Consider the following 71,305-nt stretch of genomic DNA (forward strand, 5'->3'; position numbering starts at 1 on the left):
AACTTTCTCCTGTTTTTTTTTTTTTTTCCAGTTCTGCTCTGCCAACCAGGCCATTGTCCTCTCTCTGTCCTTCCCTTTCATGGCCTGGCACTTCTAGAAGCTTCTCTGCCTGTCCCAGAGCAGGACTGTGCGTCTCTGCCTGTATTAAGCCTCACTCCTTGGTGTTGGCGTCCTCCCTGTGATGCCTTTTGGGAAGATGGAAGTCACGGTGGGTAGGAGAGCCCACCCTGGCCCTCAGCCTGTCTAACCACCTTTCCTGGGGGTCCCTGAAGCAAAGGCTGGGGGGAGAGAGCCGGGCACTAAGATGCTCTGGGAAGCTCATGGTTCCGGTAATCAAACCCAGGCTGAGTGCCTGGTAAACACATTCCCTAACCACTGAACTATCTACAGGCCCCTTGGTCTGCCTTTCTAAGTATAGTGTGTGTGTGTGTGTGTGCGTGTGTGTGCGTGTGTGTGTGTGTGTGTGTGTGTGTGTGTGTGTGTGTGTGTGTGGTGGGAGGCATGATAAGTCGCGAAGGTACTGAGCCTCCTCCAAAGGTGCCACCTGGGACCCCAGAACCATGTCTTCAAAGTGGATCAAGTTCCAGGACGGAATCGAGTCAATGACAATTTCAAGTTCCTACAGACAGCAAAAACTCAAGTCCAAGCCCCGGCATCTCAGGGCCCCAGGCCGGGGCCCACGGCAGCTGGGATGGTGTCCTGGTGGCCCCCTCCCCGGCCCTCCTTAGCCCCTGGCCCCTCCCAAGCGCTGTAGAAAGCGCCCGCCCTGCCGGCCTGCTGACTCAGAGCTCATCTCACCCGGAGACGGCGGCCTGGATTTACCATCCCTCAGAGACCGGCTCCTGGAAGGACACCAGCCTCTTATTAAGTCTCACAGCCCGCCTGGGGGCAGCTCGGCTAATCCCATGTTCTCTGGCGGCCGGATCCACCTCTGGCCCAGTGTTCCGACGACGCCACCCTGGCACCAGGAGGGTGGGAAGGAGAAGCAAATAATTACGCCTGTGAATTGAAAGGAGAATTAATTCCTCTGGATCAACCTCTGTTTCTTTCTCTTCTTGGGGGACTTTCAACTGAGGACGCGGGGCACTTCTCTATTCCCCCGTCTAGTCACGTCAGAAGCAGAATCTAGAGCTCCTGCTGGTGTTACACTGTGTTTTCCCCCCTCAAATATCACACACGTGTGTATGATATGATGCCGAAGTGGATTTTCCTCATCTTTGTGATAAACATGATTTTTACTGCGTGAAACCAAGCTAGAAAGGGGAAGCATCAAAGATCTGCGGGGGTCGAAAGATAGTACAGGAGGGAAGGCACTTGCCTTGTAGGTTTGACCAAGTTTGGTCAAGCTGGGTTATAAAAGGTCCCCTGAGTACAACAGAGCTAGAAACAGCCTCTGAACACCACTGGGTGAGGCCCCCCCCACCCGCCACCAAACAACAAAAACAAAAAATTCCAATGGGATCCTTTTGTGGAAAAAAAAAAAAAGGGAACCAAAGATCATTCTAAACTTCTTCTGGAGGTTGGAGAGACAGTGCAGTGTTAGCATGCATCTGACCTGGTGGTCCTCCCAAGCAATATCAGGGTCATTCCTGAGCACAGAGCCAGTGCGAGCCACTGGGCACCACCAGTGGTGGCCCCTCCAAAACAAAGAGTACCCCTTAAGTCTCCCACATACCCTCAATCCAAGGGCAGGGCTTTTCCCTGCCTTTGTTTCAATATATATCTAGTGGTACACAGCTATGATCCCAATAAGTTAAACTTGTTTGTTTTGGAGCGGGGTAGGCTCCAGACAGTGATCAGGGTACCCATGGGCTGCCAGTCCCGGGGATGCTCGGCCCATAGACTGGGCATGTCAGTGCTCAGGGAGATGCTGCATTGTTGTGCTGGTGTGTGTGTGTGTGTGTGTGTGTGTGTGTGTGTGTGTGTGTGTGTGTGTGTAGGGAGGAGGAATTGGAGGTCAGAGATTTTCCCTGTGGTGCTCGGGATCAAACTCAGGCCTTGTGCCTACAAGACAGACTTTGATCTGTCTCCCAGCCCCTACACTGCCTCACTGCCTTTGTGGGAGAAACTCAAAGGGGTCCGTGGACCCAGCTGTGTGTGACTGACTCAGTTTTTCAGCGTCCTGCACACAAGATAGCTTGAGTGTCAGGATTTACCTGATCCCTCGGCGGCTCAAGAGGCGGCTGCTTCTTTCACCCCTGAAACCAAGGAGCTCACCTGCTTCTCCCAAGGGCGGAGGTGGGTGACAGTGGTGCTGTTTCCTGGGAGGGTGCATTCACGTCCTCCTTTTCTCCTCTGACTCCAGCCCAGTGCTTGACCTCTGCCGCTCTCCCCTTGCCCTGCCCAGGGCCCCACAGAAAGGACCCTGCCTCTGCTCAGCAGAAAAAGCATTTCCCGGACACATTCCCTACATTCTTATAGCTGTGGGTCAACCCAGAGCTTCATACATGCACTCTCCACTGGGCCGTCTTCCCAGCTCTTCCACACACATTTCATTCTTGGCGAGCGCTGGTTGGTCCCCAGACCTCCGATAGATCATGCAAACGTGCCCACCAGACAAGAGGTGGCGACTGTTACTGTGGGTGAAGCGTGGTCCATAGGGGCCGGCTGAGTGAAGGAAAGGAGAAAGGACGACGCAGGGCTGGGGGCACAGAGCTCAGCGCGGAGTCGCATGGCCAGTGTTTGCAGATGCCCAAGTTCTATCCCCAAGCTGCAGGATTAACCCCGGGTGGCTTCTGAGCTTCACTGTGGTCCTCAGCATCATGGGGCAGGGGCAGGAGGAGCATGCTAGCAGCCTCCTCCTCCACCCCCGCCAAAGCCCCCTCAGCCCTGTGGCCTGGTTGACCGAATACCTCCAGGAGTGGACTTCTGGCCCCCTGAGCACTTCTAGAGAACTCCCCCAACTCAAAAAAAAGAAAGGGGGGGAAAAGAATAATTTCTATCTTATAGAGAAGCATGGGCCAAAGAGGTAGTACAGTGGGTAGGGTGCTTGCCTTGCATGCAGCTAACCTGGGTTTGATCCCTGGCACCCTTATGGTCGCCTGAGCCCGCCAGACATAAGTGCAGAGGCAGGAGGAAATCTTGAGCATCACCAGTGTGGCTCCAAGATACACACACACACACACACACACACACACACACGCACATGTACACATTAATGCACACACAAACACACAAACACACACACAGACCCACACACAGACCCCTTATAAGGAAACACAGGGGTTGGGGTTGTGGAGTAGAGCATTTTGCTGTGAGGCCCAGGACCAATTCCTGACTCTGCAAAAATGGGAGAAGAAGATGAGGAGACACAGAAGTCCAAATCCCCTGTGACTCTGCGTGAACTGCAAATGCAAATGGACACGCTCCCCTGCTCTCAGGCTGAGGGCCTCTGACTCAGGTTCCGAGCTGAAATAACAGCTACCTCTTCCTCCAATGACGCTCCCGGCTTCTCTTAGGATCCTGGTCCTACTGTCCCCTCCGCCTTCCCTCAGCTCTACAGTGATGCTGGTTTCACAGTGCAGGCTCCTCATCCCCTCCTCTGCAGCTCCCCTGCAGCCAGGTGTAGGCCTTCTTTTCTTTATTCAGGTGATCAGCGGGTCTTGGTTTGCCTGGAATGGCCCAGCTACAGCACAGAGCCCAGCGGGCACTCCGGGAGGGCTCCCTGTATGCAGGTCTAACAACATCCTGCAGAGGGCGCTGAGGGCACAGGAACAGACTCCAGGTGGCAGCGCCTTGGCGGGTTCCCACTCCCATTAAACTCGAGAATTCATCTCCTGCCCTAGAGGGTCAGCCAACAGCCCACCCCTTCCCTCCCTCCCCCGCTGGGATCCCTGAATCGGCGAGGGGTGTGTGTGTGTGATGCTGGCTGGAGAAGACCTTGTCCAGACCAGCCTGGTGTTAGCGACCCTCTTAATTCCCCGGTCCCAAGAGAGCCAGTTCCTGGGAGTAAGCTGAGGCTCATGTTAGGCTTTCCGGCTACCCAGTGGATCCTGCTTTGGCTACCTACCAATGGGGGTTGGGGAGGGGTGGGGTTGGGGGACCTTCGTGCTTAGTAGGTCCCCAGAGTTTCACACACACTGGCCTTGCTTGGGCTTTTGATGATTTGCTGTTGAGGTGCTGCAGGAATGCTTCTAGCAGATTTTTTCATCGGCTCCCCTGGGGTGTTCAGACACATACATAGGGGAAATCACTGGAGACTTTAGGCAGGCTGAGGGGCTGTCCAGAGTGGCCAGCCTTGCCGGAAACAAACAAAATTATCTGAAGACCCTGAACTGTGATTGGTGGTTTGGAACATCATGGAGGTGGCTATTTCCACACTGCACAGATACCCGGGAAATGAGCCCTCTGTCTCTTAGTGTTCTAGAAAGAGAAGAAGGTATTTGCTGCTAAGTCACCTTCCCTCCTCAGTCATTTTTTATTTTTTGGATCACACTCAGCAATGTTCAGGGCTACTCTTGGCTCTGCACTCAGGAATCACTCCTGGCAGTACTCGGGGGACCGTATGGGATGCCAGGGATTGAACCCGGGTCGGCTGCATGCAAGGCAAACACCCTCCACGTTGTACTATCGCTTGGGCCCCCTAAATCATTTTCTGAATGAGGGTTGGGGGGGGGGAAGAAGGGTCACGGGACAATTCTTTTATTGGTTTGTTCAGTTTTGGGCCAAGCCAGAGGTCCTTCGGGCTATTCCTGGTTCACGCTCAGGGGTCACTTCCAGCTGTGCTAAGGATCAAACCAGGGTTGGCTGCGAGCTAAGGCAAGCGCCTGAACCCTCGTGCTATCTCTCTGGCCCACACTGGGGTTTTTAAGTCGGTGCAGAAGCAAAAAGGTTGCTTGCGGTCACTCTGAGCTTGTGTTCTAGAGGGGGCGTCCGCAGATGGCGGTGGCTGGAAATTTCGGATTCCCCATCAAAAGCTTGTATGCTCTTGGGCCTGTTCCCTGACTTCTCTGAATCCCAGTTTCTCTGAGATCTTTAAAACACAGATGATGGGGCTGGAGCGATAGCACAGCGGGTAGGGCATTTGCCCTGCATGCAACCAACCCGAGTTCGAATCCCAACATCCCATATGGTCCCCTGAGCACCGCCAGGACTAATTCCTGAGTGCAGAGGAGCCAGGAGTAAACCCTGTGCATTGTCAGGTGTGATCTAAAAAACAAAAACAAAAACAAACAAACAAAGCAAAAACCAAACAGATGTATTTGTGTTGTCACATGAGAGGTTATTGTCACTTTTATTTTTATTGTCACTCACTCTCTCTCTCTTTCTCTCTCTCTCTCTCTCTCTCTCTCTCTCACTTTATGGGTCACACCCAGCGATACACAGGGGTTACTCCTGGCTTTGCACTCAGGAATTACTCCTGGCAGTGCTTGGGGCACCATATGGGATGCTGGGAATCGAACCCGGGTCAGCCACGTGCAAGGCAAACGTCCTACCCACTGTACTATCGCTCCGGCCCCGGCTATTGTCACTTTTGATGTTCAATGATTGAGGTCTTTTCGGAGGTTCCCATGACTCCTATTTTGACAGGAAACCGCACAGGTGAAAGTGTAAACACCACACATCTCCCGTGAGACACCAGGGCGCTGCTCTCTGTGACACAGAGACCTGTGTTGTTAAAAGTGTATGTGAGTGTGTGTGTACGCGCACTCGAGAGAGCGCATGTGTGTGTGTGTGTGTGTGTGTGTGTGTGTGTGTGTGTGTGTGTGTGCGCGCGAATTTTCATTTTGGTGAGAGGGAAGATTCAAAAGGCAAGATTTTGTATTAAAAAACTTCCTTCAGGAGAAATGAGAGGCGAGAAAGTTGATGGATCAGACCCAAGATTATAAAGGAAGAATTTAAAAAGGAAGAATTTAGTTATCTGTTTTGATTTTGGGGCCACACCTGGCAGTGTCTAGGGGTTACTCCTGGCTCTGTACTTAGGAATTGCTCCTAGAGGTGTTTGGGGACCATACAGGGTGCTGGGGGACCAAACTCTGATAGGTCACATGCAAGACAATCACTTTACCCACTGTACTATCTCTCTCTGTTTTTTTTTTTTTTGCTTTTTGGGTCACACCTGGCCACGCACAGGGGTTACTCCTGGCTCTGCACTCAGGAATTACTTCTGGTGGTGCTCAGGGGACCCTATGGGATGCTGGGATTTGAACCCGGGTCGACCGCGTGCAAGGCAAACGCCCTACCCGCTGTGCTATCTATCGCTCCAGCCCCTGTACTATCTCTTAAAAAGGAAGAAATTAGTCAAACTGGATAGGTGTGGGAGGGGACTGCCAATCCTGCTGGCTTTCAAGAAGTAGACCTTTTCTGTAGGTCTTAATTCTATGTAAAAAGTCATTAAGTCATTAGGGAATTCCCCTTCACACTAACCTCTTTCACTACTGAATACATGTAAAAATTTTTTTTTTTTTTTGGCTTTTTGGGTCACACCCGGCAATGCTCAGGGATTACTCCTGGCTCTGCACTCAGGAATTACTCCTGGCGGTGCTCGGGAGACCATATGGGATGGTGGGAATCAAACCCAGGTCTGCCGCATGCAAGGCAAACGCCCTACCCGCTGTGCTATCACTCCAGCCCCACATGTAAAAATATTTTAAAGGAGACTTTAGTGCTAAATGAGATAACGTGCGAACATAAGTCAGCTAGCTTAACTGCTTACTACTTGTATCTTTTTTGATGGGGTTGTGTTTTCTGGGTCACCCTCAGCAGTGCTCAGGTGCTATTCCTGGCTCAGTGTTCAGGATTTGCCCTCGGAGGGACATTTGAAACCGGGTCAAGGTTGCCACAGCGGCATGCAAAGCCCACCATGATGTTTTGCATTATTTGGTCTTTGGGCCACATCTGGAGGTTCTCAGGCCTTACTCCTGATTCTGAACCCCTGTTGGCTGTGTGCAGGCAAGTATCTTACTTGCCTGTTCTTTCTCTTTGGCCTCTTCACAAAGTATTTTAAGATCAGGCTACTAAATGCATGATTGTCTGGGTCAGTTTGCATTGTATTTTATTTTATTTTGCTTTTTGGGTCACACCTGGCGATGCGGGGCTGGAGCGATAGCATAGTGGTTGGGCGTTCGCCTTTCACGCAGCCAACCCGAGTTCGATTCCTCCGCCCCTCTCGGAGAGCCCAGCAAGCTATCGAGCCCACGCGGCAGAGCCTGGCAAGTTACCCGTGCGTATTGGATATGCCAAAAACAGTAACAATAAGTTTCTCAATGAGAGACGTTACTGGTGCCCACTCGAACAAATCTATGAGCAACGGGATGACAGTGATTCAGGGATACCTGGAGGATGCACAGAGGTTACTCCTGGTTTTGCACTCAGGAATTATTCCTGGCAGTGCTCAGGGGACCATATGGGATGCTAGGAATCGAACCCAGGTCGGCCGAGTGCAAGGCAAACGCCCTACCCGCTGTGCTATTGCTCCAACCCCTCAGTTTGCATTTTAATCTGTTTTTTTTTTTTTAAATAGTATGTAGCAATGATTAAGTGAAGTATAGAGGGCAGTGGCATAGAGGCAAAGTTTCATCACTTCGTATTCACAAAGCTGCTATTTAGAGTTTCTACTGACTGACGCTGGAGACGTGGCTCGGTGAGCTGGAGGGTAGGCTGCGCACGCAAGAGGCCCAGGGTTCATCACTGGCACCTCAGATGGTCCCCTGAGCACTGCCAGCCGTGAACCACAGCACTGGGCCAGGAATGGTCCTTAAGCACCACTGGGTGTGGCCCAAAAACCTACCAGGAAGAAAGTTTATACTATAAAAAGGAGCAGGGAGATAGCTCTAAGGGCTGGAACCCAGGATTGTCAAGCACAGTACCCTGGGGTGGACCCCCAGCACCACATGGCCTCCCAGCGTGACAGAATAGAGTTCCTGGACTCCTCAGCACTGCTGGGGAGACCCCAAAACAACAAAGAGTTTATGCTTGAGGGCTGGGGGGGGGGATTGCTCAAAGGACTGGAGCGAGTGTTTTGCATGCAGGAGACCTGGTACCAAGTACCAAGCCTGGGGGCTGGAGCAATAGCACAGCGGGTAGGGCCTTTGCCTTGCACGTGGCTGACCCGGGTTCGATTCCCAGCATCCCATATGGTCCCCTGAGCACCGCCAGGAGTAATTCCTGAGTGCAGAGCCAGGAGTAACCCCTGTGCATGGCCAGGTGTGACCCAAAAAGCAAAAGCAAACAAACAAACAAACAAACAAACAAAAAACCAAGTACCAAGCCTGTAGGGACCCCTGAGCGTGCAAAGTGTGGGCCAAAAAACAATCGAAACTCATACTTGAGTTATAAAATGCATAGCCATGACATCAAACCAGGTAAAAGTGTTATTTTTCAGATGAAAAACCTACACTGGCAATTACACATGGTTCAACTTGTTTCTGAGACACGATAAATAATTGGGTAATTGTCAATGCCTTTTAGACATTTTCTACTAAGCTCAGAATTTTCCTTCCCACACCGATCAAGGAAACATTATCCCAGTAAGCCAAATTAGAGTTCAGCATGATTTCTTTGCAAGAGGCTATGAGTTGCATTTAGCCTGTTACTACCCAGTGAATTTTTTTCATCTGTAGACATTAAGCCTTCTAATGTGCGAATCATTAAGCACTCAACTGTTTTTGTTCCAGCAATGTTTGCCCAGCAGTGAAAAACATGATAAAACTCATGCTTCCCGGCAGAAACCAGGTTGGGGGGGAAATCATTCGAGGTAGTGCTTGGGGGTGGAGGGGGGGCTATTTCTAATATGAGGATTTAACAAAAGTTTAATCCTGGCTTTATGGTGTGTTCACACAAGAAACCAAAACTTCTCAGTTGAACTGCAAGGCAATAAGGGTTTCACACTGATATCACCGTCCAAAATCCCACACGAGTATCTAAACGGGAAGAATCAAAATTCAAAGTCTGGAATGAGCTAGTCAAATTCGGATCTCTAAATCCCATGGGCCAGTATTATCTTCCCACACAACCTTTATAATGCCTTCATCAAGCGAGATGCTCTTGGTGTATTTCCGCCGCCCCCCCCCCCCCGCCCGAAGCTCTGCTTTCCAGAAATCTCGATTGTCATGTAGGAGAGCCATTTAAAAAGACATGCTTCATGCTTACTGACTGAGGGGAAAGACATGAAAATTGAAACTCTTGTTAAGAAAACTGGGGGACCAGAGGGGGATTCCCTTTCTTTCGTTGTAAAAATGAATGAAAAACATAAGTCCACACACTTTTGTGCTACCATACTGAAAATAAAAGCACTCAAACCCATGGCTATTTGGAGCAGTAAGGGAAGTGAGGTAGGAAGTATGAGCCTCAGTTCCCAGTAAGGGAACTGAGGTAGGAAGAAATCGTTCATTCAGGGATTTGATGAAGAAATCTGACCATCTAGTTGGTGGGCAGCCACTTGGTCTTCTGACGTACTGTGGAATCCAGTCGGTAACAGCTCTAGCCCAGCGGTCGTCTCTGAATCGCATTACATGACCAGCCCATCTGATTTTTGATGCCTTGGCCAACGAGACAGCATCCCTGATTCTTGACCGTCGACAGAGGTCAGAATTTTGGATTCCTTCTCTCACTTGAATGGTATGTGATACTCCTAGCATAGCTTTTTCGATTCTTCTTTGGGATACCCGAATAGCATTCTCATCCTGTTTGCGTAGGGCCCAGGTCATGGGGATATGAGAAGAAAAAATAAAAAAGCTCAGGGGGCAGAAGTGATAGCACAGGGTAGGGTGTTTGCCTTGCATGTGGCCGACCTGGGTTCGATTCCCAGTATCACGTATGGTCCCCCCAGGGAACCGCCAGGAGTAATTCCTGAGTGCAGAGCCAGGAGTAACCTCTGAGTATCACTGGGTGTGACCCAAAAGGCAAAAAAAAAAAAAAAAAAAAAAAAAAGAGCTCAGTTGGCTTTCACATTCTCAAAGCAACAGCAGTGGTTTCTGCAGATATCATTCTAACAAGGAGAGCTTAATTCCACCCCACCCACTGTTGAAAGCTGTTGAGTACAATCCGACGTAACCCATCTTTCAGCCAATTGCCCTAGCACTGCACTGGGCAGGCGTGGCCTAGACCCACTCGTTATCCCAGGGCCATCTCTCCAGCTCTGCAGATAATCACTTGCATTATCTGACTTCAGAGCCACAGTAAATATCCTGACACCTTGCTCGGGCCCTGTTTTCCTATATTACGTAGTACCTTTGCCACCCCATTTTCAGAACTACTTTTTGGAAGCAGTGTTTAGGGGGCCTAGGGGACACGGCCAGAAACTTATCCAATTCAATTAGTTGTTCAGTGTTTGGACCCAGGATGCAGTGAGCTCGGGACGACCCAGGGCAGGGCCAGGTGATACTGTGGGCAGGCCAGGTGGTGCTGGGAGCAAAGCAAGGTCCAGTGCTTGCAAGGCAGGTGCTCGAACCTTTGCAGCCAGGTCCCGGGTCCTTTTGGCCAGTGTTGATTATTGAATATACGCAAGAGGCTGATTTGTTTGGATGACTCGTTATTTTGCCCTTGAATGCCCGACACTCAGAAAGTCCAATCTTATGAATTCGGTTTCACAAAGAAACAGAAGATTTTGATGCATTATTTGGAAAAAACATTATCAAAGGTTATTCCCACCCAACACCAAGCTTCCGTTATTTCCCAGGAGCTACTAATGTAGGAAGAACTGAACAGCTGTAGATTCTTTATAAATTCTAACTTGCCTTATAGAGAAACTATCTGCATGTAAGTGTAACATTTTTTTCTTTAGTACTTTTGTTCAAAGATAATTGAAAGGTCACAGACTTATTCATGTGGCTATGTGGATGTACAAATATATTTCGTTCAAGGATTTTCATCTGTGACATCACTAAAGAAATTGGGCTTTTCAAGTATCTTGTACAAAAGAATTTAGTTTTGCAATGTAGTGCTGGGTGGGACAGGGTCCCCCGAATACATCCTTTACCTATACCACAATGAATGCCCGCCCCAAGCTGTCACTCATGATGGTAACAGTTCCCTATACTGGTTTTGCATACGAATATTTAGTGCATTAAAAACACTGAGGCTTATTTTTTCAATTTTTTTTTTATTACATTTGGACCTTTAAGAAACATATACCATCAGATATTCCACTATTTAGTAAAAATCTACCCTAGTTTTGGGAAGCGTATGTGTCACAAACTATTTTGCTTCTAGTCTTCACAACTTTTTACTAAGTTTATCAAAAAGGTAGGTTCTGATCTACAAGGATCCTGAACCTTGAGGTTTGAAATGTTTTGATTACTGTAAAATAATTTCAAGCATGTGAACTTAATCCCCCACTGTCTGGGATAGGCTAATCATTTTGAAATTATCTAGTCCATTGCAAGAATATTCAATTTCCTTCAGCTTTGTGATGTGTCTTTGGAAAACTTGGTTTAAAAGATCTTTCCCCCCCTGTACAATAAAGATGAATTTAAGAATACAGCCAATGCTAATTGTAACCAGAAGCAGCACTGATGAGGCTCATGTGTCACGCTCACTCGAACGAACTACTTCAAAGCAAGGAACTAACTATGGAGATAATTTTTGGATCAATACTATCCAAATGTAGTTGCAGGTACGCTAAGCTCCGTAACACAACTCTTGGTATCTGATACTGATTAAACATAAGAGTCAGTAACCAAATACACACTCAGACATGATTGCGTTTCTCGAGAAGCTACTCTTTGTGAAGTCAGCAGGAAGGGGGCTTTCGGGGAGCCACTGACAGGGGCTGAGGTTTAAAGCTACGGCTTTGGTTAGCACCCGAGCGAGCAGTTAGGAAGGCATTTGTAAGAGCAGATTCTGCAGCATCAGAGATGAACTCTCTACTATTTTCTCAGTTATTCCGAATCCTCAGGCTTTTGGCAGCTGAGGGCCAGAAATAAGATCCAAAGCAAAGAACCATCTTCACACTTGCTGAAGGAAGAGCGACGGGGTCTGTCCCTTCCTGGTGCCGAAGGGTCCAGAAGCCTTTGGTGATGTGATGTTGACCAAAACATATCAATCCACAAACCACATAACACCATTAAAACTCAAAAACTTTTTTTTTTCTCATTTAAAAAAAGCATTTAGAACACATAAAACAAGGCAACGTTTATTCTTTTTTCTCGTCCTCTGGGATGGGGTCGGCGGGCGGCTCCTCCACGGTGGCACTGTTGCTCTCTGACCCCGTGTTACTGTCGCTGGTCCCTTCCTCCGCCATACTGTCCACCCCCTCCTGCCCGCTCTCCTTGTCCTCAGGAGTCGAGGTGCCCTCCTCTCCGTTCTGCTGGCTCTCTGTGGTTTCCTCCAGGTGGGTCTCCTCTGTGAGCACAATTGTCATTGTCACTGTCAGTTCCCAGACCAGAAGAGGCACCTCTGACTTATGCAGAGGATGCCACACCCCACGCCCCCCATCCTCTGCACTTAAAAAAAAAAATTTTTTTTTGGGGGGGAGGGTCACACCCAGCAATGCTCAGGGGTTACTCCTGGCTCTGCACTCAGAAATTACTCCTGGTGGTGCTGGTGGGGGAGGGGGGGCATATGGGATGCTGGGAATAGGACCCGGGTTGTCCGTGTGCAAGGCGAATGCCCTACCCGCGGTGCTGTGCTGTCGCTCCAGCCCTTCACCAGGCACTTTTAAGTGTATTTAAAACAATCTATGGTTTGACACCAACTTGTTTTTTGTTTATTTATTTGGTTTTTGGGCCACACCCAGCAGTGCTCAGGACTGACTTCCTGGCTCTGCGCTTAGGAATTAACACTTGGCGGGACTAGGGGGATCCATACAGGATCGCCAGGGATCAAACCAGGGCTGGCTGCATGCAGGGTGACATCCCACCTACTGCACTATCGCTCTGGTCCCTTAAGAATATTTGTTAAAAGAGTAAAATAAAAATACTGATTATAGGTTGAGATGACAGCTCATAGGATTTACTAGGTCTGGTCAATATATGTCTAATATGAGCTTCACTTGTTTCGCCGTACTTTACACATGTCATTCGGGGCCTGGACAGCTGGTACAGGAAGTAAGGCACAGATCAGCACTCGGCGGACCCCAACCTGGTCCCCAGGCACCAAGCATGCTCGCAGCACTGCCTGCTAGGAGCACTCAGGGCCCCTGAACACCAGTCCCCTCGCTGCAACGTCACATAGAGAAAATTTCTAATTACGTGATTTACTGTAATTATACTGAACAATGTTCTGCAGTGCCTTGGGTTTAGTAAGTGGTCTGGAGATGATTATCTTAGATACTTCTTAGAAGCCACATTGGGCTGTTTTCTGTGAAAAGTTAGGGGCATGAAGTTTTTGCTCTAATAGCCTCAAGTAATGTTCTTTGTCTCTCCCCATCCCACCAAGGTAAAAGGATCAAATCTGAGTGAGTAAAGAATAAAGATCTATACACACCTTCTACTCATAGATGACAAAACAGGCAAAAACTAAATGTTTTCTCTAGTTGCAAAGTGAACTGAGAACCAGGCTGGAGCTTTTAAACAATTGGTTTAACCACAAAAATGTGCTCTCACCCCAAATTTGTTAAGATAAAAAAAACATGTTCATACAAACCAGAAAAAGGCTCAAATAATGAAACTTAAAACCTGACTATCTGAGACGTCAATCTGCTGAATTAAATTATGTAGAAATATCTATATTCCCTTAAATGTTTTCCAAATGTCAATCAGAAGTCAACTTTTTTTTTTTGGGGTGGGATCTGGGGGAGGGGGTAGTTCGGTTTGGGCCACACTTGGCAGTGCGCAGGAGACCATATGGGGTATGGGGAAGAACATGGGTCAGTCATGCACAAGACAAGCACCTTAACCCCCTGGATAATTTTCCTGCCCTCTCATAATTAACTATTTTTGTCTTCATTCTTAGTACTGGTTAGTCAGAAACAAGGCAAGCTATGAGGAAAATAATCTCAAAATTTCAAGTACTGATCTATTTCTTTTTGTTTTGGGGCCACACTAGGCAGTGCAGGGGTATCTCCTGGCTCCGCACTCCGGAATGACTCCTAGCAGTGCACAGAGGACCATATGGGATGCTAGGGATAGAACCTGGGTCGGCCACGTGCAAGGCAAGCGCCTTACCTCTCATACTATTCCTCTGGCCCCATAGCAAGGATCCTTAACCATCTAACTGCACCATCACTCTGTATTCCCAAGCCAGCAAATGACAAGACTAAATCTGAGCAAATAACCAAGACCTTAACATTGAGCTCTGCTGTTTTGTACTGTGACAGTAACTTTTCAGCTAACTCATGATCAAGATAAGATTTGGAAAGGAAGGGTCAAAGAGACTGTACAGGGGTTAAGGTGCCTGCTGACCCCGGCACCATAGATGGTCTCCCGAGCAGCCCCCCCACCCCGACCCAGAGATCCCTGAGCACAGAGTCAGCCTTGCATGTGGCTGACGCAGGTTTGAACCCTAGCACCCCATATGGTTCCCCCGAGTTGGCCAGGAGTGATCCTTGAGCACTGGTGGGTGCAGACCCAAAATAACAAAACAAAAAATACACACAACACACACACACACACACACACACACACACACACACACACACACACACACACACACACACACACACACAAACCACCCCCAAAACCAAAAATATCCTTCCTGTTAGGTAAGGTGCTTGACTTGCGTGTGGCCAACCCAAGTTCAATCCCTGGAATCCCATTTGGTTCCCCGAGTCTGCCAGGACTGAGCACAGGTAGGCGTCCCCCCAAAACAAACTAAACAAACCTAAACAAACAAATAAATAAAAGTACTTAGAAAGAAAACCCGACAGCTCTGAGAACCCGTGCTACTGACTCAGGTGTCAACTGGGTTACCTGTCTCCATCGGAATGTTCTCGTCTTCTTTCTTCTCCTCAGTCTTCGCCCCCTGCTCCTCCTCAGGGGCGCTGCTGCTCTGGCTGCGCTCGGCTTGCTCCGCCGCCTCTTTCTCCCTTTCCTCCTGCCTCTTCCGCGCCTGCTCCTCTGCCTGGGCAATCTCGGCTGCTATTTTTTCCATATCCACTTCTACTTTCAAACCACACAACTGAGAGAGAAAACAACACACAAAACCTCTCTTGGTCATGTTTGAATTGCAGCCAGCACTTCGAAAGTCACTTTTCTCAGTTACAAACTATGTACATATAGATCGGAGGGTGGCGGGAGGTGGGGAGTTTGACGAAGCCCCTGAAACACCTGTGTTTTCAGGCAGAGGGTTGCACTAGTGGGCACTGTAGCACTGTCGTCCTGTTGTTCATCGATTTGCTGGAGCGGGCATCAGTAACATCTCCATTGTTGAGACTTGTTGCTACTGTTTTTGGCATATTGAATACGCCACCGGGTATCTTGCCAGGCTCTGCCGTGCGGGTGGGATACTCTTGGTAGCTTGCCGGGCTCTCCAAGAGGGACGGAGGAATTGAACCCTGCCGGCCGTGTGCAAGGCAAATACCCTATCTGCTGTGCTATCGCTCCAGCCCCAGTAACATCAAATATTACAGAACAGCTGGTGAGGTAATCCCCAACCCCCACCTTACTTTTTGGTGTTTGGGCCACAGTGAAGTAGTGTTCAGGGTGTACTCCTGGCTCTGCGCTTAGGGGAACTATATAAGGTGCTAGGGATGGAACCTGGGCTGGCCATGTGCAAAGCAAGTGCCCTACCCACTGTACTATCTCTCTGGCCCCAAGTGAGGTAATTCTTAAGTTCTACTGGATAACAAGAAAGGCCTCTATTTTAGGTCACCAAACACAAGATGTCTTTGTTTTAACACAGAGTGCAAAATGTGAACAACATCAAATGAAGACATTTGATGAAAAAAAATCTTATGAAAATGAGAATAACTCATGATTACATCAGTGTTCCAGTTTCTTTCTACAGAACTAGCAGGATATTCCAAACGTGCTGCAATCTTGAAAGTAGAAGTGGACAGGAACTGGGGATCTATTAAGCATGCGCCTTTTAAGTTATAGTGCAGTGAACCCCGTTTCAAGGTGAACTTTCAGTGAAAACACAAACACAAAAAAATGAGAAGTTAACAGGTAAAAGGTACAATGAACATATTAATGTGGATACCCTTTTCAGTTCATTGTTAAATGAGTCTGTGCTTTCCAGGAATTTCCTCTTCTTTTCTTGGTGTCGCTCCTCTATCTGAAGAAGTTCAGCTTCTAGCTTTCGCTGTAAGACATATGATCATATTTTGTAATTACAGGAAAAAATAAAATTTGTTTTTGGGTGACACCTGGCGGTGTTCAGGTGATCTACACTCAGGGGTCACTCCCAGTGGGGCTGGGAGGACCATCTGGGGTGCTGGTGAGTAGAACCAGTTCCAGTGTGCAAGGCAAGTGCCTGGTCTGCTGTACCGTTTCTCTGGCTTTAAAGAATTACTTTAAGTAAAGCGAAGGTCAAACAAAACGCCGCTCACTTTTTTGGGGAGGGCAGAGGGCGGGATCACACTGGAGGTGCCCAGGGGCTACCTCTGCTTAGTTGCTCTGGGCACCCTGTGATGCTGGGCTTGGACCTGGGTTTCGGCATGCACCTGTCCTCCAGCCCCCTGAGCCCTCTCTCGAGCCCTCTCTCTTTCTGATTTCTCACAGTGTGACCAGTGTGTTGGCTTTCAATGTGAATAACGATTATCCAAATGCATTTAAGATTTTAAATATTTTATCAAGAGTTGCAGAGGACAGAGAAGTATCTGTGGGAAACTAAAACCGAAGGATGTGGTTTCAGGCCCGGCCAATTTCTTGGCTAACTCCTGGCCGCAGTTTTCACAACAAACGTGTCAAATCTCGAGGAGCGGCCTGCTCCTGGATGTTTCTGCCCCATGAAGGAAAAAAGGAGTGGTGGGACTCCAAAGCATTTAGCAGACACGGAGGGGGACACCGGGAAGGACCAGGCTGGCGGGGCCCACGGTTACTGGAGAGCCGCGCTGTGACCTTACCTGATGGACCATCAGGGACTGCACCTGGCGCTTGAGGACCTGCATCCTAGCGGTGGTCACGACGGACCGGACGTCGGGCACCACACTCTCGCTCAGGATCTCGCTGATGAGGCGGTGGTTCCTCTGGAAACGGGCGGTGGCCGTATGCTTCATTGAAAAGCCATCGTCGTAATCTGGAGGAAACAGGTGTTTGGGAAGTGAAGGCCCCGGGTCCAGATGGGAGCGTGTCCCAGGGCCCACATCTAGTTAGTTCCTAGGCAGCGCAGGCCCGCTGTGGCCTGAGGAGACAGGCCTGAACGCTTCCGGGGACCCGGGGCGGTCACACGGCACCACTGCACAGAGGGCAGAAGTTCATGGGCCGTGGGGCTCCATTTTGTGACAAGCTCTCTAAGTGAAGACACGTGTCCAACAAGGATTTGGCTGTTAGCACAAACGAGGCAGAACCAGGGTTGTTTTTTCACCTGGAACGCGAGCTAAATGGAAACGCTGCCCAATTCTCATGCTCGCAATTGTAACCTAAGGTTTTTTTTCAACAGATGACAACTTCTGGCCTGAGGGGAACCCTCATCACATGGGACTTGAATATTAAAATAACCCAACTGTGCACGGCAGAGGAAACACTACCTCTAGCAACACTCAGTTTCCCAGACCAGCTCACATTCCAGGTCATGAAACCACCAGTAAGGGCCTGGGGCGGGCTGGTGGGGCTGGTCAGAGCCCCAGATGGAGCCCCAGATGTGATCAGCCCCTCCAGGAGAGACCCAAACACAACAGCCACTATGGACAGTTTTACAGGACTAGATCTTGCAGGAATTCTACAGAAAACAAAGTCTAATATCCAAAATTACTTTTGTCACTTTACATACATAAGCAGGTGCTGGTAGTGTAGAGTGAAATCCATCCACTCAGAAGTCATTCACGGTTAACTCTCATTTATAGAGTGTGAACCTTGGATAATTTGCTTTAACTTTTTTTTTTTTTTGGGGGGGTGGGGTCGGGCAGGAAGAAAAGGGTTTTTTTTTGGGCCACACCTGACAGTGCTTCAGGGCTTATTCCTGCTCTGCACTCAGGGATCACTTCTGGCAGTTCTCTGGGAATTTTTTTTTGCTTTTTGGGTCACACCAGGCAATGCACAGGGGTCACTCCTGGCTCTGTACTCAGGAATTACTCCTGGCAGTGCTCAGGGGACCACATGGGATGCTGGGAATCGAACCCGGGTGGGCCACGTGCAAGGCAAACGCCCTACCTGCTGTACTATTGCTCCAGCCCCTCTCTGGGAATCATATGGGGTGCCAGGGATCAAACCAGGACTGGTTGCATGCCGGGAAAGTGACTCACCTTGGGCCTGTATGTATTTGTGTATTCTGAACAGCTCTACAAACGCTTCTTTCACCTCAGCCTTTGATCTAGCACCTCCACAATAGCTGCTAAAAACCTGTACTAATATTTTCACTTTAACTCGGTCTAAAAAAAGCTTCCTCTTACACAATGCACATGAAAGCAAATATCCTTTCCAAACGACCTCACCATCTTCCACAAAGGCCTCAGCATCATAGGTGAGCAACTCCCTTAGTATCTGATCCTGAAGATCCCGAAACTCTTATCACCATAAAGACCATAGCCACAAACTTGTGAAATCAGTTTCCTTCTGAATAATTTCTTCAGAATGTATCTTCTGAAATTAAAATTACTAAGACAAGAGAATTAAAATAAAAAAAAAGGGGGGGGGAAAGAAAAAAAACCCACATAAAAACCCCTGTGATCTTTTTACCCTTTGCATGTTTTGGTTTCTAGGCTACTTCCAGCTGCTCTGTCTGGGGGGCTGCTCCTGGTGCTTTGGGGTGAAGTACTGGGTGGGAGGGGGTGGGGAGACACACACCATGGGATGCCGGGGAGAGGACGGCCACAAGCAAGGCCAGTGCCTTAACTCCTGGACTATCTGTTTTCCCCTTTGTAAAAACAACAGGAGCTATTCCTGCTGCCGTCTGGGGGCCGCCGGGGCACACCTGGTGGCACTGGGGCCATGAGGTACTGCGGACAGAACTCAGCCTCGCAAGGTCTGGGCCTGTGTGCTGCTGTTCTACCACTTAAGCTCTCTTCCTGGCCCCTATTCCTTTCAGTCTTGGGTGGGGCCCTCAAGAGTCATGTTAGGGGCCCCGGGGCCACTCCTGGTAATTCCTGGGTCAGTGGCATGTAAGACACACGTACACCGTAACTCCTTGACTCTCCCCAAACCGTCTCCTTACTTCTGTTCAGTGTTGGGGCTACCCTTGGCAGCGCTAGGAATGCAACCCAAGCCGCCTACATGGAAGCAGGCACTCAGCCCCCTGAGCAATCTCTCTGCCACACCCCTCCCCTCATTTCTGTGAAGTTTCCAGAGTCATATTCAGGGAACATCTGACACATTCGTGCTACCACCAGCTAGTGCCGGGAACCAATGCCTGGGAACAGCCAGAAACCCATGCCTGGGAACCAATATGTCAGTACAAACTGACGTGTAACTAGGAACAACCGCTTCTTGGGAAAGGTTGCAGAACAATACCCAGGGAAACTGCCAGCAGGGCCCACATCCAGTTTTGTTTAACATTTGCATTCTTTGCTATTCCCCCATTCTGCCCACTTCCTCATATAATCAATTATAAAAGACTAGCTTAGGAGAAATAAAGTTGGAGCTTGCTCCCATTCTTGTGTCTGTCTGTGTCTGTCTCTTTCTTCTTGCGTCTGTCTCCTTTTCACTCTCGCACCCTCTCCCGGTTACCCACGTTGAACAAGTACTGCGGGACAGGACAAGCTAGGGTCATCTTTAAAAACCATTATTCTTTGCGTATCGTGGACGACTGGTGCTGATCGGGGTACGCAGCTCCAAAGTTGGTGAATGGAGCGCGGCACAGCAGGCCGGTGCCCTTGTGGGCACTTTAGTCTTTTTTGCTTTGTTGCTGGGCCACACCTGGCGGTGCTCAGGGTTACTCCTGGCTCGACATTCAGGACTCATTCCTGGCAGTGCTTGGGGTACCAGAGGGATGCCGGGGAATGAACCCGGGTCAGCTGTGTGCAAGGCAAATGCCCGACACACTGTACTACTGCTCTGGCCCCATGCTTCAGTTGCCCTTTTGTTTGGAAGAGAGAAGTGAGTTTATATTTTCTAATTTACCACCTCTTTTACTTCATGAATATTCTATGTCACTTAGAAAGCTTTCACTGTCTTCTGTGGCCAACTATGCATGTCCTGTAAGTCTTTTTTTCACTGGAGGTTGGGTGGGGTGGGCTTGGGGCTCACTGCTGCCTCTGTATTCAGGGAACTGTGTGCAGTACCGGGGATTGAATCCAGGCCTGTTGTGTTCGTTTTTAAGAGGTATATACTCTTAAACAGACTGGAGCGATAGCACAGTGGGTAGGGCATTTGCCTTGCACGCGGCCAACCCAGGTTCAATTCCTCCCTCTCTCTTGGAGAGCCCGGCAAGCTACCGAGAGTACCCCACCCGCACAGCAGATCCTGGCAAGCTATGTGCAGCAACATTTTAGAATTTACACAAGACAGGCAAATCCTAGAAACGTAACATTTAGTTAAGTTCTGGGGAAGAAGGCAGTCGGGACGAAGAAGGGACCACTATGGCAAAGGTAGCTGGAAATGATCACTCTAGATAGGAACTGCATGCTGAAAGTAGGCAAACATGATAACCTCTCAGTATCTGTATTGCAAACCATAATGCCCAAAAGGGGGAAGAGCAGAAAAAGGGGAAGAGGGAAGAAAGGAGAGATGGGAGGAGAGTCTGCTGAAGAGACAGGCTGGGGGAAAAGGGGTGGTGGGAAGGAAACTAGGGATACTGGTGGTGGGAAACATACACTGGTGGATGGATGGGTGTTGGAACATTGTATGACCGAACCCGGACCATGAACAGCTTCGTAACTGTATCTCTGTAATGGTGATTCAATTAAAAACAAAAACAAAGTGAAGAGAATTAAGAAAATTTAAAGAGGAAAAAAAAATCTGAAAATCTATTAAAGTACAATGTATATTTCAGCCTAAATCCTGCCCGCCCGCCTGAGCTATAAAAATTTAAAAATATTATGGATAATTCTGTGCTAACACATTTACGAGTTCACGTAGATTATTTCTTCGATTTCTTACAGCCCCCTTCCTCCCTGCCCCTGGAGTCCCTGTCATTACCATCTGGATCTTCAGCAGGCTGAATGCTCATGTAAGGTTCTCCTTTCTCCATGCGAGACTGCCTCTGTCGACTTTCTTCCTCTAAAGCAGCTTCTGCACGACTTTTTGCATTTATGTAAGCAAGATATGCGGGGGAATTATGATAGGCCTTCATAGATTCATTGTACTCTATCTGAAATTCAAATTATTTTTTTTCAGTTTTATAATTAGCATTTTGCAGGTTACACTGAATGCCATCATGCTCTCATTGGACTATCAAAACAGAGGAATATTAACTTCCTTTTTATAGCCGCGGAGGAATGTAGGGTTCTCCCCCCTGCAGTCCAAGCCTCAGAAGGGCTTCTGCACCCCACAGCGCTTTACTATGCATCGAGAAACAAGCAAGTGCTCATCCCACCGAGCTCCCATTCTACCTTTTCTGCTTCGTATTCGTTTAAATATTCTTGTTTTTCTTCATCAGTGAGATCTCGCCACATGCCACCAATAATCTTGCCGATCTCCCACAACTTTAGGTCAGGGTTGGAAGCCTTTACTTGGTCCCAGACCTGAAAGAAGGAAAACAGGTGACATTCCAGGAGACGCCTGAAAATGCAGACCTTCAGAAGTCCTTTTTTCATGTGGAACTAAAACACAAACAAAAGCAGAGGGACTAGCAGCGGCTCCCCTGGGTCCCCTCACGGCCCGCCGAATAGCCCCCCAGCAGCACATATGCTGTGGACCTGCTTTAGCCATAACCCATACACCCCCACCGAGAGCACTGGACTCAGGAATGGCTTATGTTTCTCTAGAAACTCACTGGAACTGGGGTCAGAGTGCTAGCACAATGCGCTGAGCGCAACTCTGCACGCCAGAGGCGCAGGTTCAAACCCCGGTACTGCAGAGTCCCCCAAGGACCCTCGGGAATGATGAGTGAGCACAGAATCAGGAGTAGCCCCCAAGCACTGCAGTGTGAGGCTGAGAAACCAACATGCCCCCGCCCCCCCCGCCACCTGATTCACTATAACTTAGGAAGGGTTTAGATGACACACTATACCAAGAAATCCATCCATAAAAATTGTGGTAAAATTTTAATTTCTACACACTTGAAAGAGATGAACTGTGGATATCTTGAACTCAAAGAATAACGTCATCAGCCAATGCAGAGAAGCATGGAGATAAAAATGACTCTAAGTCTATAGTTTAGAGAGAAGCATCATCTTCCAACCCTTTTTTCTCCCTTCAAACGAACACGCAGTTTCTGTGGTTTGATTAAAATAAGGTATGGATAACATCAGTAGGCTAGTATTGCCTTTTTTTCACATGGCTCTTTTGCTCAGGTTATAATTCTCCCAGAAACTGCATAATGCTGTCTCTTCAGCATTTTATTTCATCAGCATTGTTGAAATGATGTTCTTGTTAAATCTGAAGTCACATTGTTTTGAAATCAAAGCCCAGTTTTCTTTAAAAATGGCATTTCTTCATCCCTTCATTTGACAGTACAGAGAAAGACGGGCTAAGCCCATGTGCAAACTGACAGAGAGCCAATCAGCCAAGAGTGGCGGTCCTCACTGCATGCGGGGCGGGGAGGGGGGACCACCTACCTTTCTGCTGTACCTCATGTAGGGCATCAGTGGCTTATCTGGTGGCTTTGGGGGTTTTGGAATCGTAATACCAGAGGATGCCTACAAAAGAGTTAATACACTCATTAATCAACTGCGAGGACTTTGCCAGCCCACTGAAAAGAGAGTCCCTGAAAAACGTCTAATGCGCCTTTCTTCTACTCGTCCATGGATACAAGATTCTTATCTTTTTCTTCACTGAAAATAGCTATCACTGTAAATTCAGAAATGTCCACATCAAAAGAAAACAAAGAGAATGACTTTAAGCACATAATAAAAAAAATTATTTACTTAGTTTATTGTCACTGCTTTGACAACCTGGCTGTAAGAAAATATTACATAATAATCCATACACAACACTACATCAGATACCCCACGTGTGGATTAGCTGCCACAGTTTTTTTTTCTTTGGGGGGGGTTGCTTGTTTGATTTACCGTTACACATACAGTCAACACTTGATTATCAGCAGAGATTCGGAGCTCCTCCCAGGCTCACCAGGCTCATGTAGTCAGAGGGGGCTGCGTGCCTAGCAGTGCTCTTCCGATCACACTCACTCGTAACTAACTACGCAAAAATGACTTCCTATGTTCAAAACCAAAACAAAATCAAAGAAACCTTGCTCTCTATACCATGGCCAGAGTTCTCTTCTTCTTCTTTTTTTAAAGGTCCTATGTCCATATCTAGTGGCTTTTTGTTAAGGAGATCTGTAACTGAAGCTATGCCCTTTGTGTTCTTGGTGATGCGGGGGTAAGCAAACTTATCAAGAACAACAAAATAGCAGACACAGGATGCAATCAAATTATTTGCAAGGATGTACAATACGTCAAGAAACTCCATTCCATGAAAAAAAAAATTTGGTTTTTTGAGGAAAGAGAGGCAATGAAGGAGAACAGAAGAAAACCTGGAGAAACAAAAATCTCCTTAAAAAAGGCAAAGAAAAAAGTGGCTTGGAGAAGAAAAGGGAAAGGAAGAACACGATGAGATGGGTCCCTCCTGTGGGCACCCACACCACGGCTGCTGGGGTCGCCAGACATGGCCAGGGCAGAGCAGCCAACTCTGAACTCAGTCTCACCTGAATATACAAAAGTGCCCTTGGTCACGGGTCTAGAAGAAAATCACGGCTAAATCTCATTTATCATTCTCAAATCTACGAAGACCCCCAACACTGATTCTTTACAGGAAAAAAACCCAAAAACCAAAAAACAAACCCTAAGAAAATGCCTCTGTTCTGGGCTGGCTCTCTACCTTCTTTTCCACACTGCTTCAAGCCTCCTTTCTTACAGCATGGTCTCCTCTATCCCTGTCCCTTTCTGGAACTTTTCCCTCAGAAGTTATTAGAAAGCATTTCAGAGGCTTAGACATTTTTCTATTACCAAAAAAAAAAGCAGTTTGCTTTGCAATAATCCTCTGGTTAGAGGTGTGAAAACCTGTTGGCCCTTTATCAAAAGGCTTAGCGGTGACACTTTTGGAGGGCATGCTCCTCCCCTCCAAACCCCCAACCCCTGTTTCTTCCCATACTACTATCAGGAAATGTATGTCTACCACAACACTCCTGCTTTCCAGTTTTGCTTCCGACAAGGAGTAGGAGGGAACTGTGATTGTCAGAAGTAACTGTTTCCACCGCCAACTGATTGTGAAGACTTGAGTTTGCTGTTGTTTCCTCCTACTAGAAGTTGTGCCTCCAGCAGGATCTAATTTAAGGGTTCTTTTCTGACAAGTAATTTCCATTAAAGCATAGAAATACGTGCCTAAGGACTGTAGAGACAGTTCAGTGGTTAGGGCAGCACCTGGTGTGGATTTTAATATCCAGCACTGCACAGGGTCCCCTGGGCACCCCAGGAGTCATCTGTAAGCGCAGAGCCAGGAATGATTCCTGAGCACTGATGGAAGTGGCTCCCGGGGGGAGGCGGTGGGGAGGGGAGAAAGACACAACATTAAAAAAAAACACAACTCTTTAATAAAAAAAGAAAAGTTTTAAATGATCTGTCCTGGTCTGCTTTCATACCTGTGCTAAGCATGCTGTACCAAGTGCCCACTGCCCTCTGACTGCTCAAGAACACAAGAGTGGCCAGAGCCCGCTACTCCGCAGAACCCACAGGTGCTGCCTTGTGAGGAGTTTTCACAAAGTCATTGCTTTCTATGACTGACTTTAAGATGAATATCAGACAGAAATACCTTTTAGGACCCCCATCCAGTAACAAAATTTGATTAAAAAATGCTTTTATAATGGCCCAAATCTACTGAGTCCTAACATAATTTTGCTTAGGCACATCTTAAAAAAGATGGTGTAAAATTTCATTTAAAATCGTTAATTTACTTCGTGGAACATTTAACGTCACTAAGGGACAAAGGGGCCGGATCAACACAGGTCCAAGGCCCCTCATTTCCCTGCCCTCAGGATTCACCTGAACAGCGGTTTTAGCAGACCGTGGTGTGCGGGTAGGAGGCCAAGGGAAACAGCAAGAAGAACCAGGTCACCAACTACGCTGATGTGCTACTATCCCCTCAAATCAGTCAATTAGCGCCCACCTCAAGCACTGTTCCAACACCCTCCAGGAAGGAATGTGTGGTTGGAGGTAACGGTAACTGGCCTAGATCCCAAGATTTTCTTCTCCTAGTACACGTAAGTCTCCACGAAATGATCTCGCTTTATAAAAATAATTCCCACTGATACATCCAAGTTAGGAATAAAATACACAAATGGAAATGCGAATCGTTCTAATATTACAATTATCATCATTTCTATTCCATCACCATAGATAATCAAGAGTTGACTGTATTTACAATTGTTAAAAAGTTGTCTTGTCTCTGCCAATCATTTTCTGCATTAATATAAATGACCCAATGTTGATTTTGCTTCTGGTTTAAATAAAAATGTTCTCAATCACTTGAAAACTGACACTTATTTCACTTTTTGGTGAAACAACATATTTAGACTGGGGAAAAAAACATGTAATGGTGCACATAAAAATTGTATGCACTGTGAAATGCACACATAGATACACGTAAGGCTTCTCTTTAGATATCCTAAGTGTGGCACATAAAACCCGATATGCTTATGAGTACAGATCATACAAAAGCAATAAAACATTCAGACAAACCAAACCTATCAAGCTTAGGAATAACGCTTACCATGATAGATACACATTCAGGTAGATCCAAACTTTTTTCCCTAACTCATCTGCAGGGCAAGAGAACTTTTCTGATGCCACATTAATAGATTTTAAAATACAGAAAATAAAAATCAGGTATGAAAAGTTTACAGTCAACCTGGGTTATATAAATTCTTGCCAATATCAAATTCCAATGCATAGAGGTATTTGGCTTTTGGATTTATTTTTTTACATGATTTTTGCTGTTTCATAGGTATCTCAATTTCCTTGATGTTTAGAAGATTCAAAACAGAAAGTCTGAAATCACCTAATTTCAAATCTCAGGTTGAGATCTGAATGTAGCATCCTAATATATATAAAAAAAATCCCCTGTAAATCCTATAGATTATAAATGTATTTTCAGTTGTACATATTTACTCTGGTACTTAACTTTATGTAACTTTCTCTAATTCTTTGAGATGATATAAAAAGGTTTTTCTTTTTTTTTTTAATTGAACAGGTCTCAGATCAATCATTAAATCCAAAAGACAAAGTAATTACATGTTATAATTCAAAATGGTAACATTAGCCAAAAGACTGGTTTGGAAGCCCAAACCAAGAAACCAAGTTCTTGTGCCTAATGCCAAGGGCCACCAATGAAAGATACTCATCTCAAAAATGGCATTTAAACACAAGAAATTCTAGGTTTATCAATACATAGTATAAACATTCAGTGCATTAATTTTTTTTCCTACCAACCACCAAACAGAACAGTCTTCTTTTCTTCTATATACATATTCAGATCTCACTGTATCTTTTTTCAGTGTAAGGCTGTACAATGAATGTTTAGATAGTCGAAAAGCTAGGTTAAAAAAATTTTTTTTTCCAACGGCTGCGCTGATGATTCGAAAGGACCTAACTCTGAAGGCATTTCTGGTCAATTCCAGTTGTTTGCCGGATGCGGTAATAGTTGATTCTCCTACCGTGACCCGGCTGTTGGTGCCCGGGTTCCCTCCCAGCCTGTAGTTGTTGTAGGCGAGATGACTGTATGGATTGTATCCCACAAACCCTGGTGTGCTGGGCATTTGCTGATGGAAACAAATGAGACAAAAACACGAATGAGAAATGAGCTCAAACGAGGAAAACACAGAAATGAAAAATGATCTGCATATGGCATGCAAAAGCAACCTGAGTTTAAACAAGCAATGATGTGTTGTAATTTGTTCTTTTTCTTTCACTGAGAAGCCTGTCTAGTGTTTTTCTTTTCTTTTTTCTTTCTCTTTGCAGGGAGCGGTGGTGTTTGTATGCGTGCAATTGTGGTGCTTGTTGCAGGGGAGAAGCAATACAAGGCAGTGTCTCAAACTTTCAGGATCACTTGAGGGTCATAACAACTAGCAATACATGTCTGAGATAGAAAAGCCTGAAGTGTGTGATAAACTACAAATCTGAAAACACTACATGCAAAAACAAACATGACTTATTTGACGGTTATGTGGATGCCATCAATGTGTTCATCAAATAAAAACAAGAAATGGATCTGTTTCAAAAGACAGTTGTAAATCATTTTATATAATGTTGAGAAATAAGAAAAGACTCAAATCAGGGAGCTGGCAGTTGTCAATAGAAAAGAACATGTGTGGGATTCAATGAATGTCACATACATGATTTCAAAACAAAGACTTGGAAAAAATGCATGGATTTCTTTCTGGGGTCCTGTCTGTTTTAACCCAGTCAGTCATTCTTTCATAGGCTTTCTCTTCCATCTCTTCTTTGGTCCATCTTCCATAGGTCAATCATGAACAAGTTCTGTATTTAGTTTTACTGTGAACTACTTTCTTTTCTAGTCCACAGAGACTTGAGTTTTCTTGTTTCATCTAGTTCCCTGAGAACGCTAGCCCTTTCAAAACACAACTACTCATTGTGATTAAGGGATTCTTGAATTTTGTGACTTATGTGTTGATGTGCTCACAAATGGGCTCTTATATAGCAGTGATCTTGTGGATAATACAGTGACATCCAGTGTTTATGGTAATCAAGGCAAAATGCATAAATAGGATGTAGCAGAGGAGGCCAAAGTAGGATAATTTACCTAATGAAATGCAATCCAAACAAGTGACAGTAAATTTCATGTTAACATGCAATTAACACTGTCAGTCCTGAATTGTATAGTGTAGAAGACAACACATCCCAGCTAAGTTGCAGCTGTTATGAAATAAACACAATTTTCTCTAACATGCCGTTGCATGTGTCCAAAAGAAAGACATTCCAACAAATAGATAATACATTTGATACTCTTCAGAACAAAATGACCATTCAATCTCTAGCTTACATAGTTATAGAAGACGCAAATTAAGCATAATTAAGTAGGCAAAATATAGATGAAATATCAGAGAACAAAAGTAGTGCATATTACTTGAGTAGTAGATTGGGTGGTGATGGTGGTGAGTGGTGGAGGTGGCAGAGGTGATGGGGGTGGCAGAATGGAAAAAAAAAGGGAAGGAGAGTAAATCATTTAAGATCCTTTCTGTTGGGTATTCTAATCCCTTGTCTTCTGTATTTTATGTGTCAATGTGAGATTATAATGATAGACATGTGACTAAAGAAAAGAAAAAAATAACCCTTGCTACATTTGAGAAGCTCTAAGGGGTGACTTGGTTTTGAGTTCGTTTTATTATCTCAAAAATTTAAGTTTATCTTCAGGATATTTTATATTTTACATATATACATATACACACATATCTATGTGTATATATCATACACACATACATACACTGTCAGAGGCAATATTAATGCCAAAATGACACCTTTAAAGGTTGCATAAACAATGGGAATCACTGTTCAACATTATGAAGAATAAAGTGTAAAAGGTAAGGGTACTAAAAAAAAAAAAAAGAAAAAAGTAAACTGAAACAATACAATTCTACTAGTTTCAAAAAATGAAGTACAAGGTTAGCTCAGAGAGGTCAGGAATCTTAACAGCTCACCTCCACCTCAACAGACCCTAGAAGAGTACTAAGAAGATGATCGAAAGAAATGTTCTTTGATTTCAGAAAGGAAACCAACCAAACACAGGACTTTAAGATCTACTGGGAGTCACTTGAGAGGACGTGTGTCATGTCGGGTGAGCTGAGACCATGGGAGACAGGATCTCTTTTAAAAAGTGTCTGAGGAAAAACAAACTGCTGATAAACCTAACTAAAACACCCATTTGAGGGTTAGTAAAGGAGTTAGTGAGTTGGAAAATAAAATTATACAAGAACCTAATTAGCAGACTAGCCTAAAATTTAGGGGGCAGGGGATACGAAAGGAGAGCTAACGGTTTTTAAATAATTGCTTTTGTAGGTTATTGTCAATGTTAATAGTGTTTCTCTTAAAACAGAAGCACAAAGAGAAGGAATCCATTTTAGCCAGGCCTGAACAGTTATTGTTAGGTTGCTTTTGTTGACTAGAAAATTATTTTGCATGCTGACCAAGCTGGGTCAGAGCTTGCCTGGAAGCAAGTTAGTTGACAAGCAACACTTTGAGACATTACCAATTCCCAAACCAATATTTATGGAGTGGAATAGAATGACAGCAGGCTCTGACCCACTGGTAAGAAATCCTTACTTGAACAGCATGAAAATAAAGATTTGCAGATATTATGGCTCTAGAAGATTTACGGATTTAACATGAAAATTATATAGAGAAAAGGAGAAAAACGTAACCAGCTGAAGGTCGGGTTTAAAAAATAACTCAAAGATGAGCATTCACTCAGTATCAACTTTAAAGTCTCAACAGAGTAATAAGAAGGGTTAAAAGCATCACTTATTTCCTATTTAAAAAAATGGAGTGGAAGAGGTTGGAACTTCAGCAGTATGTTTCTTTAAATGTTGGGATTGGTTCAAGGTAAGATGCAAAGAGTTATTTTATTTAGTAGGAAGTGCTGTTTTTTTAGCTGAGTTTTTCATTCTGTTCCTGTAATGATTGAGTGACTGTCACTGGAAGACATCTGGGTTTTTGTATCAAGGCCAGACTTGGCTATTACATTAACAAGAAAATTAAAACTTACTGTTGCAGGAGCTGGGGTGGGAGGTGGGGCATAAGATGGTCTTTCTGTTTGAAAGAAAATAAATAACTTCTTGTAAACAACTGAGATATAATACTATGCAACAAAACTACCAATGGTCCTGTTTTGAAGAAAAAAAAATGAGAGTATTTTTGGAATTCCCATTTGCTAGGGCATTAGTCTCTTATTAATATAGATTGATAAATATAAAAAATGAAACTTACTTGACATTTTGGAAGATTAAGTTCTCAGTTCCTTAAGAATGAATCTGAGACACTAAAATAAAAAAAAAGGAAAAAAAAGAAAAAAAAAGAGAATCAAAACTCAGCAAGCATAAGAGAATGTTTTCTTAAAGAATAGGGTAGTTTATTTGGTACTTCTGAATAAAATTACATTATCTTTGCATTTTTTTAAATAGTTCTTATAGGTGATCTGGCTGCTCAGAATGAAATGAGAATTATAGGGGATATTAGAGTAATACAATTCAAGTCCTTTTAAGTTTTTCCTTCTACTAGCTACCTCCTTCCTATATGGAAAAAATTCTGAGGATGTTTTCCATATTTAGTCAGGCTGATATAAGCATTAAAACGAAATACTAGGAATTATCAGGATCCACCCACTTAAGGCCAACCAGATTTTAGGGTAACACTATCTAAAAATACAGGGCAGCACTTTATTCCTGGAAGCACTGTGAAAGGTTAACTGGTATGATAAAGAGCTTTAGTTTCTCTTTAGTGGTCAAGAGCTCTGTGACTGCTGAAAATAAATTTTGACAGTGTGAAAAATTATTATTATTCACCGTTAGAAGAAGCCCTATTTCAAAACCTCAATAGAGCCTTCTTGACAGACTAGCTGGGCAGAATTACTTGCTGCTTCATCTGTATTCCTACCCAAACTACACTGATCTATAGTATTACTTATTCTATCTTGTTTAAAACAACCCTTCAATGCGGTTGGGCCGGGCGCTGTGCGGGAACAGGGGCTGATTCGAGTAGTCCCAGTAACCTTGCCCTGCTCCTAACGAATTTGATCTCAGTATTACAACATGACCAAACCCAGAGTTTGCGTCTACTCCAATATACTAAGTACCATACCATGTACTAAGAGGTAAAAATTCTCTTTTAGAAGTGGCAAGTAAGATCTACGACTAGTGGGGTCAATACAGATGGAAACAGACACGATTTCTTAGCTTCTATTTAGCCTTTTTTTTTTTTTGGGGGGGGGGTGATGCTGAGGACTTAACTCCTGGCTCTGTGCTCTGGGAACCATATGGGATGGGGGTAGGGGGATTGAGCCCGGGTCAGCGGAGTGCAAGGCAGGCGCCCCATCAGCCCTTCATCTCCCCAGCTCCCTATTTTGCATTTGAAGGAAACTCCCAAGAAGCTGGAAGAGGCCCAGTAGGGTGAAAGTTTATTTTCTCCAGGGCCCACCCTGGTGTCTCCCTCTTTTGAAAGGAATAAACCGAATCCCTTGTTTCTGCTGCAAACTTCCCTCTAGGCGGGCACGCAGGGAGAGGTCACCAAGCAGAAAGGCCTTGCTGGGGGTGGGGTGGGGTGGGGTGGGTGGCGCCGGGAGCGTCGCTAATAACCACCACGAGGTCCCTGGACACCACCACACTTTCTGATCACTCTTTTCAATGACCCTCTTCTCTGCCAGAGGCGACACTGGGCGCACGCGGGGGCGGGTACCAGGTCCACTAGGGGCCTTGGAGGACCCATCCCGGGAGCTGGCATGAAGCACTGGCTGCGCCTCTGCTCGGGACGTGATGGCACCGGCTCCCCCACGCCCGCCTCGCACGGCTCCCTGAACAGTCCCAAGCCCCGCGGCGCCGCGGCCGGCAGAGGGGAGCCCGGGCGAGTTTGAAGTCACTAGTCTACAGCCGCACGGCCAGGAAGTGCAGGAGGCGGGCGGAGGTGGAGAGTGGGGGGGTGGGGGGTGGAGGGGTGGTAGGGGGTCCCACTCCTGGGCCCTCCAGTTCCCGAGCCGCAGCTCGCAGCCTGCACCCCGGAGAAGTCTACTTCCAGGGGTGGGGGGTCCCCGAGCACCCCGGGGGCTGTGCATATCATTCCCCCTCCAGCTTCACCCCCCACCGTCCCCTCCCGGGGCTTCCTCCTCCCACGTCGCTGCCTTTCCGTTCGCTGCGGACGATGCACTTTCCCCGCAACTCCGCGACCACGGGGCTGGGCGGGGGGTGCGGCGGCGCGGGGTGCTCGGCCCCACCCGGCGGGCTGGTGGGTGGGTGGGTGGGTGCGAGGGAGGGAAGAGGCCACCGCGGCCGCGCAGGAGGGGACCCTGGCGGGGCCTAGGCCGCGCGGAGGGGGCCCCCGCGCTCCGGAGCCCGCGCGGCCTCGCCGACGGCTCCCGGGCGGTCGGGGCGCGGCCGGGCCGGGTGGCCCCGCACTCGCCGCCCCCCCGGCACGGCCGGGCCCCGGGGGAGACACTCACCGGCGGGCAGCGGCGTTGCCCGCAGCTCCGGCCTCGCTTCCCTTTGTCCCGCGCACGCCCCGCCCCGCGCGCCGCCGTTCCGCGGCCGCACTTTCCACACGCGCCGCGCTTCCGCCCGCGCCGCGCCGGGCCCGCGGCGAGCAGTGAAAAAAATTTTTTCTAATTTTTTCCTTTTTTTCTTTCTTTCTTTCCCGGGCTCCGTCCGTTCCGCCACGACGTTCCGGCCAGCCGAGCTGCTGGGGCGGCGCCGATTCGTCACGGCGGAGCGGGCGGAGGCGGCGCCGGGTTCGCGCCCCGAGCGCGGTGCGGGGCGGCGCCGCGGCCCGGCCCGGCCCCCCGTCGTGCCCTCACCTCTGCCGCTCCGCACCCCTGGGGGCTGCTGCTGCTGCTGCTGCTGCTGCACGACCCCCAGCCGGGGGACCGGGCTCCGGGGACCAAGCGCCGCACTCTTTCCCCGAGCGCGCCCAGCGCCGCCTCCTCCGGCTTTCACGGCCCCGCGTTCGACCAGAATATAAATAAAAGCAAATTAAAAAGAAAATTTAGAAAGCCACCCCGTTCTTGTGGCGCCGCCCCCGGCGCGAGTTGGCTGTAATCGGAGGCCCAGGGGCGTTTCTCCCCAGGCCCCTGCGTGGCAGTCCCAGGTCTGCCCGTGCTGCCGCCTCGGCTCGCTCCTCGGGGGGACCCCTGGGCCCCGCACTTTCCAGCCGGAACTCGTCAGTCCTTCCTAGGTCCGGGTCAAATGTGTCTTGTGAGGCCCCCTCTGCGATTTCTTTATCCTCCACCCGCTCGTATCCCGTTCTCTGGTCGCCCCCCTGGCTTGGACTTGGTTTTCAGTGCAGCGGGAGGACCAGCAAAGGGGAGGTTGGGGCCCCTGCACTGGTCATCTTCGTAGTGCGGGCGCCTAGGGAAGTGTTCAGTTAACCCCTCCGGGGTTCTTTCCACTCCCAGGAAGATTTCAGTTTATCAGTCCCATCCGGGCTGGGTGAAAGGTGTGTGTGTGTGTGTGTGTGTGTGTGTGTGTGTGTGTGTTGGGGTGTCCATTAGCAATGACTTGAAAACTGTTGACATTGAGTCTACTGTGTGTGTGTGTGTGTGTGTGTGTGTGTGTGTGTTGAGGTGTCCATTAGCAATGACTTGAAAACTGTTGACATTGAGTCTACTGTGTGTGTGTGTGTGTGTGTGTGTGTGTGTGTGTTGGGGTGTCCATTAGCAATGACTTGAAAACTGTTGACATTGAGTCTACTGTGTGTGTGTGTGTGTGTGTGTGTGTGTGTGTTGAGGTGTCCATTAGCAATGACTTGAAAACTGTTGACATTGAGTCTACTCATGGAGACCAAGACCAGATTTTCCCCCTGTTCTCACTCCTTATTCTTTCTCACACATGGTTGTCTTTCTATCTCCAACTTTTTGTTGTTTCTGGGCCTCGTCTAGTGGTGCTCAGGGCTTACTCCTGGCTTTGGGCTCAGGGATCACTCCTGGGGCTCCAGGGGGACCATGTGGGATACCGGATATCGAAATGAAACCCAAGTTTGTTCTTTTTAAAAATTAAAAAAAAATTTTTTTTTTTTTTTTGCTTTTGGGTCACATCCAGTGATGCACAGGAGCTTACTCCTGGCTCTGCATTCGGGAGTCCTGGCAGTGCTCAGGGAACCATATGGGATGCTGGGAGACGAATCTGGGTTGGCCACGGAAAGCAAACGCCCTACCCACTGTGCCATCGCTCCAGTCAGGAATGGAACCCAGGTTGGCCTTGTGCAAGGCAAGCGCCCTACCGGCTGGACCATCGCTCCTCTACCCTAAATTTCGTGTCCCTCTTCAATTTCCCACAGGGCAGGGGGAAGAAATCAAAGAGAGTTGGACTTGAATTTCAACTGAATCACTTGCTAGTATTAGCTTCTCTATCAGAGGGAATTATTATATATTATATTTTTATATAAAATTATATAAATTATGTAAAAATTAGATGTTCCAGAACATCTAATAACGACATCTAATAGCCTAGTTCTCCCTCTTGGAGAACCTGACAAGCTACCGAGTCTTTTGCCGCTTGAGAGAGCCTGGCAAGCTCCCTGTGGCATATTCATATCCCAAATACAGTAACAGATATATACATACCTCTTGGAGAGCCCAGCAAGCTACTGAGAGTGTCCCGCCTGCACCACAGAGCCTGGCAAGCTACCTGTGGTGTATTTGATATGCCCAAAACACTAATGATAGGTCTCATTCTCCTGACCCTGAAAGAGCCTCCAATTATTGGGAAAGATGAGTAAGGAGGGGCTGCTAAAATCTCAGGGCTGAGTGTAACAGAGACGTTACTGGTGCACCCTTGAGTAAATCGACGGAGAACGGGAAGACAGTGATACAGTGATACAGTCGAAGGGAAGGAACCTCAAGAAAGTATAGGTGGTGTTAGAGAGGAAGGCGGACCCAAATTCCTGGGTCTTACTGCGTTAAAGTAAGTTCAGGGTCAAAGACTCTTCCTCGGGGTGACCACTAGGCCCATGTGAGTGCTCCCAACAACTCAGGAGTTACCTATACTTAAGTTATACTAATGATGCATCACATTTCCCCTCTGATTAGCTATGATTGCATAAGCCCTATGTTCCCCTGAAAGATCCATCTATGCAAGAGATCAGTGAACCCTTTAAAATTAGACACAATCTGGGAGAGATGCCAGCCTCTGAGATATTCCACCATTGTGCCCAGATCTCTGGAACCTTAGCCAGAAGGAGGTAGGCAGAGTCCTTGCCCTGCCAAAGGCCCAGCACTCCACCCACCCACATCTGCCCCAGCTCCAAAGTTCCTGAAGCAAGCGGCTGCATATGTGGTTGCTTGGCACCTCCAGACTTCACAGAGCTGACAGCCCAGTAGAAGCACAGAAAATTGGATGGGAAAATTGAGTGGAAGCCCACTTAGCTCAGTGAGTGAGAACAATAACACAGAAGGCTCAACTCATGTTTAACAGCTCAGTAAATCCTCAGGCCGTGACGTTAGCAACACCATTACGAGATATATGTTGCAATAAGCAATATAAAGTGAATTATTTTGTGTCTGTGGAGGGAGCAGACTTGGGAGTTGGGGACAATGGTGGAGGGAAGGGCACACAGGTGACGTTGAAATATGGTATACCTAAAGCAATTGTATTGTCAAAAACTTGTAAATCATGCTGTTTAAATAAAGTTTTATTTAAAAAGTGTAGACACAAAACAAAAGACCGGAGACAGAGTGAGAGCTCAAAGGTCTAGAGGACATGTTTTGGAAAAGGGAATCTCACTTTCAGTCTTTTTATTTTTTTCCCCCCGTCACACCTGGCGATGCACAGGTGTTACTCCTGGCTCTGCACTCAGGAATTATTCCTGGTGGTGCTCAGGGGACCCTATGGGATGCTGGGAATCGAACCCGGGTGGGCCGAGTGCAAGGCAAATGCCCTACCCACTGTGCTATCACTCCAGTCCCTCAGGTTCAGTCTTGAGCAACCCAGAAGCACTGAGCCAGGAGTAGCTCCAGAGCACTGCTTGGTGTGGTCCTTCTAACAAAAATAAAACAACAAAAATACACGAAGGGCATAAAATTAGACACATTTGTTTTATGGATTTCCCCCTGGTCCCCCTCCAGATAGGGGGTTAGGATTTTAACAGAACTACTATGGAACCTTGAGTTTTTTCCTTTCACAAGAGTCCTTAGTGACTGCTGGAAGGCTGGGATTCTGCAATTGTTGGTAATTGGAATTACTCGTGGAATTTTTTTTACACATTGTTTCCAGAAGCATGCATTTGAACTTTCCCCCCAAAAGATGGAAGGATATTAATTTCTGTTCATCTTTAAGGGAGGCATAATATAATGCATCTTGTCGGATTGCTATCAGGTCTAGAGATTATGTAGGAATTTGCTGAGCACAGTACCAGGAGTAAACACTTTGTAAATGGTTGTTGCTGTTATTTCGCTTTTCTCAGGATTATTAAACTTTTTTTTTTGCTTTTTGGGTCACACCTGGCGATGCACAGGGGTTACTCCTGGCTCTGCACTCAGGAATTACCCCTGGCTGTGCTCAGGGGACCATATGGGATACTGGGATTTGAACCCGGGTCGGCCGCGTGCAAGGCAAACGCCCTACCCGCTGTGCTATTTCTCCAGCCCCAGGATTATTAAACATTTAAATTATAACATCTCATTCTTAATTTTTCTTTTTATTAAATATACTATATAACCATTATCTCGGGCTGAGGAGATAGCTCAAAGGGCTGGAGCACTTACTTTACATGTGGGAGCACCCAGCGCTGCATGATCCTTGCGACACATGATCCCCCAAGCACCTCTGGGTGTGGCCCCTTCCCCCTCAAATTTAACAAAACAAAATATTTTTCTGCACTTCAGTAGCAATTTTCTTCGTTCCCCAGTGAGTGAACCATATTGGAGCAATTAAACTCAATATAATGTATCACACGTCACTCAAATACAATGCATATTTCCATTTCTTTTTTATTGTAGTGTATCATTTACTTTGGTAAATTCACATCCCCATAGGAAATGCCCCAAAGCAAACAAAACTTTGTCATAAATTCAAGTATCTTGAAATGTACATGTATACATACAATAACTGCGTAGTGGAATCACTCTAACAAGCAGTTAATTCACGATGCCCAGTACCAAGTCTTTAATGCGGTAGACGGAGTACACAAGACATATTGCTTTATTGTGACTACTGTTGCTTAGCGTAGTACATTTAATACATTAGCCTATATGACTGCATTTTTCAAAGCTTAAAAAAGGAACACCTAACTAATATTGAAAGGAAACGCTTACGCAAAGGATGAGTTTTAGCTCAGATGCATATGCAAGAATAAGCATGCGACTGTCCCCTTTATGACATGACATGATTCCTTTCACAAACTAAAATAAGCTAGGCTCGATGCAACCAGAAAAAAATAAAAATAAAATTAAAAAATTTACATTGCTTATTATGTTAAAACATAATTTAACATAATTCTCTTCTGGTTAAAATAGACATTCTTGCTCTGGGTATGAAGCTCAGTAGCAGGGCATTTGCCTTGCATGTATGAGGCCCTGGGTTCAATTTCCAGCACCACACAAAAAAGAAAAAAGTTCTTTTTGCTGTTGTTGAAATTAAGGAGAGAGAGAGAGAGAGATGGAAAAAACTGCACTAAATTGCTAACATAGTTGTAGCCCTTAGATGAAACTTTAGCTGGCAATTATACTCAGCACTTTTATGCTTTCAAAAAAAATAGCCTACAAATTTGTATTAAACAAATTAGGTGGTTTAAAAAACTTTCCGACAATACTTGACTTTTTCACAAATATATTTTCTATCCCTATTTTACGACAGTTTGAACAGTTAAAAAGGAAAACCCTGCAAGTACTCTTAGATAACACTGTTATCTTAAATCACATAAATGATGGAAATATTTAGAATACTTCATACAGTATCTTTTCTAAAGTTAGCATCAAATACTCCATCACATTTACTCTTACAGAGGAAAAATTAGCATGGTAAAGGTTGGTAACTCTCTAGGTCCTGTAGCCACTAACGTTTCTTGGTTTATACAGATGAGCCTTCTGATTTTTTTTTTTTCTGGGAGAGAACACAGCCTTGAAAGTTTGAATAAAGCAACTCTTCTGGAAATCAGTTGACGATTCCAAAACTTTCAGATGAAGATTAATTTTATTTAAACATTAGATTGGCCCTGAGGTCTGTCCCCTGGTTAGCTGAGAACTGCTTGCTCAGAAAATAATTGCTCTTTTTCTAAGTGTGCAAAGGACTGTCTTGAATGGAAACATTTTGGTCTTTTGAACAATGAATTCTCTCTAAATGTTTGCTAATAATTTTCTTTCTTTGGAGTGAAAGCAAATCTTTCTAGGTAGAACCAGCCACCTAGGCAAACAGTGAGAAAGTTAACACAATACAATCACAAGAGAACAATGCCCATTTCTTAGCTGGGCTCCTAATTTAGGGTCCAGAGACTGACTTAGCCAGCCTAATGCTTACCATCTCTGATGAGACTTCAAGGGAAGAAAGACTATTTGGAGAATAAATAGAAACTGTACTGAATTTTTCATTTTATTTCGAAGCTCTCCCTCTCCAAAAAAAGTCCACCCATGAATAGATTCAGAGAAATTTTGTCCCCCCCAACCCCCCCCCCCCCGCTTTTATTTTAATTCCCTGAAGAGAATCACACATTGATCATAACATACTTACATTTGGGGACAGAAGGTGGTTGATATAACTCACCTTCGTCCATCCTGGTGTCATATTGAAGTCAAGTCATACATTGAGAATTAATTAGCTGATGGATGTTTGATTGACGGGATGCTGCACGACCTTCTCATTATCAGCCTGACTTCTATATCTGGTAGATTATCCTGTTTAGTCTGTAAACACCCCTCATCAGTGGCTGCTAAATGAAGGTCAAACCGAAGAGAAACAGATTTTTTCCTTAACCGAGGATTATCTTTAAAGAAGGAGCCTTCCCATTCTTTGATAACTTCATCCACTTTCTCTGTCCTGAAATGATAAAAGGAACCTTTCTATATAAAAATGTATGGATATATTGACATAGAAGGAATGTGTATTCCTTCTGGAAGAGAAATCAAGAAAGTTCTATAATTTATAAATTACATACTGTTATAAACAACAATTTATATTACAGAATTTGTAACATACATATTGTGGAATTGATCATTCACATGAGTCTGCTTTCTAAGTAATTCTATGATGCTCATATTTTGGCCACATTTTTAGGAAAAGTGGTGACTAAACATTGAGTACCCCATTGGAGTTTTTGTTTTCATATATTTACACGTATCCAGTAGAAATCACAGTATTAAAATTTGGTTTGACGGCACGCACTCGGCCCAGATAAGATCCGGATCTGTTGCTCTCGAAACAGACCCTCTGCTCCTAAGGACTTGATCCAAGAGGTCTTCTAACCCATTTTGGCACCCAGAGCGGCTTCTTACAGATATGCATCTAGACTGTGAACTGAACTAAAATATCAGAAATCCAAAACCACGTGGCCGCTGTTGCGCTCATAGAATCTTCATTCTCAGCAATGAAAAGAAATTATTAAATGATGCCTTTTCAGCAGGTCTGATTGTTGGGGGGAAATTCCAAACAATAATAGTGAGTTCTCTATTGAAATATTGAATGTATTCAAAGTATAGAGAATAAAATGAAGATCATTAGCTACTTAGGTGGGGGCTGGGTGGGAGGGCGTTATATTGGGGTTCTTGGTGGTGGAACATGTGCACTGGTGAAGGGATGGGGTTTCAATCATTATATGACTGAAACTTATACCTGAAAGCTTTGTATTTTTTTTTCACGGTGATTCAACATAATAAAATAAAATAAAAAAATTTGGTTTGAAAATAGTCAAAGGAGACTGATCACAGATAATTAGATTAATCTCTTTAAAAAAGTTTTTTAGATCACCTTGCATTTATTACATCTTTAACTGATTTTTTTCAAATTACAGAACTGCAAAATAAGTAATTAATGTCTATTGTCATTCATTTTCATCTTTACCTCCTAAAATTAAAAAAGTTTTTTTTATTTGGTGGGCCACATCCAGCTGTGCTCAGGGCTGATTCTTGGCTCTGTGCTCAGGGATCCCTACTGACAGAGACCATATGTGGGTTGCCAGGGATCAAGCCCGAGTTGGCTGTGTGCAAGGCTAATGCCCTAATCAATGTACTATCTCTCTGTGCCCTGGATTAATTTCTTTGAACATGTTCATTGTTTTGTGGTCAAAATGGTCGTACTTACTGAATAGTGCCATGAGCTTCAGTGCTCTCCTTCACAACATTTCCATTTGATATTGCCTGCTTGGTCACTGTCTCCACTTTTTCATTCTCACATTTTGGTGGGACTTTTGTTGAAAAAGATATTTCATTTATAATGGCTGAAAAAATATTATTCATGATATATTATGCTGCAGTATTGAATATACATGTACATTATACATCCTATACATACTAGATATACATACCATTCAATATTGTCAAATAATGCTTTTTTTTTGCTTTTTTGGGTCACACCCGGCAATGCACAGGGGTTACTCCTAGCTCATACACTTTAGGAATTACTCCTGGCGATGCTCAGGGGACCATATGGGATGCTGGGAATTGAACCCGGGTTGGCTTCATGCAAGGCAAACGCCCTCCCCGCTGTACTATCGCTCCAGCCCCAAATAATGCTTTTTTTTTTTTTTGGCTACGTTTAGTAAGTCAAATAGTGTTTATTTTTGCTACTTTTATTTAGCTTATTTTTAGTCCCTGTAAATGGCACTTCACTTTTTTTTTTTTTTGGTCCACACCCAGCAAGGGTTACTCTTTTTTTTCTTTTTGGGTCACACCTGGCTCTGCACTCAGGAATTACTCCTGGCTGTGCTCGGGGGACCACATGGGACGCTGGGAATTGAACCCAGGTCGGCCCTGTGCAAGGCAAATGCCCTACCTCTGTGCTATTACCCCAGCCCCCAGCAGGGATTACTCTTGACTGTGTTCAGGAACCACTGAGTGTATGGGGACTGTATGGGATGCAGGGAAATCAAACCTGGGTTGGCTGCATGCAAAGCAAAATGCCTTACCTGCTGTACTATTTCTCTGGCTCCAAGCATTTCACTTTTCAAGTTAGCTTAATTATATCAGAAACTCACCTGAAGGTAAAACAAAACCAACTCTGTGTGTGGTAGGTTTTCGTTCTTTTTTCTTTTCTTGAATACAACCATAATATCTGAAAAATTGGAAAAAATTATATTACAGGAGCAAAATTGTGCTAGCATATGATTGAGAACAAGGCTCAAAGTAAGATAATGGCTATTGTCAGATAATGAATATATTGTTTTCCCCTGAAAATAAATGAATGGAGTCTACAATCTTTTAATGGGTGAATTTCCTAAGTACACATTAGACTAAAATAAAAGGGAGGTAAGTCGTAGCTCACTTTATGAAGTTTAATATGCAAAAAGACCTCTATAATTTCTCTAGAGATGCCTATTGATATAAAGGAATGTCTGAAACAAATACGCGTCAGTTTTGGGAGCCACCATTGGGTTGAAGGACAATGATATGGGGAAAGTGGTTTAAATGGGTGGGGTACTTTGCTTACATTGTAAATGCTTCACTTCTTAAACTGTAGAAAGCATCAGCAACAAAGCTTTTTGCATTCTCCCCACTTCTGTGCTTTCTGGTACATTTTATTTTATTAATGAATTTTTTTATTTTTAAATTTATTTATTTTATTTTTAAAATTTTTAGTACACTTAGGATATAGCATAATGCGAAGTAAAAAATTAAAAAATATTAAATGTCACTTTTTTAACATCTTAACAAAGCCTAAATAAAATTTACAGCCATTTATTTCATAGTAAATTTTATACATTTGTATTACTTACAAGCACTTTAAAACATTATATTTTGTCCTCATAGAAATCCTGTGAGGGAGTTAAGATTATTCCTATTTTATATATGAGAAAACTGAGGTACGAGAAATTTAGCAGCTTGCCTGGCATCACTGAGCTTGTAAGTGATATGCGGTCTTGGGTATGACACCCAGTATCAAAGTTAAAAAAAATACATGAATACATTTTAGTGCTGGGAATCTACCTGGTGAGTCTCACACATGATACATATATACATAGGAGCGATAGCACAACGGTAGGGCATTCGCCTTTCACGCGACCAACCTGTGTTCGATTCCTCCGCCCCTCTTGGAGAGCCCGGCAAGCTACCGAGAGTATCGAGCCCGCACGGCAGAGCCTGGCAAGCTACCCGTAGCGTATTGGATATGCCAAAAACAGTAACAATAAGTCTCTCAATGAGAGACATTACTGGTGCCCGCTCGAACAAATCGAACACATACATATAAAATATATATTTAAAATGGATTTAGTAAGCGTTAAGACAGGTTCAAGTAGTTTTATCTAGCTTTATAAAGGACTCTGAGGCAAGAAAGAATAACGGTATCTTTATGGGAACAGGGATAATTAGAGGTTGTGCTACATTCAAAGGCACATGAGCTTATGAATGATTGCAGATTATGAAACTGAATTAGTCAATTTTTTTTATTTCCATTGTTATCAAGACATTTGGAAATCTTTTAAATCATGGACATAGAACAATATTGCTTTCTATAGTAATATAACCAGTATATGAGGTGATATTAATGATGATGTTTGTTATGTGGTGAAAACGAACCCTTGGTGGGGACAAGTGGCAATAACACAATTTTTCCAAGATGTTTTGGTGGGTGGTTCCCAGCAAACACAAGTTCTCATACAGATAAACAGCAAGGGAAATGAGAAAGTCAAGGAAAGCTCATTTTTATAGCAACCTAGAATCGTTTTCATTTCATTGCTAACAGTTCTTGGTTGCTGGTAACTGTTCATAATGTTGAGTGGTTGGGAGTTCTCCTCTCCGGCACCTGCCCAACTTCATTTTGTTGTGAGAATTCAGCAGACTATAGTTAGTGGTGTTGGCATTTGGGTTTTCATTTTTCTGACCACAGCAACAATGGCACACGTGACCCGGGATTTCTGGCCACGGTATCCACGAGTTAGGATTTGGTACCTGATTTCTTCCTTTTCCAGGAGGCGGCGATAGGTTGCTATTTCTTGTTCGAGCCTCATCTTCGTGTTGAGCAGCATCTCATGCTCTTGAAGCTGCCTTTCGATGCCCCGCCTCACTTCCTGGAGCTCTGTCTCCAGTCCCTCAATCACAGACTCCAGGTCTTGTAGTTGCATCTGATGCTGCTGCTCACTGGCCTGGAGGGAGTTTTCAAGGCCCCTTTCCTATTAGATAGAGATTGTCACCAGTAAATCGGGGAAACATATTTCTGATACCAACTCCCAGTATGTTGGGTTCTCTTCCTTTTAAAAAAGTCGGCGATACATTAGATATGGAAAGCATCTCCCCTCCCCCAACCCCCCCCACAACGTCCAACTACAGAGGTCAAGAAGTTGTGGTATATATAACACAATGGGATATTATGCAGCTCTAAGAAAGGAAAATCCTAAGAAAGGAAAATCATGCAATTTGTAGCAACATGGTGGGAACTACCAGGCTATCATGTTGAATGAAGTCAGGGAATAGATACAGAATGATCGCTCTCATATGTGGACTTGAAGATAAACAGCAAGGTAGCAACAAAAGAATAACGGCAACATAATGGGAGAATTGATCCACATAATTGAGTGGGAGGGAAGGGCCTTGGGGGCCTTGGGAGAGGGAAGGAGTACACTGGGTGTAGTGTTGAAATCATGTGCAGTAGAAAAGTATTAATAACATTGTAAACCATAGAATCTCAATTATTTTTCTTTTTGGGTAACAACCAGTGATGCACAGGGGTTACTCCTGGCTCTGCACTCAAGAATTACCCCTGGCGGTGCTCAGGGAACCGTATGGGATGCTGGGAATCAAACCCGGGTCGACTGTGTACAAGGCAAACGTCCTACCCGCTGTGCTATTGATCCAGACCCATCAAATTTTTTTTTAAGGTGGAAATAATTATATATCTCTTATTCAAGCATCACCTTTGTAATGAATAAGATAATTAAAATAATATGTACAGAACCAGAGTGCTTACTAAGACAAAGGAATCCTGGGTTAGGAGAGACATCAACAGGCTGAGCATGGCCTTCGCCTGCAAAAGGCCCAGATTGGGCCTCTGAGCATTGCCAAGAGCAGCTCCTGAATAGAGCCTGAGCACTGTCTGGGTGGTGGTGCCAAAACCAAAAACCAAAACCAAATAAAATAATAAAGGAATCTTGTGGTAATTTTTTTTTTTTTGGGTCCACACTCTGCTGTGCTCAGGGCTTATTCCTGGCTCTGTACTCAAGAGACCATTCCTGACAGTGCTCTGGGGACCATATATAGTGCTGGGAATTGAACCCTCATTAATTGTGGGCAAGGCCAAGCACCTTACCTGCTGAACTATCTCCCTGGCCCTTGAGATAATTTTTATAGTCCCCCCACCCCTTTCATCTCCCTGCATAATTATCACTGTGATTTATTTGATTGACTCAAGCCAGAGTTTATAAATGGCATTTTTGGGAATGCCAATTTATTTATTTATTTATTTATTGACCTTTTGGGTCACACTCAGTGATGCTCAGGGGTTTCTCTTGGCTCTGCACTCAGGAATCACTCCTGACAGTGCTGGGAGACCATAAGGGATGGTGGGGATCGAACCTGGGTCAGCTGCATGCAAGGCAAACACCCAACCCGCTGTACTATCACTCTGACCCCGGGGAATGCCAATTTAAAGACTAATAAAATAATAATAAAATAATCTTTAAACAAATACTTAAATATGCCACATTTAAATATTTAAAATAAGCTCATTATTTTTCTATTGGAAGTCTCAATAGTACAAATAAAATTCCCAACTATTATTTTTTTATTTATTCACTTATTGGCTTTGGGAACATATCCACAGGTGCTCAGGGCTAACTCCTGACTCTGGGGGGGATTGCTCCTGGCAGTGAATGGGGGACCATGTGGGGTGCTGGGATTCCCTCCCAGGTCGATCATAAATAAGGTAAGCATCCTGCCATCAGTACTCTCTCTCTAGCCCCTATTCCCAACTGATTGATGTTGGATAATGGACACGGCTCTGTTCCTCCATGCCGACAATCAGGAAACTGCAGGGCATAAGCCACTGTGAGGATTTTTTTTCACAGTGCTAACTGAACTGTCAGTGAATTGACGATAGCCATTGCATGAAGGAGTTGAATAAAACTGGGGTCAGAATTCAGGGGTTCTGCTTTCACCACTCTTATTCAATATAGTACTGGAAGTCCTGGCCATAGCAGTTAGACAAGAAAAAGATATCAAGGGCATACAGATAAGAAAGGAAGAGGTCAAGTTATCACTATTTGCAGATGATATGATATTATACTGGAAAGCCCTAAGGACTCTACAGAAAAGCTCCTAGAAACAATAGGTCGATATAGTAAAATGGCAGGCTACAAAACCAACACTGAAAAGTCCATGGCTTTCTTATATACAAATAATGAAAGAGAAGAAAGAGACATTAAAAAAACAATCCCATTCACAATAGTACCTCAGAAAATCAAGTACTTTGGAATCAGCTTAACCAAAGAGGTGAAGGACCTATACAAGGAAAATTACAAAACACTACTTCAAGAAATAAAAGAGGACACTGGGAAATGGAGATACATCCCCTGCTCATGGATAGGGAGAACTAACATTATCAAAATGGCAATACTGCCCAAAGCACTATAAAAATTTAATGTGGTCCTTATCAGGATACCCATGACATTTTCCAAAGAAATACACAAAACACAAAACACTCCTGAAATTCATATGGAACAATAAACCCCCATGAATAGCTAAAGCAATTCTTGGAAAAAAGAAGATGGGTGGCATCATCTTCCCCACCTTCAAACTCTACTACAAAGCAGTAGTAATTAAAACAGCATGGTATTGGGATAAAAACAGACCTGCAGACCAATGAAACAGAGTTGAATATCCTGTCACAGACCCCCAAATGTATGGCTGCTTAATCTTTGACAAAGGAGCAAGAAATGCAAAATGGAACAAAGAAAACCTCAACAAGTGGTGCTGGGAAAACTGGATAGCTACCTGCAAAAAAATGAACTCTGACCTCTGTCTAATGCCAGGCACAAAAGTCAGATCAAAGTGGATTGAAGACCTCAATATTAGACTTGAATCTATAAGTACATAGAAGAAAATGTAGGCAGAACTCTCCATGACATTGAAGCTAAGAGCATCTTTAAGGATGAAACAGCACTGATCATGCAAGTGGAAGCAAACATAAACAAATGGGACTACATCAAACTAAGAAGCTTCTGCACTTCAAAAGAAACAGTGACCAAAATACAGAAAGAGCCCACAGAATGGGAAAGAATATTTACCCAACACCCATCTGAAAGGGATTAATATCCAGGATATACAAGACACCAGTAGAATTGTATAAGAAAAAAACCTTCAACTCCATCAAAAAATGGGGAGAAGAAATAAACAGAAATTGCCTCAAAAAAGAAATACAAATGGCTAAAGGCACATGAAAAAATGCTCCACATCGCTAGTCATCAGGGAGATGCAAATCAAAACAACAATGAGATATCATCTCACACCACAGAGACTGGCACACATTCAAAAACAAAAGCAACTAGTGCTGGCGTGGATGTGGGGAAAAAGGGACGCTCTTTCACTGTTGGTGGGAATGCCGACTGGTCCAGCCTTTCTGGAAAACAATATGGACAGTCCTTCAAAAACTAGAAATTGAGCTTCCATATGACCCCACAATACCACTTCTGGGAATATATCCTGAGGATGCAAAAAAACACAATAGAAATGACATCTGCACCTATATATTCATTGCACCACTGTTCACTGTAGCACTGTCACTGTCGTCCTGTTGTTCATCGATTTGCTCGAGCGGGCACCAGTTACATCTCCATTGTGAGACTTGTTACTGTTTTTGACGTATCGAATACACCACGGTAGCTTGCCAGGCTCTGCTGTGCGGGCAGGATACTCTCGGTAGCTTGCCAGGGTTTTCGAGAGGGATGGAGAAATCAAACCCAGGTCGGCCACGTGCAAGGCAAAAGCCCTACCCGCTGTGCTATTGCTCCAGTCCATGTACACTCATGTACACGCATAAGTGAAACCCACAGAACCAGGTAAAGCAGAACTTTGCGACCTTCTACTCTAGGCTCAACGAGACCCGAGAACTCCTACAATCTCTGGTGCCCAACCCCATGGATCAAACCCAGATGACCCACCCTACTGGAGCCAGATAAATACCTCACTGGCAGACCTCCACTACCTCCACTCCCCAGCCACTGCCACGCTCCAGGCTGCTTTCACTGTTCACAATAGCCATAATCTGGAAACAACCCGAGTGCCCTAAAACAGATGACTGGTTAAAGAAACTTTGGTATATCTACACAATGGAATGCTATGCAGCTATTAGGAGAGATGAAGTCATGAAATTTGCTTATAAATGGATAGATATGGAGAGTATCATGCTAAGTGAAATGAGTCAGAAAGAGAGGGACAGACATAGAAGGACTGCACCCATTTGTGGAGTATAGAGTAACATCACATGAGGCTGACACCCAAGGACAGTAGATATAAGGGATAGGGGGATTGCCCCGTAGCTGGAAGCCTGCTTCATGAGTGGAGGGGAGAAGGCAGATGGAATAGAGAAGGGACCACTAAGAAAATGATGGCTGGAGGAACCAGTCAGGATGGGAGATGCATGCTGAAAGTAGATAATTGAACAAGCATGATGACCTCTCAGTGTCTGTGTTGCAAGCTATAATGCCCAAAAGTAGAGAGAGAGTATGGGAAATACTGTCTGCCATGGAGGCAGGGGGAGGGTGGGAAAAGGGGGTATACCCGGGATATTCGTCATGGGGAATGTGCACTGGTGGAGGGATGGGTGTTTGATCATTGTGAGATTGTAACCCAAACATGAAAGCTTGTAAGTATCTCACGGTGATTCAATAAAATTAAAAAAAAATTTCAGGGGCTCTCTGTAGAGTGATGGGCTTTGTTCCTTTCCCCCACTCAGCCTCTGGGCTTCGGTGGGCCCATGGATGCTGAGGCCACTCTCACCACAGCATGGAGAGACTCGATTTCCACTTGCAGATGGTGCCACTGGCGCCGAGCTTCCTTCAGTTCTGCTTGAGCCGCCCTTAAAGCCTCTTCATCTTTGTCCATTTTTTTGCTTATATCTTCTTCTAACTGTAAGAGAGCCAACAAAAACAATAAAACACAACCACAACAAAACCACAGAGCTCTTGAAAAGGAAATATTTGGAAACAATTACGGAAATCATGGTATTGAACTCAATTTTTTTTCTTCATGAGATTACTAACATGTATTTTAGCTAAGCTGTTAATTTGATATGTGAGCAAGTCTATTGCTTTCTCAGCCTTAGTTTTATGAGGTGTAAATGGGCCCTAGAAAGTTCCCTTCCTTAAAATAGAAAAATAGTCTATTTTAATGAAAGCAGCAGTGTCTTTGGACTGTAGTTTGAGACTCCTAATTCTAAACTTACCATTATTCATGGCATCATTAAGGAAGAAGGATTGAAAATTATCTGTTATTTCCACTTGTCCTTTCTTGCAAGTTTCTTTATAAAAGAGCAAATAGTTATATATCCATAACTGATCAATCGATTCTGGGACTGGTTATGCAGACAAGGAGTAAATACTGCTGGGAAGTATATTGTGAATAATTTAGAACTTTAAGCTCTCACAGGCATTAGAGGAACTAAAATAGACTTCTGCCTTCAGAGAAGCCCCTGTTGGAAAAAATAAAAAACGCTTTTTCAAAATTGTCATAATTTAAGTGGTCTGTTGATTTGGGGTATCTAGGGCAGCTGCAAAGGTGATTTATTTAGAACTTGTTTTCTAAATGTCCACCTTAAATAAGATATGGATTATGTTGTATCCAGCTTTAAATGTTCATATACCAATATTGGGATTAAATGAATTTCTTTGGACTGATTCTCAGCATTTGACCCCAACTATACTAAGAGAAATAATATGCTAGGGGTTTTGAAGCAAAAATTACAATTAAAAAATGTTCTTATTAAAATGCACTTAAAAATAAACAATTTGATGGTGCAATAGTTTTTTAGGCTGGAGTGATAGCACAGCGGGTAGGGTATTTGACTTGCACGCGGCTAACCTGGTTCGATTCCTCTGTCCCTCTTGGAGAGCCTGGCAAGCTACCGAGAGTATGCCATCTGCACGGCAGAGCCTGGCAAGCTACCCATGGCATATTCTATAAGCCAAAAACAGAAACAAGTCTCACAATGGAAACATTACTGGTGCCCGCTCGAGCAAATCGATGAGCAACGAGATGACAGTGATACAGTGAAGTGTGTGTGTGTGTGTGTGTGTGTGTGTGTGTGTGTGTGTGTGTGTGTGGTGTGGGGCGGGTGGCCTGCGGTATTGGCCATACCTGGCAGTGCCTAGGGGCTATTCCTGCTGGCGATCAAATCACATATGAAGAGAGCTCATCAATCTCTGTACTATCTCCTCCACTCCTGGGGCTTTCTTTGTTTTTGTTTTTGGACCACACTTGGTGATGCTCAAGATTTACTCAGGAATCACTCCTGGCAGTGTTCAGGGGACCATATGGGAGGCCTGGGATCGAACCCAGGTCTGCTGCGTGCAAGGCAATCACTCTACCCACTGTACTATTTTTTTCCAGCAACCCTTCCCCCTCCTCGCTCCTCCCCCCACTAGAAGAAGGAGAATCAAGGGGCCAGAGCAATAGTCCAGCATGTAAGACATTTGCCTTGCACATAGCCTACCCGGGTTCCATCCCCGGCATCCCATGTAGTCCCTGGAGCACTGCCAGGAGTAATTCCTGAGTTCAGAGCCAGGACTAAGCCTTGAGCAGCCAGGTGTGGCCCCCATGTCCCCCAAGAAAATTTAAAAAAAAAAAGAAAATTGAGTCAAGAACAGTGGAACCATAAAAATGCATATGTCCTGGTCTTCTGGAATTTGAATGGGAACCTGGCATCGGGGCTCCTGTGGTAGCCAGATCCAGACGACTGCCCCACTGTGGACTCCCCCCTCCACCTTCGTGGACTAAGTCTCCCAAATTCCCATCCTCCTGCACTCCTCCTAGACAGACAGGAGCTCTGCTGCAGTGTCACTCTAGGCCTGTGCCCGAGGAAGCCCTCAAAACGGCTGCTTCCATGTCCTGGGAGCTTCTGCCGATAAGGAAGAACTCTGGAAGTACAGCTGGAGAGATGGTGAGGAGGTGACAGAAGGAGAGACACTGTGAAGCCAGACAGGGAGAAGCAGGGCCAGTTCTCAAAGCTGGGCGTGTCTCCCAGCATCCTGCCAAGATGCTCTACACAAGAGTCAGCCAGCTGGGATGCCCCCACCCAGGGGCGCCCCAGCATGAGTGCTGGCCTTGACAATGGCCGCGTAGCATCTTCCCTCAGCAAGCCCCGTCACCTCCAGAGTCCTGAGACAGAGCACAGGGTGGTTTTAACCCACTTAGTTTGGTGTTTAAAGTTTGTGATATGGTAGTAGGTAGCATAAATCACCTATCCCTCCTTTCTTTTAAATATTTAATCTGAATTTCTGGAATTTATTCCAATGAACTTTCTAAATTCTTTGAAAAATAATCCACAAAAAATCATTTTATGTTAAAAAAGACTAAAAACATTTTACTGTATTGTTGCTTTTTTTCACTTAATTCTTTTCAGCATCGTGACTTATAAATAACTTGTTTATCTAACATTGCATGATAAAAATATTTGACTCTATCTGAAATGTTAATCTATTCTATTAATTTTTACTTCTCTTTGTAGAAAGGCAAACTAACTATTCTAATACTTAAATAGTCCAGCACATTTGCTTATTTTAATATTGATAATTTTTTATGAATAATGAAAATGTTACCCAGAGGTAAAATTTATAGTGCTTCCAAAGAAGATTTACTGATAGAATAAATTCATATGGTTTGCCAGTAGTACTTTTTCCCTTTTGATGATATTTTAAAGTAAATTTTTGTCTGTACTGATATTTCGAGTAGCACTTAAATACCTATATGATAGGTAAAATCAATCTCTGAATTTCTGAATTTGACTCTAAAATATTTGTCAACTTGCTTAAAGATATGAGGCATTAACTAATTGATAAAGGTACACTTGAAAACTGAGTATATGAAATCAGCTCTTATTTGAATTGACTCAATATTAAAATGTTATATTGCTTTAAATGCAAAATTAAATATTAAATTCTTCATATTGGAAATAAACACTTCTCAAACAAGATGTGCAAAAGCACAAATCTATCATCTAAGTGGAGAGTCGATATCAGTTTGGGGTATTTGGATTGTCCCAATTTATATCATTGTCTCCGAATGTCTTGTTCATGTAGCTACATGATTTCTATTTATAACTATCTGACATAAAACTGAACTCATTAAAAGGATGCTAGGAGCCTTTTAGAAAGATTTTACTCAGTTTCACCTCTATCAAGTGTGCAAGTAATAAGCCTTACTCTAAAACTGTCATTTAAAAGGTGCTATTTAAACGATCCCTAGAAATAAACTCCGGAACGTATTTGAAGGGTATTTGAAATGCCTTCTCCCCAAGAGAGGTCCATGAGAGGTTAGAGTGCACCATTTTATTGCAGGTTGACCTCGTGTCTTGTTCATAATAGGCACCTCCGAATTTCTCTACAAAAATGAAATGCACCAACCGACATCAATTTCATGGCAGTTTTACAGTATTTATCCCAGCCTCTCCCCCTGGTCCCAGTCCCATTGCAGTAAAACCGAAAATTCTTTCCCCAGTAAATGCTGCATTGAAAAGGAAATACTGTACCTCAGAGAGGCCGGGACAGGGATGGGATAGACATGGACTGTCTCCTTCTCCTGGAAGGTGCCTGTCTGTATGAGATCATTACCTGGATCCTTGTTGAGAGCACGGTCTCTATCTGATTTCTGGTGAGGAGCTTTTCATAGTTTGCCCTGATCTCATTGAGTAGCTGGGACAGCTCCATTCTTTTCCCATCCTCCACCTTGGCTAACTGAACCTTATCGATGATGATGGGCAGAGTCGCTGCGGCAGAGGCTGAGCCTGCTCGGTCTGCATCGCGAGCAGAGCGAGCCCCGCCGAGCCTTAAAGATGCAGCGCTCTTTTTTTTTTTCCCCCCCCAGGTGCCTGGGAAAAGGAAGGTTTCCGCCTCCCGGGGAACAGCTGGTCAACCCTTCTCTCCTTTGGGTTGTTGGTTAAGAGGAAGGGTCGGACTCTCAGGGAAGAAAGAAGCGGAAAACGGAAAATGTTTTCAGTATTCCTGCAGGCATGCCTGCTTTGTAAGATGGAGCACTTGAGTGTGAAACAGCTAAGGATGGGAAGGGCATGGGGCCTCCCATAAAAGAGGTGCTAGCTGTTTTGTAGAGACCTTGCTTGGGAATAAATCGAGGTCCAATGCACAACAGCTGAACTATTACCGTTTTGCTCACCACTTGGACGATTGAGACAGAAATGGTGTAGGAGGAATTAGAATATGTGCTGCATCCTGAATGTTCTGGCAGCTTTGGGGAAAAGCCATCATCAGATTCAGTTGACAAGTGTCATTAGCCACATGCCGTATTGTATTTCTCTCAGATGCCATATGGGATGGCTCTTCAAGGGACACTGGCCTGCAGAGTTTGGTGTATTGGGGGGAGTTCTTTTTTTTTTTTTTTGCTTTTTGGGTCATACCCGGCGATGCACAAGGGTCACTCCTGGCTCATGCACTCAGGAATCACCCCTGGCCGTGCTCAGGGGACCATATGGGATGCTGGGATTCGAACCCAGGTCAGCCTCGTGCAAGGCAAACGCCCTACCCGCTGTGCTATCACTCCAACCCCTATTGGGGGGAGTTCTTGAAGGCAGATTACGGATGAAACTCTAGCTACACAGGGTACAAACTGAGGAGAGTGGAGGCTGACATTCCCAACATTTCAGCAAGGTGAGAAAATATAGCCTAATGGTTTCTGCTCCAGGGTTTCTCTGCAAGGTCTCGATCATCTGCCTATTATTTGCTAAACATAGTTATCGGCCACTCATACTTGAAAATGCAACGTTTGTGCCTCTCTTTGGACTGGAAGAAGCAGCTCTATGTCTTCTCCAATCTTTGTATCCCTGAGATTTTGTCACCTAGAAGGATGAGTTGGCTGAGGTGGGAGAAGTGAAGGTATCCTAGGAGTCTGGGGCTGCTCAGGGAAGCAATGGTCACCTCTGGACCAGAACGTGTTTGCAAGGTGCATTTCATGCATCCCTGGGTCAGCCTGAACATTTTCTTACTCCTCATCCAAATTTCTGGTTCCACCCAGTGGGATGGGACTGAAATATTGGTGAAAATAAAGTTATCATCCTGATGATTATTTCTTGAGCTAAGCAGCTCTAGCTGTATCACAAGTCATTCAAAAAATAATCTGTCTTTGGCTCCAGTGCTCACAGGGCCTTTGAATGTGCTGCCCACTCTTTTAATTTTAGGATGGGTTCAGTGCAACCCAGGCCTGTGTCCAACAGTGATCTCCAAACCAATCTGGCTACCCACAGCCCCTGCTGATAGGATAGGTTCCGGAGCATCCCCCTATTCTCTTTCACCTCACCCACTTTTCCCATCCTGGAACCAGGCATAGCTAGTGAGAAACCAATGAAGTCTGGTGAATCAGCATATTGTGATGTGGGTGGGGACCTAGTTCAAGGGGTAGAACGCACATTCTTGTCATGTGTGAGACTCTGAGTTTGATTCGAAGCAGCACTGATGGATGTGGCTCTGGTGGCATCCCAGCGTGATGGGATGAGTATGGCCAGATATGACTCCTATATAAAAAAAAAGCTCCTGGGGGGCGTGGCTAGAGCAATAGCACAGCAGGTAGGGCCTTTGCCTTGCATGTGGCCGAGCCGGGTTCGATTCCTAGAATCCCATATAGTCCCCAGAGCACCGCCAGGAGTAATTCCTGAGTGCAGGAGCCAGGAGTAACTCCTGTGAATTGCCAGGGGTGACCTCAAAAAGAAAAAAAAAAGCTTTGCAGCTGGAGAGATAGTGTAGGGTCAGGAGCTAACCTTACATGCAGCCGACCCAGGTTTGGCCCCTGGCACTTCATATGGTACCTCAGTATCACCAGGGTGGTTCAACTAACCCACATTCTCAGGTCATGGGAGGCAACCACCCTACCCCCACAAAACAGAATCTGTGACCAAGGAGTGTCTCTTATGAGTTTCTGAGACAAATAAATTCTCTTACTGGGTCACCCAAGAAACAGGAGGTGAATTCTGTGCTTGATAGTGGGTAAAGCAGCAAAAATAGGGAAGATTAGGCTCTAATTTCTGTATCTCTGGCTAATATCTTTCTCCAAAGTAGAGAACTGAACCCGTTTCTGAAAAGGGCTGGTGATTGGAAAATGGCATTTTTTGAGGGGGAGTAAGGCTCCCAAATAGTGCTCAGGGAGCCCCTCCTGGCAATTTTTGGCCTATCAGGCCAATAGGTTGGTGCTAAGGCCCAAGGAGGCAGATCTACTTGGGCACCCGTGGTGCTGGGGACCATCGGGCCACCCCACCAGGGGCCTGATTTTGAACCCTGGCAGTGTCCCAGGACCTCCAGGGTTATACCTGGCAATGCTTAGGGGCCTCTAAAGTTCCAGGATTCAAAATCAAGTCTTTGACAAGTATCTCCCCAGCTCACAGTCTTTATTTTCAAGTGGGCCCCCAAAGCTCTACTGCGTCCCAATAGAAACAGAATGCCAGCCACAAACGCCCATTGAGAGGTCAGTCGGAAACTTTCCGGTAGTCATATCAAGAAACATAAGCAGAGATGGGCGGAAAGAATATTAATAGTGGGTTTTATTGAACTTGATATCCCTAAGGTATAATTATCCCACATGTCATCAATATAAACTGTTGAGGTATTTTACAGTCTTTGTTTTTGATACTATCTTTGAAACCCAATATGCAGTTTTACAGCCCATCTCTGGACAGCCAGTGCCAGTAGCCACGTGGCTGAGGGCTCTGGGTTGAGACAGTTCTCCTGGTCCTGAGGGCTCTAGGCCTGGAAAACTCTGTGAGCATTTTAGAAGAGAGGAATCTGTGCTAGATATTTCTGATTTTTAATGTGAGGGAGAGAAATATTTAGAAAGGTGTTCTATAAGCACGTGAGTAGTGAAGGTAACTATCTCAAGACCTTAAAAATCCATTTGAGGGGCTGGAGCGATAGCACAGCGGGGAGGGCATTTGCCTTGCACACGGCCAACCCGGGTTTGATTCCTAGCATCCCATATGGTCCCCAGAGCACCGCCAGGAGTAATTCTTGAGTGCATGAGCCAGGAGTAACCCCTGTGCATTGCCAGGTGTGACCCAAAAAGTAAAAAATAAAATCCATTTGCAAGGAAAAAAATGGTGCTTGTTTACTTTTGGGGTCCTCCCTCAGGGGGCCAGGGAGTACTCTTAGAGTCCTCTGCCCAGCCGTGGGAACCCAGTGGTTCAGGCCAGGGGCTGCGGGGTTGCTCAGGTCCAGGATATTGGAGGCCAGCTAGAAGATAACCAGTCAGTATTTGGGAAGTCACGTGGTACTGGCTCTGGGGATGGAGTTGGAGGCCCCACACATGCCAGGTATATGCTGTAGGGCTTTGACCTATTTCACCTGTCTGCTAACTTACCTTTTAAAAATGCTGACCTTTATTTTTAAAAATCCAGTTAACTAAAACTCATGAAACAAGTAGTTGTACATAAAATTGCAGGCCCCGAGAGACTTTTAGATTTTTAATGTGTGAACTCTCATCAAACTATTGCCTTAAGCTTTGGAAATCATTACAGAGTGCAAAAACCTTGAATTCACTCTGATGGTTGAAAAAATAAAGCATCTGAAAACATGTACCTCAGTGGTAAGAATGAGTTAGTTACAGTAAATCTACAATTTCCCAAAGGCTGAGATTGAAGTCAAAGGCTTAAGTTTTAAGAGTGAACCCCCAGCGAACCCCCAGATGTAGAGGGGTTCAGACGGTTGCCTTGCAGGTGGCTGATTCTGGTTCAATCCCCTGTATTCCATATGGTTTCCTGAGCACTGCCAGGAGTGATCTCTGAATGCAGAGCCAAAGGTGCCACTGACTGTACCATTTCTTCCCCCACCCCCCCAAAGGTGATGGCGGTTAGAATTTAACCCTGGATTTCTTTCTCATCCATTCATTTCCTAATTGGATGGCTACTTTTTTTTTGGCTAAGCAAAGTGGTCTTTTTTTAAAAAAATTTTTATTATATCACCATGCGGAAAGATACACAGTTTTCAGGTTTATGTCTCAGTTATACAATATTCAAACACCATCCCTCCACCAGTGCCCATATTTCACCACCAGAATCCCCAGTATAACCCCGTCCCCCACCCCCCACTGTATAACTGATGAATTTCACTTCATTTTCTCTTTACCTTGATTACGTTCCATATTGCAAAACAAAACTCACTATTGTTGTTGGAGTTTCCCCCCAAGAAATGCCTTACTAAGGAAGCATTTGATAATTGGTTTTCCATTAAAAGATTGTATGTTTTCAGTTTTTAGAAAAGGTCGGATGTGTTCCAGTCCCGCAACCCGGAGCCGTGTTAGTTGCTGCTCAGTGTCGCCAGGGCTCCATTTGGAGAAGCCGTCCCAGCTGTACCTCCTCCGTCTGGATCCCTGGTGTTGTTGGCCCGGATTCCGGTCTGGAGCATTTCTCCGGCCGCGTTGCTCACCAGACTGCCTGGCCTCTTCTCTGCAAAGTGGTCTTTATTGAAAGAAATATAGAGAGATGTGAGGAAGGGGGTGAAGAGAGACAGAGAGACAGAGAGAGAGAGAGAGAGAAAGAGAGAAATACAGAGAGATACAGAGAGAGTGAGCGAGATACAGAGAGAGATACTGAGACAGTGAGAGAGAAAGAGAGAGATACAGAGAGAGTGAGAGAGACAGATAGAGAGAGACAAAGAGAGAGTGAGAGTGAGAGAGTGAGAGAAATACAGAGAGAGAGGAAAAGAGAGAGAGAGGTGATCAATAGAGAATGTGAGCTTGGAAGAAAAAAGCCTTTAGCAAGCCTGGATGGCCACCTGAAGTGCAGATAAAGTGCTCCAAGAGTTAATGAGTGTAGCAATGACTTTTATGAGGACACAGGACCAGAACATTGGTTCTGGCTCAGCTATTGAAAAGGCAGGCTGCTTCATTTGGTCAGAGGGGAGAGTTGTTCTTAGTTTCTAAAATGGAGTGTCCCCTGGTCACATTGATTTGGGAGCCAGTCTCATGGCCCAAAGAACGAGCTTTCATGAAATGAAACAAAGCTATTTTTGAATTCAAGCTGAGAGGTTCTAGAAAGTGGAGTCCGAACCATGCCATGGCACAGAGCAGGAAGGCGAGCAGGGTGCCCATGGGCTGGGGCAGGAGGGGCTGGTTAGGAAGGGAAGGGGAGGCACCGGCAGAGATGACCCAGACTGCACTTGTGACTAGAATGTCTATGGTTCCGTGAGCAGAAGCTGGGAAAAGCGGAGGGTAATTAGAGGGAGTGACATCCTGACTCTTCAAGCAGCCGGAGGCTGGGGGAAAAGATCGGAGTCAGGCCCACGCCTGCCCATTACTAGCAAGGTGAGCTGGGGTGACCCTTCATTTGAACCTTAACACTCTTTGAATTGCAGTTTCTGCTTCTGTCAAATGAGATTAATGACACACGGCTCTGATTATTGCTGCTCTGCTGGTGGGAACCAGCTGTCATCATCCTTGGTTTACAGATAAAGATGTTGAAGCACCGGGAAGTTTAGGGTTAGGACTAAAAGTCTGGGTGACAATGAGATATCGTAACACACCAGTGAGAACGGCACATAGCAAAAATAGTAGGAACAATCTGTGTTGGCAGGGATGTGGTGAAAAAGGAACTCTCATCCACTGCTGGTGGGAATGTTGTCTGGCACAATCCCGGCAACAAACAGTAGGGAGAGTTCTCATTAAAATTAGAACTGAGGGGCTGGAGTGATAGCACAGCGGATAAGGTGTTTGCCTTGCATGCGGCCGACCCGGGTTCGATTCCCAGCATTCCATATGGTCTCCAGAGCACTGCCAGGAGTAGTTCCTGAGTGTAGAGCCAGGAGTAACCCCTGAGCATTGCCAGGTGTGGCCCAAAAAGCTAAAAAAAAATTAGAACTGAACTGCATATGACCAGCAATTTCACTTTTGGGCATCTACTCCCAAGACACCAAAATACTCTTTTAAAAGGACATATGCACACTGTTATTCATTGCTGCACTCAGTGCAATAGCTAAGAAATGGAATTAGCCTGAGTGTCCAATGACAGGTGAATGTATTATGAAGATGTGGTATATATTCACAATGGAATTCTATGCAGCTGCAAAGAATGATGAAATCATGCAATTTGCTGCAACCTGGTTGAAACTGGAATATTCTAAGTGTTGTAATATTGGAATATTGGAATGTTAAAAGTGAAGTAAGCCAGAAGAAGAAAGACAAATGCAGGATGATCTCACTCATCTGTAGTATATAGAATACTGGGTAAGGAAATGTACTGTAGTAAGAGAAAATGGTCTTGAGCACCCTTGACTCCAGAATTTAGAGAGAAGAAAAGACAAGGAAAGAAACCAAGGGGAAAAGAAGAGAATGAGAATCAGGGTTTCAGTTATATGGGTGATATGAGTGAGTGATACAATCATATATTCAAACACAGACTCACAGAAAGAGAGGGACAGACATAGAAGGACTGTACTCATTTATGGAGTATAGAATAACATCACATGAGGCTGACACCAAGGGACAGAAGATACAAGGGCCAGGAGGATTGCCCCATAGTTGGAAGACTGCTTCACGAGCAGAGGGGAGAAGGCAGATGGAATAGAGAAGGGATCACTAAGAAAATGATGGCTGGAGGAACCAGTTGGGATGGGAGATGCATGCCGAAGGTAGATAATGGAACAAAACATGATGACCTCTCAGTATCTGTGTTGCAAGCCATAATGCCCCAAAGTAGAGAAAGAGTATGGGGAATATTGTCTGCCATGGAGGCAGGGGGAAGGTGGGAAAGAGGGGTATACCCGGGATATTGGTGGTGGGGAATGTGCACTGGTGGAAGGATGGGTGTTTGATCATTGTGAGATTGTAACCCAAACATGAAAGCTTGTAACTTATGGTTATTCAATAAAATTAAAAAAAAAACAAAACCAAAAACCAAAACACAGACTCAGTAAAACTGAAAACATGAGATCTAAACTGCAACCACTGAAACTTTGGAAGGTGCCTGTCAAGTTGACAGACTGGGAGAGGGTGGGGTTTTGGGGGTTTGGAAACACCGGCGGAGAGAAGTAGACATTGGTGGTGAGATTGGTACTGAAATATTATATGCCTAGAACTCAACTATCAACCATTTTGCAAATTATCAACTTTGTAAATCATAGTTATTAAATTAAAAAAATCCTAGGATTGATCTGGAAAAATAAAAAGCTATTGAAGTCTGGCGGGCTAACCCTCTGAAGGTGGCTCTTTAGAGCTTAACTACTAGGTAACTTCTTTGTTATTAGAAACAAAACTCCTGCCAGATAAGTCTCTGGGTGCTTGTTAGAGAGGGAGCTTATTAGAAATGCAGAGTTCTCTGTCTCACCTCGATGCACAAGTCTTTAAAACCAGATCTTTGGTGATGTGGGTGCTTTCTAGCATCTGAGAGTCACCGCCTTAAATGACTGGCTTTCAAGCTTGTCTGCACTACGAAACCATTCAGACTCGGAACAATGGTCATAACCAGGCCTAGTCAAATCTCTGGTTTAGGTAGTTTACTGAAAATGATCGGGAAAGAGCAATAAGCCATGAAGTTTCAGAAATGCTGTGAACAATGCTGTTTCTTCCCCTACACCTCCCTCTTACTCATTGCTGGGAGGAAATGGGAAGTTAGTACAATGGTCCGAAGCAGCTCTCCTGCAGCTGGACATCAGGCAGGCCCAGGATTTGCCAAGAGTGGGCACAGGACTGTGTCCAGTGGCCCAGGCAGGTGAGGGCACTCCTGGGAATGGCTCCCAGAACCACCACTATGATAACAATAATAATATACGTTGCTTTAGGTTTTTTTTTTTTGTTGTTGTTGTTGTTTGGTTTTTGGGTGTGGTCATACCCCGTTGGTGCTCAGGGCTTACTCCTGGCTTTTCACTCAGGTATCAGCATCTCATATGGGCTTAGGGGACCACAGGAGATACTGGGCATCAAACCAGGTCAGCTTCATGCACGACAAGTGCCCTACCTACTGTACTATGCTCCAGCCCCTAGGTTTCTAGAATAAATTGACTTTTATCTTGAACTCCTATGGGATGCACAAATATATCTTCTCAATAGCGCCTTCTGCCTGTTCTCTGAAAGCTTGCATCTGAATTTTGGGGAAATTCTGTGGTTGTGACAAGGGGGCCAGGATTGTCCTTGATGTCATCTGCCCAAACCTGTGTTTGTGAAGTCGGCCATCATTTTTTTGCAATTCAGCATGGCTCAAATTCAAACCATTATCTATCAACCCAGAAATTCTTTCCAGAGTTGGGAGAGGAAGAAGTCACCCTGCACCTTATATTTTGTGTTTTGGGCCACCCTCTGTGGTGTTCAGGGGTTATTCCTGGCTTAGGAGACCGTCTGTGGCACAGGGGACTCCAACCAAGGTCACAGCAGTTGCAGCCTCATGCAAGGTGAGTGTATTCCTTTTTATTCTATCTCTCTGACCCCAAGAAATTAATTTTAGCACTGAGTAGGCATTAAACTACACAGGTGTGCATATCCTGGGCCCTCTGCTAATAAACTGGAGAGATAAATAGAACCTTCTCCCCTAAGGTGAGCAGTTACTGGTCTTCAGGAATGAGAAAATTTTTCAGCATCTTAGTATGCAACTACACTCTAACTTTACCTGGTACTTGGGGTCACCATCTGTATTAGCTAACAGAATTAAAAAAAAATTTTTATTGAATCACCATGAGATAGCTACAAGCTTTCATGTTTGGGTTACAATCACACAATGATCAAACACCCATCCCCCCACCAGTGCACATTCCCCACCACCAATCACTTGTGTCACTTGTCATCTCGTTGATCTTAGATTTGCTCGAGCGGGTGCCAGTAACGTCTACATTTGTCCCTGTCATGTGCTAGTGTAGCCCAATGGCATCTGCTCACTCCAGGAACACGAAGAGCCTCAAACCATTTGTTTAGGGTTTTGACGAAGAAGTCTGACCATCTCGTAGGTGGTACCTCTGACAACCCAGGGGTCACAGACATAAGACCCACCCTGCTGGCGCCAGATAAATTCCTCAGGGGCCGACCTCCACTACACAACTGCCGCCATGCTCCAGGCTGCTTTTCCGGACTCTCGGGCTGAACCTCACTCATGAGTGAAGTTCCACAGAACCAGAACCCCATCACCAATATCCCCAGTATATCCCCCCTTTCCCACCCTCCCCCTGCCTCCATGGCAGACAAAATTCCCCATACTCTCTCTGTACTTTTGGGTATTATGGCTTGCAACACAGACACTGAAAGGTCATCATGCCAACAGAATTTTTATGTAAAGGAGAGAGAGCCCTATATCAGGAAGAGCAGTCCCCACACTGGAGCTGGACAATCTCCCTCCCCCAGAAACGGAGAATGGATCTTATTGTTCTGCAAAGTTCACATTCCAAAGGGGTGATTCCCAGGCGCTGAGAAAGATTTCAGGGTCTTCCTGCTAGCCAAAGCCTTTCTAACTTTGGAAAACATTGACTTGAAAAAAGATGGAGAATTCACACTTAGTGTTTAAAGTAGAAGCTCCAAAGGGGGTGGGATGTGAGCATGTCTTTCTTTACTCCCAACAGGAGAAGAAAACCACCTGTTGTTATTAATTTGTCCAACAGCCTCCAGGTACTGAGCCTCTAGGCTTAGGGGAGCACTCTGATGCTTCCGTGCTCCCACTGGGCATAAAAAGATCTGCTAGAACGGGATGGGAGGCACCATCTGCTCAGTCATTTTGTGCCCAGGTGAATGACCCTGGTCTGGGACCACCATCCAAGATGCAGGGGGCAGTACCCCCGAGCATCCCAGCAGGTCCCCAAACTTGCTTTTGGTTTGACGGCTGTTCAGGGACTCTGGCTCAAGGAGGGGGGCCTAGGTTTCTCTCTCGGGGACCCTCCTCTATTCTCCATCTAATCACTCCTCATTTCTCCCTCTTCCTTTAGTCCAGAGGACGCTCTTCTGTTTCAAGTCTTCTATTCCAGAACATCTTTCCCATGACTTCTCTGTTTTATTTTTAATTTTGGAGCACACCTAGAAGTGCTCAGGGATGACTCCTGACTCTGTACTTAGGGACACTCCTGGCAGAACAGAATGACCATAGAGGGTGCAAGGGATTGAAGTCGAGATGGCTGTGTGCAAGGCAAGACTCTGCCCGGGCTATCTCTCGGGCTCCTCCACGGCCTGTTCGTCCTGTTGATTGCTCTACACATGTCCTTGCCCCGTGCCTGGCACAGTGACTCACACGGTAAGTGCAGGATGAAGGAGGTTTCTGCTCCACCTTTTATCTGGGCCCAGAGTCCTTTTTGTTCCAAAACCAGGGACTTAGTTCTTATTTCACTCTCCCTGGAGGCAAAGAACAGTGATCTCTTGGCTTGAGGAGAGCAGCGTGGTGAAGTATAAGGGACAGAGGAGGACTTTCGACATTGTATCTCCCTGGGGTTAGCTTTTATCAATCGAAGCAAATCGAGCATGAATTTATGCTCCATCTTGGGACACTTTATACTGGGTGCCACAAAATGCCACATGCTGGGCCTTTGGCATTCCATTTGGGGTGAAATATTATCTCTTTTAACTTGCTTGTACTTAAGATTGGCTTTTTTGCTTAAGGGAGGAAAAATAATGAAAAGAAAATAATGGATTAATACATTTTTATGTAAGGCACTCTGGCATCACTCGATGAACAGAATTTTGTTCTATGCAAAGGTTACAAATCTCATTGTTCTCCATGTCCTAAATATAGAGGCAGCAATGAGTTTTTATTATGAAAAGCACACCAGATAGGATTGATGGCACATACGTTTATGTTAAAAGGCTTTTTCCTCCAGGCAGTTATAAATATGAATGAATCTCTTCTTTAGTTGAGCTTATCAGTGCAACTGATCTTGTAACTTTGGGCATCACTCCATAGAGTTTGGGTATTATTCTGTGTATCTAACATAATTTCTTTAGCAGATGAGGTTTTTAAACAAATTAATCATGCACATCAATAGGATGATAGATGCTTAATTAGTCACCAAATAAAGATGAATTTTTTGGGGGGTACCTTAAGAAACTGTTTCCTTTATTGCTTTTCTCCCCTTTTATAATACTGTTGACTTTTCTACTCCTGGGAACATGCCTTCACATGATATTGTATAATCTTTTCTTTTGTGTATCAGTTAAGAATATAATGAGGCAAAGAGATTTGTGTTGGAACGTGTTTGTTGGCATTTTCTAGCATGCCTCATGCATTTCCTTGGGCCCGGCACATATCGTGCTTGGGAATGAGTGGTGGGCATAGGACACTCATGGCCCTGTTCTATTGTTTGTTTGTTTGCTTTGGGGCCACACCTGTCACTGTGCTCAGTGCTTATTCCTGGCTCTGCATCCAGGGATCACTTCTGGTGGGGATTGGGGAGACCGTATGGGATGCTGGGGATTGCACCCAGCTTGGCCTTGATCGTGCAAGGCAAATGCCCTAACTGTTGTGCTGTGGCTCCGGCTATGGCTAGTCTGTCTTCTTCTAATAGATTCTAGATTCATTCTTTTTAAAAAAAATTTTTTAAAAATTTTTGGGTCACACCTGGTACCTGGCGATGCACAGGGGTTACTCCTGGCTCTGCACTCAGGAATTACTCCTGGCGGTGCTCAGGGGACCATATGGGATGCTGGGAATCGAACCCCGGTCGGCTGCATGCAAGGCAAACGCCCTACCCACTGTGCTATCGCTCCAGCCCCTCTAGATTCATTCTTTGCTGCTCAACAGTCCTGTTTGGTATGATCCCTACCCCCTGCTTCCCATCCCCACCCCTTCTTGCCAAATGGATTGGTTTCTCTAACTGGTGGGTGACATTTACCCTGCTTGCCTGCCTGCCTTCCTCCACACCCACTGGTGCTCAGGGCTTACTCCTGGCTCTGTACTCAGGGATCACTTCTGGTGGGTTCTGGGGACCATATGGGGTGCCAGGAATAGAACCCAGGTCCACCGCATGCAAGACAAATGCCCTACCTGCTGTACTAACACTCTCTCTCTCTGGCCCTGACACTTTCTGTTAATGGCCTAGAAAGTCTAATCATAGCCATTTTCTCATCATCTTAGTTCAATATAGACAAGTTACACTCATGCCCTTGTATTTATTTTTTTCTCGGGCTTCATTCTATTACTTGGTTTTTTATTATTTTATTCAGTTAGGTCATTCTCATAGAATTTTTGCCCAGTACCATGGTTTTCCCTGAGAGATATTCCTCATGATTTCCTAAAGACATACCTTCATTCTGCTCAATTCTTCCTTTGGATACATTTTGGAGTATAGATCTCTTTGGCTGGGAACCTGCATCTCTTTATTTATTTATTTATTTGGATCATACCCATCAGTGTTTAAGGCTTAGTCCTGGCTCTATGCTCAGGTATCATTTCTGAGGGGTTCGGGGGTCATTTGGGGTGCCTGGGATTGAGCTAGTACAAGGCAAGCATCTTTCCTGCTCTACTATTGTTCTGGCCCCCCTGTATTTCTTCAAGGGGATAATTGGTGGTTAATAAGCATATTCCTTCAAGCACCTCTTATTTGTTTTCAACTTTATTATATTTTTGGTTTCTGGGCTACACCCATCAGTACTTGGGGGGATACTTCCAACTTGGTGTTTGGGGGGTGTTCCCAGTGGTACTTGGGTTCAATCCCAGGGCTTCCCCCACCCCCAGAAGAGCATGCTTTGAGCTGTATTGCCAGTCCTAGACCTTTTATTTTATTTATGTCAGGGAAAGGTTGGACTACACTTTGCAGTGCTCAGGGCTCACTCTTGACTTTGTGCTTGGGGGTCCTCTTGGCAACGTTCAGTGGACCATATGAGGTGCCAGGGATCAAATCAGGTTGGCACACAGGCAAGGAATTACTTCAACCCCTGGCCTATCTCTCTGGTCCCTCTTGGTAGCAGTTCAACCCACATTTTAGGCAGCTGGCCATGGAGGGTTTGCCTTGAAATGGAATACATATATATATATATATTAAAGTAAATTTTTTTATAAAGCACAAAATAAACTGCTTAAAAACGCACAGTTCCTTGGCACTTCATCACTGCTGAAGAGCCAATTTGTCTGTCTCGTTCCAGACCATTTCATCACCTCAAAAGAAAGCCCGTTGCCCACTGAGCAGTCATGCCTTTCCCTCCAGCCTCCTTCACCGCCAGTTTGTTTTCTGTTTTTATGAAGAGAAGCCCTAGCCATAGCAGCCAAAAGGTGCAAAAAGACATGGAGAAATAGTACAGGAGGTAAGATGTTTGCCTTGCATGTGGCCTCTTGGGTGGGTTCACTGTCACTGTCATCTGGTTGCTCATCAATTTGTTTGAGTGGGCACCAGTAACGTCTCTCATTGAGAGACTTATCGTTACTGTTTTTGGCAGATCCATATCCAATACGCACAGCACAGGTAGCTTGCCAGGCTCTGCCTGGGCGGGCTCAATACTCTCAGTAGCTTGCCGGGCTCTCTAAGAGGGGCGGAGGAATCGAACTCAGGTCGATTGAGTGAAAGGCGAACGCCCAACTGCTGTGCTATCGCTCCAGCCCCTTGGGTGGGTTCATCCTAGTTTATTCTTAAAATCACATAGGCACCACCAGGGGTCACTCCTGAGCACACAGCCAAAAACAGGCCCTGACTACTGCTGGGTGTGCCCAACTCTCTTATAACACCCCAAAAGTGGAAAGAACCCAGGTTACCATCAATAGATGAATGATACGTTGTAGGTCTGGCCATCCTATGGAATGTTACTGAGGCATAAAAGGGATGGGGAGACGGTACATACTAAAAGTCCTCAACAAGGGTGAAAGTCTTTACCAAGGCACTAGCAGAAGTCAGTCCCAAAGGAATCCAGGGTCTGCATCCATTTCTGTGAGACATCCAGAAGGGGTGAAGATGCTTCCTCCATCCCTTTGATCTACTAGGCTAAGCATAGAGATATTTTCCACTACTCGGCACTGGTGTGGAGCACTGGTTGGGTACAGCGTGTGGATCTGGTAGACTGCTTGCCCAGTATAGATAAGGCTTGATGGATAAACAATACAGAGACCCAATATTATCTGGTTCAGCCTCAATGGAAAACAGTATGGTGAGGCCTCAATAAAAGGAAGAACAGAGCTTTCTGAAGACCCAGAAATTTCACTTCTTGACATCTATCCCCCAAACACAAAAACATCAATTCAAAAAGATATGTACACACTTCTGTTCAATGCAGCTTAGAATAGTAGCTAGGATATGAAAACGATGCACATGTCCAAGGACAGATGAGTAGATAAAAAGTCGCGGCGTGTATACAGAGCAGAATACAATGATGAAGTTTCAGGAAGAGGTGAAATCACGCAATTTGCTGCCATTCGTCTGGAGCCAGAGGTCATTGGGTTCAGCAAAGTCAGAGGGAGAAGGACTAGGTGATCTCAATTATCTGTGGTATATAGAGACAAAATAAGGGAACAGACAATATTGAGCAATGACAAATAGTAGGTCCTGGTTTACAAAACTCAGATTGCATAGCAATAGGGGGAAGGGCGGGGGGAAGAAGAGGCAGACCGGAAATGATGGAAAAAACACATTGGAGGGGCTGGAGCGATAGCACAGTGGGAAGGGCGTTTGCCTTGCATGCGGCCGACCCAGGTTCGATTCCCAGCATCCCATATGGTTCCCTGGGCACCGCTAAGAGTAATTCCTAAGTGTAGAGCCAGGAATAACTCCTGTGCATTGCCAGGTGTGACCCAAAGAGAAAAAAAAAGACACATTGGAGGGTCTTGGGTAGTTTGGTGGTGGTGGTATGCAATAATCTTGAATATAAGTATCATAATCTTTAACATTAAGATAAACACTGTAGCACTGTCATCCCATTGTTCATCAATTTGCTCAAGTGAGCACCAACAACGCCTCCATTGTGAGACTTGTTGTTACTGTTTTTGGCATATTGAGTATGCTATGGGTAGCTTACCAGGCTCTGCCATGCGAGTGGGATACTCTTGGTAGCTTGCCGGACTCTCCAAGAGGAACGGAGGAATTGAACCTGGGTTAGCTGCATGCAAGGCAAACGCCCTACCCACTGTGCTATCGCTTCAGTCCTAAGATAGCCATTTTATCTTTATGGAAATTGTTTATAGAAATAACAATTAAAAAAAAAGCAAGGTCCAAGTCTGGAGAGATAATTCAGAAGGTGAGATACTTGCCTGGCACGTGCCTGAACTACGTTCAATTCCTGGCATGTATATGGTTCTCTGAGCTCCACCAGGAGTGATTCCTGAGCCAGGAGCCAGGAGTAAGTCCTGAACACCCTCAGGTATGATCCAAAAACCAAAGCGAGAACAACCAAAAATAGTAGAGTCCTGGAAGTGAATATATCACAGTATTTCTGTCATCCCATTGTTCAATGATTTGCTCAAGCAGGTGCCAGAAACATCTCCATTCGTTTCTGTCGTGTGCTAGTGTAGCCCGATGGTGTATTGGAGGCTCTTTCAGGATCAGGGGAATGAGGACCATCATTGTTACTGTTTTTGGCATATCGAGTACGCCACGGGTAGGTTGCCAGGCTCTGCCATGTGGGCAGGCTACTCTTGGTAGCTTGCTGGGCTCTCTGAGAGGGGCAGAGGCTTTTGGGGCGGCCTCTAATCACCTTTACAGGTGTTCCCAGTCTACCAAATGTAAGCTTTTGGTCAACTGGCATGTTATAACAGTCTGAACACTGACAAACACGCACCCACCTGCGTCTCTGGGCAGCACTTGGGACATCTGCCGCCTCAGGTTGATCTCCTTGAAGTTGATGGAGTGCGCCCGGAGGTTGTTGAGCAGCTGGCAGAAAACTGTAGCAGTGGACGAAGCATTGCTGCCTGCAGCATCACCACCTGCCCCTGCCAGGCCGAGTCGCAAAGCCATCGCACTCATTCACTGTGGGGTGCTGTCAGCCAACCACCAGGTGATCTGGGACTCGGCGTAGGTGTTCAACCCTATCAAGGAGGGTCTGTGCCAGGTCAAACATGTTCTCCGTGCCCCGCCGACACACACACACACACACAAATTTTTCTTTAGGCACTCAGGATGAAAGCAAGGATTTTATACGTGCAAGAAAGCACTCTACTATCTAGCTACATCCCTCAACCCATACTAAGGGTTTTTACCAGAGAGATTTTACAAAAGAAAATTTAACTATAAACTAATTGCTGTTGTTTTGATTGTAATTCACCAGAGTTTGGGTGATAGAAGCATCTGGCTTTGGCTATAAATAAATGGAATTTAAAAAGAACAGAGTAGGGGACAGTGATATAGCACAGCGAGTAGGGCATTTGCCTTGTATGTGGCCAACCTAGATTTGATCCCTGGCATCCCATATTGTCCCCTGAACACTGCCAGAAATAATTCCTGAGTGCAGAGCCAGGAGTAACACCTGATCATCACTGAATGTGCCCCCCAAACAAAACAAAAACCAAAAATCACAGAATAACAGAAGCCAATAAGATAGAAGCTGGAGTAGACTGTATAACTCCCATGCACAAGGCCCTGAACTTGATCCCTGGCACCTCATGGCCTTTGGACAGCATGGGTGGAATCCTGTTTGCCTCTGAACACAGTCAGGCATGGTCCTGGTAGATCTAATTTTTAACCATCCCCTGAGACCCTGAACACTGCCTGGGAACTCTGTCATTGTCACTGTCACTGTCATCCCATTGCTCATCGATTTGCTCGAGCGGGCACCAGTAATGTCTCCATTGTGAGACTTGTTGTTACTGTTTTTGGCATATAGAGTACGCCGTGGGGAGCTTACCAGGCTCTGCCGTGTGGGCAGGATACTCTCGGTAGTTTGCTGGGCTCTCTGAGAGGGGCGGAGGAATCGAACCTGGGTTGGCTACGTGCAAGGCAAACACCCTACCACTGTGCTATCACTCCAGCCCCTGGGAACCCTACCTCCCAAAATATATATTTATAAACGTTCTGTTTGTCTCCAGAACTAAAGTGGGGTTCAAAGTATTTGGTGCTTATTTTCTTCTTTTTGTCAGAAGCTTCTCAAGGGCAGAGTGGGGCCTTAGGACGCTTTGGAATCTGCCCCAACTCCCTCTCATTTAGTGAGTTTTTACATGAATCTTTTGGGTTCAATGCTTATTTAATGCCTTTGAACCAAGTGGATGAATATCAGAGCAATCTTTTGTTGATTTTTGTATACTGCCTTGGGAATGAATTAATTATTGTTAAACTTCTCTTAAAATACAGTTTGAGTTTGGAAATGTTCATTGCAAGTCTTAGGTTTGTTTTGACTTTCTTGTATAATCAGGGAAGGAGAGGAGCTCTTGGGATTATTGCTGTAAGTTTAGAATAGAATGATAATCTTTTCCCCTTGGGTGTGGGACTGTCTTCCCATTCAAGATACTATATGACATACCAACAATTATGCAATGTAATGCAGCTTAATGAGACCCACAGATCATATCATTTATTAAGAATGTTTTCTGCTACTGTGAATAAGTTTGACCATGAATGATTTGGGAAAAATACTGAGATCTCTAGATTTTACTGTCAAATAACATTATCTTTCAAACTACCCTAAATAGCTACAGACTAGATGCTCATGAAATGAAAAAGATATTCCTGCCTTTAGTATTATTTGAGGATGAGGAAAACACTTTCTATTTTTTTTGACAAATTCCCAGTATTAATCTTAATACTGAGTAAAAGAGAATTCCATTCTTATTTCCTCTTTTTTGTTTTTTTTTGGTGTGTATGTGTGAGGGGGCATGGTCACACCTGATATGGAACTCAGGAATCATTCCGGACCATGCTTGGGGGACCATATGGCATGCTAGCGATTGAACCAAGGTTGGCCACATACAAGTTAAGTGTCCTACCTGCTGCACTATCGCTCTGGCCACTCTATTTTTCCCAATTCTGTAATTCAGTATGATCTCAGTTTAGTTATAGATTTTTGCTTATAATTTGGTATAGCTAGCTATCATTGTGCTACAAAAAAATGCTGTGCCACAATTAAAGTAAACATGATCCATATTTTGATTTAGTGCCTAACACAGTTGCTGATTTCTTGAAGTGTAGCATCTTATAACACTGTGCTTATTTGTAGTACAGAGCGTCTTCTTATTTTGCTTTTCTTTCTCTTGGCTTCTTACATTGTGGTCCATCCAGTAAAATTAAAAAAAAAAGTGTAACACATTTTAATATGCCTTTTGGCTTATATTACACATAATTACATTTGGAAATTATTCAGCTTTCTGAAATGTAGTCCAGCTTACAATGGAAAACAAAACTGTTGGTGGAGCAGGAATTGTCGCCCTTCACTGAGTCTACATCCTGCCACTCCTTCTGCAAATATTTCCCCACTGTTGCCTTCAGAAAAATTCATTATCCTAATCCATGAAACTTTGACTCCTTCTTAATTGCGTTTTTCAAATGTCTCGCCTCACCTGCGTCTCCTTCATTATTGCTGACTCCAGAAATGAAGTTTGGAGATATGTCGACATACAGGCATCACAAGCTCAGTTACTCTCAAAAATCATTATCATGGAAACCTTTCCAAATAGCCAGAAAGTGAGTGACTCAGATCTTAAAAGAGCTGGTCATTGAAGTGAGTATGGTATGAGAATTAGAGAAATATTTTCAGTTTTCTTTGAGAAAACCTAAGTGTTAATCTTTTTGGATTAGTTTTAATCTCTTTCCAGCTATATGATTTGATATGTCTTCGTTAGTTCAGTCTACAACTTTCACTGCATCTGCATGTTGTAAGCAACCAATGTTTTTTGAGTTGAATAGAATATTTGTAAGCTAACTCTACTGGTTCCTTTTTGGATATAGCCAATGCAATTTGGTTGTTGTCTTTGAACTAATACAACTCAGTCCTGAAAACATCACATTTAATTCTGAATTTCTAGAGCTCTCAAATATAAAAGTTTTAAACTTATTTAATCTCTTAAATTTATTTTATAGAAAGTTACTTTCTTAATGTAATTTAAAGCACATTTTTTCATCGAAGAACAATTGCAAATAGATTCAGTAAACACAAAGAGGTTTAAAAATGCATCATTGTACCTTTTTCTTGCTGTCCCACCATTCCAGATGACACTTGCCTCTGGCTGATATCACTAGGCCTATTCCGAATGGGAAGCAGAGTGGGTCCCAGCAGCCTTTATACCTGACATCCACTATTTGAAGGGCTCATATCACAGCTCCTGAGTGCATGACTGCTTATGCAGCCTCATGACAAGTATGCTCAACAAATTACATGCTGCTCACAGTTATTCTTTCTGTCATTCCATTAGAATCATCATCATCATCATCATCATCATC

At 44.9% G+C, this 71,305-nt stretch overlaps 2 protein-coding genes across 9 annotated transcripts; both read right to left on the reverse strand.

The window, feature by feature from the left end:
* Positions 1-12,047: 12,047 nt before the first annotated feature.
* On the reverse strand, positions 12,048-32,879 carry SMARCE1 (SWI/SNF related, matrix associated, actin dependent regulator of chromatin, subfamily e, member 1). 6 transcript variants are annotated; one of them, XM_055132326.1, is made up of 11 exons: positions 32,586-32,879; positions 30,014-30,065; positions 29,793-29,836; positions 26,728-26,832; positions 22,634-22,714; positions 21,467-21,598; positions 21,054-21,225; positions 16,886-17,058; positions 16,021-16,122; positions 14,790-14,997; positions 12,048-12,282 (listed from the first exon to the last, which is right to left on the reverse strand). In XM_055132326.1, exons 2-11 carry the CDS (start codon positions 30,018-30,020, stop codon positions 12,074-12,076), a joined length of 1,233 nt encoding a protein of 410 aa, XP_054988301.1. In that variant the 5' UTR covers positions 30,021-30,065; positions 32,586-32,879; the 3' UTR covers positions 12,048-12,073. The 6 variants fall into 6 exon arrangements, with proteins under 6 accessions (XP_054988301.1, XP_054988300.1, XP_054988303.1 ...); XM_055132325.1 differs by lacking the exon at positions 32,586-32,879 and adding an exon at positions 32,235-32,472; XM_055132328.1 differs by lacking the exon at positions 26,728-26,832 and having other exon boundaries at positions 32,586-32,874.
* Positions 32,880-36,695: 3,816 nt separating this feature from the next.
* KRT222 (keratin 222) lies at positions 36,696-51,862 on the reverse strand. 3 transcript variants are annotated; one of them, XM_055131201.1, is made up of 7 exons: positions 51,686-51,821; positions 48,304-48,549; positions 47,859-47,987; positions 42,819-43,039; positions 40,907-40,983; positions 40,015-40,150; positions 36,696-38,754 (listed from the first exon to the last, which is right to left on the reverse strand). In XM_055131201.1, exons 2-7 carry the CDS (start codon positions 48,304-48,306, stop codon positions 38,529-38,531), a joined length of 792 nt encoding a protein of 263 aa, XP_054987176.1. In that variant the 5' UTR covers positions 48,307-48,549; positions 51,686-51,821; the 3' UTR covers positions 36,696-38,528. The 3 variants fall into 3 exon arrangements, with proteins under 3 accessions (XP_054987176.1, XP_004608815.1, XP_054987177.1); XM_004608758.2 differs by lacking the exon at positions 48,304-48,549 and having other exon boundaries at positions 51,686-51,862; XM_055131202.1 differs by lacking the exon at positions 48,304-48,549 and having other exon boundaries at positions 51,604-51,743.
* Positions 51,863-71,305: the final 19,443 nt, after the last annotated feature.

Source organism: Sorex araneus, chromosome 3, assembly GCF_027595985.1.
Source record: "Sorex araneus isolate mSorAra2 chromosome 3, mSorAra2.pri, whole genome shotgun sequence".
NCBI lineage: Eukaryota > Metazoa > Chordata > Mammalia > Eulipotyphla > Soricidae > Sorex > Sorex araneus.

Bases quoted from the DNA above. Each gene is read 5' to 3' on its own strand.
- KRT222 (XM_004608758.2), bottom strand. From the start codon at position 51,781: ATGGAGCTGTCCCAGCTACTCAATGAGATCAGGGCAAACTATGAAAAG. The intron at 47,988-51,685 runs GTAATGATCTCA...GCTCTCTTACAG, and splicing joins TGCTCTCAACAAGGATCCAG to TTAGAAGAAGATATAAGCAA. The intron at 43,040-47,858 runs GTGAGAGTGGCC...TCTATCTAATAG, and splicing joins TCGAGTCTCTCCATGCTGTG to GAAAGGGGCCTTGAAAACTC.
- SMARCE1 (XM_055132326.1), bottom strand. The intron at 21,599-22,633 runs GTAGGTGGTCCC...TCCTTCTTTCAG, and splicing joins ACATGAGGTACAGCAGAAAG to GTCTGGGACCAAGTAAAGGC. The intron at 21,226-21,466 runs GTAGAATGGGAG...TTTGAATTTCAG, and splicing joins ACGAATACGAAGCAGAAAAG to ATAGAGTACAATGAATCTAT.